General features: G+C 32.4%; 3 protein-coding genes and 1 non-coding gene across 5 annotated transcripts; 3 read left to right on the top strand and 1 right to left on the bottom strand.

Annotated features, from left to right (window-relative positions):
- Nucleotides 1-38,145: 38,145 nt before the first annotated feature.
- On the top strand, nucleotides 38,146-38,252 carry LOC121223980 (small nucleolar RNA R71). The gene has a single exon (XR_005921444.1). It is a non-coding gene; the product is annotated as a small nucleolar RNA R71 (small nucleolar RNA).
- An 8,279-nt stretch (nucleotides 38,253-46,531) lies between these two features.
- On the top strand, nucleotides 46,532-47,821 carry LOC107913561 (uncharacterized). Its single transcript, XM_016842193.2, has one exon. The coding sequence runs from the start codon at nucleotides 46,922-46,924 to the stop codon at nucleotides 47,354-47,356; it is 435 nt and encodes a 144-aa protein (XP_016697682.1). The 5' UTR covers nucleotides 46,532-46,921; the 3' UTR covers nucleotides 47,357-47,821.
- On the bottom strand, nucleotides 47,798-50,732 carry LOC107913559 (uncharacterized metal-dependent hydrolase BUsg_343). 2 transcript variants are annotated; one of them, XM_016842190.2, is made up of 8 exons: nucleotides 50,457-50,732; nucleotides 50,289-50,362; nucleotides 50,129-50,210; nucleotides 49,829-49,879; nucleotides 49,507-49,607; nucleotides 48,938-49,091; nucleotides 48,632-48,853; nucleotides 47,798-48,081 (listed from the first exon to the last, which is right to left on the bottom strand). In XM_016842190.2, the coding sequence occupies exons 1-8, from the start codon at nucleotides 50,577-50,579 to the stop codon at nucleotides 47,965-47,967; spliced, it is 924 nt and encodes a 307-aa protein (XP_016697679.1). In that variant the 5' UTR covers nucleotides 50,580-50,732; the 3' UTR covers nucleotides 47,798-47,964. The 2 variants fall into 2 exon arrangements, with proteins under 2 accessions (XP_016697679.1, XP_016697681.1); XM_016842192.2 differs by having other exon boundaries at nucleotides 48,607-48,853; nucleotides 50,457-50,731.
- Nucleotides 50,733-51,116: 384 nt separating this feature from the next.
- Nucleotides 51,117-51,850, top strand: LOC121223129 (uncharacterized). Its single transcript, XM_041104189.1, has one exon. The coding sequence runs from the start codon at nucleotides 51,257-51,259 to the stop codon at nucleotides 51,653-51,655; it is 399 nt and encodes a 132-aa protein (XP_040960123.1). The 5' UTR covers nucleotides 51,117-51,256; the 3' UTR covers nucleotides 51,656-51,850.
- Nucleotides 51,851-72,089: the final 20,239 nt, after the last annotated feature.

Here is a 72,089-nt window from a genome sequence, read left to right as displayed (position 1 = left end):
AATACATTTACTACTTGGCATGACCAGTTAGACCATTCTGGATCATATACGATGCGAAAATTAATTGATAATTCATATGGACATTCATTAAAGAACCAGAAGATTCTTTAATTTAAAAAATTCTCATTTGTTGCTTGTTCTCGATAAAAATTGATTGTTAGAAACTCACTAGCTAAAGTTGAGATTTAATGTCCTACATTTCTGAAATGAATATGAGCCCATTCATCCACCATGTAGATGGTTTTGATATTATATTATTTTGGTAAATGCATCTACAAAATAATCACATATGTGTTACCAACTTGCAACCTGTCGTTTGCAAGATTACTTGTTTAAATAATTAATTTCAGATCATGCAATTAAGACAATTCACTTTGCTAATATTGATGAGTTTATATCTCAGTCTTTTATTGATTGAGTTTGAAATTTTTTTGTAAAAGTTTGTTATTTATGCGCATAATAGTTTAGAGAAATTATTGATTGAACGCCTCTGTTATCAGATCATGCAACTAAGATAATTCATTTTGCTAATATTGATGAGTTTATATCTCAGTCTTTTATTGATTGAGTTTGAAAAACTTTTGTGAAAGTTTGTTATTTATGCGCATAATAGTTTAGAGAAATTATTGATTGAACGCCTCTGGTTAATTTCGGATCATGCAACTAAGACAATTCATTTTTCTAATATTAATGAGTTTATATCTCAGTCTTTTATTGATTGAGTTTGAAAATTTTTTGTAAAAGTTTGCTATTTATGCGCATAATAGTTTAGAGAATTTTTTGATTGAACACTTCTGGTTAATGTCAAAACCATTACTTATGAGAACTAAACTTCCTATTTCAACATGAGATTATGTTGCTTTACCTGTTGTACGCATCAAGCCAATAAGTTATAAGTACTCCCCATTGCAATTGATTTTTGGTCAAGAGCTAAATATTCCTCATCTTTGAATTTTTGTATGCGCATATATGTTCCAATTGCTCCACCATAACAAAGATGAGTGAATATTTGAATAAAGTTGGCAATATATATTAATTACGAGTCTCCTTGTATTATTATATGTTTTAAATGTATTGGAGATTCAATTATGACATGATTTGTGATTACTATTTTGATTTGATAGTTTTCTCGACATTAGGGAGGGTGAAATAATAACTTGTAATGAGTTAGAAGGGAGAGTAATTTGAACCAGAAGTTCAACTAGGATAACTCATTAAAAGTTCCAAATATGAAAATTCTCATAAAAGAAAATAATAAATCTAGATGGTCATATAGGGAAGGCAGGTGCTCTAGAAGAGACCCAAGGCATAAATAACAAGTAAAAATCCAAAAGAGATTCAGGTACCTGAAACTGAAGATTAAGATAGTGAAAATAAGAGACCTTGATAAATTATGCCAATTTGAGAAAATGTCGAACCAATAATAAAAGTGGTCGACAATGGTTTTGCATGCAATATTATTGTTGAAATAATGAAATAAAAGAAGGATCTTGAATAAATCTATTGTGAAATATAGATAAGGAATAGATTAGTCAAAATAGAAAGATGCAACTCAAGTATAAATAAATTTGCAGAGTTTTTCGACCAGTAGTCCAAATATCTAAAGGTATAAAGCCAGTGAACACTATAGCAAAACAGACTTTTAGCGGCTTTTTTTAGGCCTATAGCAGCGCTTATAAGCGCCGCTAAATCTAATTGTAGCATTTTGATAAACGCCGCAAAACTTTGCGACATTTATATATAAAAACGCCGCTATAGAACATGACCTTTAGCGGCACTTTTTCCACAAATGCTGCTATAGAACATGACTTTTAGCGGCACTTTTCCCCAAGCGCCGCTATAGAATAAGACATTTAGCGGCATTTTTCCCACAAACGCCGCTATAGAACAAGACCTTTAGCGGCGCTTTTCCCACAAACACCGCTATAGAACATGACCTTTAGCGGCGCTTTTCCCACAAACGCCGCTAAAGAAAATGACCTTTAAAAAAATATTTTAATTAAATAATATTTATTTCTATGATAAATAATATTTAAATCTAATATTTAAATATATAAAATGGTTTAGATTAAATATTTTTAAATATAAAAGCATTAATTGATTGTATAAAATTTCATCATTTAACAAATTTCAAGTAAACCTTAAATCTTAAACCATTTACTATATATAAAGTTTATCTACTATCTCTTAAACAATTTAAACTATAATCATAATTTTAATATATTAAAATTAATATTATCTCTTTTACAATTATATAAGAAATTATTTAATATATAAATTAAAAAAATACTAATTAATCTAAACCCTTATCTCCTAACCCCTAAAACTTAAGCCCCAACCCTTAAACCATAAACCATAATCCATAATCCCTAAACCCATAATCTATAAACTTTAAAATAGTAACTTCTAAACCTTAAACCCTAAACCATATACCCTAAATCATAAACCTTAAACTATAATGATAATTAATTCAATATTTTAAAACTAATACTATCCCTTTTACGATTATATAAGAAATTATTTAATATATAAATTAAAAAACAATCAGTCATGTACCCAAAAACCTTTAAAATTATTTTAAATAATAGTATTTTCATTTTTTTCATTTTTAACAAATACTTTTCTATGTTTTTACTTTCAAATTTTTTCTACGTGTCATTATTTTTTCTGAAGAATTTAAATATTCAATTAAAAATAAATTGTATTTTAATTAATATAAATAAACCAGTTAAATAATAAATAGACAGAAAAAATGTTTTTTGCAACATTTTTGATAAAGAGTCACTAAAGCTCGATCTATAGCGGCGTTTTTCAAAAAGCGCCGCTACTGCCATTAAAGCTCAACATAAAACGACGTTGTGCTTAAATTTTTTTGCGGCGTTTTACAAAATGCGTTGCTAATGCTCGATCTATAGTGACGTTTTTCAAAAAGCGCCGCTAATGCCACTGAAGCTCAACATAAAACGACGGCGTTGTGCTTAATTTTTTTGCAGCATTTTTCAAAAAGCATCGCTAATGGTCAACCTATAGCAGCATTTTTAAAAAAGTGCCGCTAAAAATACCGCTAAAAAACCTGTTTTGCTATAGTGGAAGGTGCAAATTAAGTAGTTTTGCAAAAACGTAATAAAATATGAAGCTTTTGCTAAGTCATGATATTGATTATGAAAAGATATAATATTCTTTTGTGGTGGATGCAATAACCTTTAGATATATTATTAAACTAACAGTTCATAAAAGATTTAACTTGTGTCTAATGGTTGTTGTTACAACCTTTTATGAATCACTCTATAATAAAGGCATATTGAAATTATCGAGAAAATGTTCATTTACATGAATTGAAATAATTTAGCATATGTGGTAAATTTGACTTAGTCAATTGCAATTGAAAGAGGATTATATAATGATCCAAAATACCTATTTGTATTTTTATAGAGGGATCATGATTAAAGTTTGTTATGATTATTGTTGAAACTCTTGAAGAGATCAAAATATATTTCTCCCAAAATTTTCCCTCATTCATGACTTTAAAAAGAATGTTGATATAAATGCTTAGCAGATACGTTCAAATGATCATTTGAAAAGCTAGTATTCAATATTGAATACATAGAATATGAGATATTATGTGATGTTTTCATAAAGGGGAGTAAATATGCATTGTACTCTTTTTCCCTTAACGAGGTTTTTTCCCATTGGGTTTTCTTCGTAAGATTTTTAATGAGGCAGCATATTATGCGTATTATAGATATGTGTACTCTTTTTCCTTCACTAGAGATTTTTTTTTTCATAGAGTTTTTATCTTAGTAAGGTTTTAACGAGATGCATTATCTACCAATAGACATCCAAGGGAAAGTGTTATGAATATCTTATTAAGTGAATGCCCATCAAGATCAAGATAAGTTTTGATGTACTTTAAATTCTAATAGTCATTAGAAGTAAATATCTACTTCATTTATACTTCTTATGCCTAAAAATAGAGACTTTGGAGAAGCTTTATAAATATTCCGATTAATCAATAAAATATGCTCTCTCTTTGCTCTCCCATTCTCTTTGTTCTTTATTCTCTGTCTTTTATTTTATAACAAAAACATTATTTTCTAAAATTTTAAAACCATGGAGTCCTTATTCAAAACCCAAAATTTTATATTTAAAATTCAAAACCCAAAAATTGTTAAACAATAAGATCTTCAAATAGAAAAGTTTGTAATAGTTATGGGAATGCGACATGAGTAATCAATATTTAATAATGGTGGTTACACACTATTAGGAGATACGAAAGTATAGGATTGCGAAAATTAGTATTTACTAAAGTAGAAGAAAATAACCATTGAATAAATTTTTATGTACCCTTTAGATGAAAGCATGGGCAATTAAAATGAAATTAAACATTAACAAAAGCATGAGAAACTTCAATCAAACATGAGAATTTTTTTTCCTGGGTTTTGTAAACTAGGAAAGAAAGTCTTGTAAAAAGACAACGGTTTCTAAGTTTCGACTCAAAAGTTCTATCTTAATTTTTTTTTGTAAATTTTTTATATTTTTTTACATATATATTTTGAATTTTTAGAATTTTTTTATTTATAATTTTTATTTTTAAAAATAATTTAACATAATTTTTAATATTTTTAAGAATTCATATTTATTTTTAAGAATTTTTATTTTTTTAGAATTATTGTTAAGAAAATTTAGAAAAAAAAATCAAAATGATATTTTGGCTATAGTTTAAGAACCAAATTAATAATTAACCATTTAAATTAATATTCCACGTCATCATTTAACAAATAAAATTTAACGGAGGGGCTAATTTGCACGTTTCGAAATGTATAAGGGTCAATTTACCCTTTTTTTTACTAGAGGGGCTGAAATGCAATCTACCCCTAAGTATATGGGCTTCCCTAGTACTTTTGTCGGTTTTAGTTTAAATGGTGAATTTCATTTTCTATATAACAAAAAACTTATCTTAAAAACAAAAACACCCTCATAATAATAAAGCCTATAACTGAGTTGATGTCACGAGATAATCGGCGACCAACTCAATTGGAAAATGGTTAAAATAAATTTTTTAAAAAATAACAAATATTAATATAAGGGTATCTATATCTTTTAATAGTTCATGTAAAATCTTTAAAAGAAACTATTTAAAATAAAAAATGAAGATTTAAACTTAAAATCTTAAGGTATTAATAAAGAAGATTCAATCAATGCTTTATGGGGAATATTATGTATAAAATTTCATAATGTATTTTCTTTCACCCAAATAGTTGTATTAAAGGGTAATTAGATTAGCCATCTTGTTAAATGGGATAATAACACTTTTAGTCACTTAACATTATTCATAATCAATTTAAATCCTTTTAAAGTAGCTTCTTAGTTTGATCTTAAAATTTTATAATTTTATTTTTACTAAACTCTTGGATTGAATAATTCTTTTATTTTTTAATTAATTTGATTTGATTTTTTTCAAATTTATTTAATTAATGAAATGGAGTTTATAGGGTTTTTTTACTCCATTATTACAAATTTTATTATCATTTATTAATACAAGTGTTTTAAAAAATTATTTTTCAATATACATTTTTAGGGATATTTCAACTTTCACAAATGTAAAGATTAGTAAAGATACCAATGGGTGTCGAGTTTCATTTAGAAACCTTAGTAGAACTCTAATTTTAAAACCTATAAATAGGCATTCAAAGTTTTTAGTTTTCTTAGAAAAAAAAATCCACTTCTACATTCTAATGTAGCCTATATACCTAAGTATCTTGAAATTCTAATTTCCAAGCATACTATAATTGCTACCCACTTATTGAGATGAAAACGAGGACATATTATTGGGAATGCAACAACATTTGAGTATTCTCTTGTGGCTCGAGCTCGCCATAATATGAGTTTAGATTTGCCTAATGACCGTGCCCCGGATTATTAGTGCAAATTCCAAAATAAACTATTTATAAACTAAATTTAAATTATTTATTAAACAAACGAATCTAATTTTCTTCCCTATTGTTTTAGACAATGAAAATGATAAAAAGATGGTCGATTGATTCGTTACTCACTAACTAAGCGAATAAACCTATACTGATTATATTATTTGTCACTCTTAGCTAAGAATCTCCTCTCGGTCTCATCCTAGACTAAAAGATACTACCTAGGTTCTCCTTTTGGTCTCACCTAGGCATATAGTTCTCCTCTTGGTCTTACTATTCGACACAATTATATCAAACTATCTAATGACAAACTCTCCTCTCGGTCTCATTTATTTAAATTTTCCTCTAGAGGCATCAATTCTAGCTTATCAAACATTTCGATATAATTAAACAATCAATTAATCATGTAACGTCCCAAAAATCTTAGTCTCTGTTTTGTTAATTTTGCCATAAATTAATATATGTTCCAAGGGTTAAGGGCTTTGTTGGTTTGTTGGAGGTCTTGGGTTAAAGCTCTTGTGTGTGCAATCAAGAGTTAATTTTTGTCAGTGTTTTGCTTGTCCTGCATATCAGGTTGTTGGAGTTAAGTTGGCATAGTTAAAATCTTAGAAGTTGTTGGATGGGTATGGGTTAGTGGATGGATAGGAATTGACTTGTTTGTTTTTATTCATCCATTCATTTATTTTTTTTTAAAAAGATGATAATAGAAGATATTTCAAAGGAAAATATTATCCCTAGTTTCACGTTACTTTAGTTTTTTGTATTCTGTTTACAAAATCTTTTGTTTTTCCTTTTCTTTCTTTTCACATGGGTTTGGAAAAGGGGGTAGCAAATTGTTTCTTTTGGTTTCTTGATTTTAATGCCAAAGCCTCATTGTTTTTCTATTCAAAGATCGATAGTGGAGTTAACCGAGTAGGTTCCAACATGACTAGTGTGTAAATCGTGACTCTTTCTTTCTCATTGAGGATTTATCCGTCGTTAGTTTGCAATTGTGCTGAGGGTGAGAATCGAAAATTCCCTCATGCGATTTAGTTGTTTTGGGGGTTGCTATGAATGTGGGTAAGTATTCGAACATTTATATGTTCAATTTTAGTCAGAATTGCCCATGTTTGTGTTTTAATCAAGTGAGTGACTCGGTAAAAATTGAGGAATTGAGGACTGAGTTTGGGCAATTTATTGTCAATTTTAGGTACTATTTACTTCGTGAGTGCGGTGGTATCGAAATTGAATCAGGTGTATATTTAAAAACACAAAAAATAGTGATCAACAAAAGCCAAAAAAGTTCACTATCGATGCCACATGGCCGTGTGGTAGGCCGTGTGTGACACATGGTCTGAGTTATTCAGGTCGTGTGGGCCTAAAATTTTGGATTTCCCCTAGGGCCGTATATGACATTCCGATTGATCGTAGTCCTTCCATAGGGTCCATTTGTGGTCTGATAAGCTATAAAATGTAAAGTTCGATCATTTTTTAGTACTAAGTTTGTTATCTGTTGAGTATTTGAAACAGTATATAATTAGTAAACTTTGCTATGTGAAATCTGAGAAACTATTATATATGCTCAGTATTTGTTATTTTATGCATGTATTCTAGAAACATGTCTAACATATTTTATAATATGTATCTACATTTGGGATGGGTTATGATATGTGGAGGAAGTGCTTCAGTAAAAGGAGATAACTCGTCTATTTATCTAGCAGCCCAATTACAACTATTCTATAAAGTGTCCTATCAACACTAAGTGGTGTGCAGGGTTGGATGGGTGTTTTATACCCACATGGTGTGTTGGGATGGTCGAAGTTGGTGTGTAGCGGTTGGGGGTAGGATTATATATCTGTATTTGTTCTGCTCCATTATGTATCTGTTTATGATAAATCTGCCTGATATGCATTAACTGTTTTAAGTTATTCGTTATGCACTAAGTTTTGAAAACTCACTTTCTATTTGATTGATACTTTCAGGTAATCCTCAGACTTAGGCGGGACAGTGCAATAGGGAGCTCAGTTAATGTTATCATTTATTTAAATCTGATTTTATTTAAATTTTGGGATTTGGGTTCTGTAAATTTTAGACTCTTTGGACTTTTTGAACTGTTTTATATTTTTAAAATTTATTTTTCTTATTTTGCTTAATACTATTTAAATGTTTTAGACGATGAAACTCACTTTTTTTGCAAAAATTAAAGGCTTTCAAACAACAAACCATGTTTCTCGAATAATTTTTTAAGGATTTTCCACTGCAAAAATTATAAGTTTTAGAAAATTAAAAAAACCAACATTTTAATAAAATGACACATTAAGATATGATTTTGAGTAATCCGGGATTTTGAAAGTTAATGATGATTTTCTAGTTAAACAAAAACCAAATTTTCCATCATGGTATGTAACAACTCCAGATTTGGTCAGAATGTCTAGGCCGAGTTTAGGGTGTTACAAATCAATCATAAATATTAAATTAAACTAAAAAATAACCAATCAGTCAACCATCAACAAATTTTAGTACATTATCAAACTTAAATTTCAAACAAGCATTTTATCAAGCACATGGTATGCATAAAATAAAAGTAAAGAGTTTGAGAAAATGCTCATTCAATTAATGGAAATCCAATGAAGCCTAAGAGTTTGATCATCTTTCTTTTGCATAGTCTTCAACAATAAAAGAAGAAATAAAAAAAAGAATCTATTATAAACCTAATCCAAAAATGAAAAAGAAAAGAAAATGAAAAGAAAACCTAACCTACAATTATGAAAAACTAAGGAGAAATGTTCAACTAACAAAATTTGAAATCAAAAGCTTATAAAGTGGTATTTATAGTCTACTAAAATTTAACCTAAAATTGACAATTATGCCCTTAAATAAAGTTTGGCTTAATCTTGTTTGGGCACAAAATTGCCCCTTCAGTTTTTCACCCATCAAGCAACGGTGTTGTGACACCCTCAATAGTGGCACAATTTTGGCTTTGGGGGGTCTTGGTGTCATGACATCCATTGGTCAGTGCCGCAACACCACTAGTGATGACCAAGATTTCTTCACTTCAACATCTTCAGGGGTATCATGACCTTGGAGATCTGGTGTTGCGACTTTCGGCTCAATGTCGCGACATCCTACCCTCGATGTTACGAATCTCTTAGCAATGGGCTCCAAGTTGATTTCTCGTTTAAGATTTGCATCCTCAATGTGAAAGGGTTAAGGTTTCGCGACTTTTATGGCATCAGTGTTGTGACAACCACTCTAAATGATGTTGTCCTCAAGGTTTGGCCATTTTTGTCTCCCTACACAAGCTCAAATCACTCATTAGACTCCCAATGGCATATTTTTGCCAATTTGGGTATCAAAATGAATGAAACTAACCAAAAAGAAATTATTAATGGTAGAAACTAAAAACTGAAAAAAAAACATGTAAAAGACACTTAAATTACTTGAGAATAAGCTCTTTCAATGTTTTGGAGAGTCTAATTTGACATATCAAATTACGGCAGATCAAACTCCCCCACATTTAAATCTTTACTTGTCTTCAAGCAAACACACAAAACTTGCATAAGATGACCATTGGAATATATTGAACAATAAGAAACACAATAATCAAATATTGAATTTGTACATGACATATCTCACATGCAACTTAAGATTGATGTTTAACTAACTTAAGTACTTTTAAAGAAAATAGACCTAGTTCACTAGGTTGAAGAACTAACAAACCTAGAGGCAATTCAAATGAATAAGTACTTGATTATGTTATCCATGAACATAAACTATATAGATACGTAGTAGACACAAAATGCAAATAAAAAGTATTCATCAAGCTAATTATAAACAAATAAAGAAGGTTGTGTAAAGGAAATGTTTAGGTCACATAGGTCTATTAGGCTTGTAACATTTAGAGGCTTAGGACGGTTTAGATTTCAAACAAAAAGATAGCTTGAAATGGTTTTAAGCACTAGAAATAGTAAAGTACATGACACTGTTCCTTATTCATCCCCAATGTAACATCCCAAAAATCGGGGGTTAGTAGAATTGGGTTTGTGAATCGAGAGAGAGTGGTCATGCCTTAATTTTTGAGATTATCTATGCATTTTTATGAAATAAATGAGTTATTGGTGTGTTGGCTAAGTGTTAGTGAAACGTTCCTTGAAACCCAAGTTCAAATCCCTTCTTTTGCATCATTTTTATTATTTTGCAAATTTTGCCTTAAACCCTAGTATGTGACATACCTTGTTTTTAAAATAAATATTACAAAATTATTTCAAGAATGAGGAAAAATCCTAATGCTTAAAAGAAATATGAGAAAACATGGAAATTAAATGAGGTCCCAAGTTCGAATATTTTCCCTTGCGAAATAATTAAATTTTGCAAAATCCCTTTTTTTTAATGTGTGTGCCATCCATACCCTTGAACCCTAAGTATAAATACAACATTTTACTTTATTTTTCAGCCTTTAATTCAAATTTTCCCTACCCTAGCCATTCACCCTCTTCCTCTCCTCTTTTCTCTTCAATTTTCTTTCTTTCTCCCATTGTTGTCATTTTTTACACCTCCCATTTTACCATCTCTTTCTTCTTTTTACATCAAGATTGTGCACCATCTCCTTTTTAATATATTTTTGTAATTTTTCCTCATGTAAATCAGCCCCAAATATAAAATATTGAACCCCAAGATCAATCCTGAACATTGCCAAGAAAGTGTCATTACCGTTTCTCTCAACTAGCTTGGGTAAGATCTCTTTTCTCTTCAATTTCTTGATTAATCTTTTCAATGAAAAAAAACCTAGATCCAGAATTTGGTGGATTTTAAATGATTTCAAAGGTATTTTTCTAGATTTTAATGAGATCTCAAATCGTTTTAAAATTAAGCCCCAATTTTGGCCACCATGGGTGGTGGTGCGTGCGCCTATGTGCGAGAAAGGGAGCTGTTTTGTTTCTCAGGTCTTGCTCATATTTTTCAAGAATTAAATTGTGTTCTTTAACCCTCCTAATCAGCCTTTAATCACATGTTAATTAGGGAGATACGTTCTTGATCAATTAGCCAATCGGATCCCACAAATCATGAAGTGTAAGTATAATTAAGGATAACTAGTTTGCTATTTCAAATAGTTGTTGGGTAAATGTTATGAATTGATTAAATGAAGGAATTTAATCATTAATTAGCTACTAATTTTCCAATATGTTATTGAATTAGGTGCTGATCCAAATGCCCCAAATCATCCGTAAAGGCGAAGAACGATTGTACGTACGGTTCGCATTGATACTGTGTAAGGAATCTAACTAGTTTGGATTCATAAAATTGTTATAATTTCAACTATGGGTTTGAAATCATAAGTGGATGTTTGGGGGATGGTTTAATGTTAAATTTATTGAATTTATACTGAATTTTGGTTTAATTTTGTTTAAGGAATTATTAAAGAAAATTGGAAGTTTCATTGGTGTACTGTGAGGAAGTGAAAAATAAGGTATGGGTTTTAAACTCATAAAATTTTTTGAAAATGTTAAATATCATGTTATATTTGATAAATTAGCTTGCTGATTGGATTGACTTAATAGCCAAATTGTTGATTTTGTGAGCGGCCGAATCAGTTATGCTTTGAGCCTTAAGAGATTGACATGTTGGCAAAATTTCTAGTTTGATAATATGAATATTGGATTGAGTTTTTTATTGCATATTTGAGTTATGAGATATGAGAATGTTTCACTGAATGATATAATGTGTTGAGATATTAAGCTTATGTATGATTTAAACAAATGGGATATTTTTTTACATTGTGTACTGAAAAGGGTGCTATTTATGCACAATGAAAATCCGTAAAGCATGTGAAATTGAACGATATTGATTGATACCAACACAATGGTAATTTGAAAGATTGGAACACTTTCCATTTACTGAACGTATGTGATTATTGAGGACATGTTGAGCATGTCAAATGAATGTGAAAAGTATTGAGATATGATTATGTATGAGATTATGTGACTTATTGCATATGCATCGGGTTGGAATTTTGTGGTTGACGAAGGAGTTCTGTAAAGTACCGACAGTATATTAAGTCCACATTATTTGTAGTCAATGCACTGCACCTGGAGTACCCAGGGGAATCGTGATTTATCACAGTTTTACTTGCAGCTTGTCTGCATTTTTATTGGCAGAATTTTCTGCATACTGTTATCGGTGGTTTTAACCATAACAGGCTTAAGCTCATAATGTTTTGGCGTTTGGATGATAGGTTCTGGGGAACTCGTGGTGTGTATCGGATACTATGGGTAGGAACTTTTTTGCATTCATCACGTGCATGACATATTCAAATGTTATTGATTTATGCTGCGTATTGTATTTTGTTGTATTAAATTGTATCAAAATTAATGATTGTTACTAGAATGAATGATGACCCATGCTCATACACTATTTGACATCAATTTGATAATGGCTATGTAATGATATGAAATTCCTATGATGGTTCTATTTTCTTTTGTTAATGCTAATATGTTTCAATGTATTTGATTTTTTTGTTCGTTTAAATAATTGTTCGACTCACATTGAGCTTTTCATAAGCCCATCCCAATAGTGTTTAACTTTTTAGGAAAATCTTGAAATTAGGACTAGACTCGGTATTCGGAGAATCACCTTAGAGCTCAAATTATTTTTAATAATTATTAATCAGTCTCTATTGGTTTTGGTTTGTAATTTTTAATGACTTCTGGTCTGTGGCTTGGTAGCTTTTCTTCTGGGATTTTTGCATGCATGGATTACTCAAGCATAATAAATAGATAATGCATGATATCGGGTTTTAGTAAAATTTGATATTGTTCCCTAGTTTCCGTTACATTGCAAAGGAACCATTTTTGAAAATCAAATCAATAAGGCAACTAAGTTTCCAAAATGACTTGAAAAATGGTTTTTTCGTTGCATTAGTTTAACATCGAGTTTTTTTTAAAGAATGGCGACAAGCAAACGGTTTTTTTGAAACAACACTATTATTAATAAAATGAATCCTAAGTATACACGACCTAATGAATGAATGCTTTTAACCTAACTCAAAGTACAACTATGGTCTTCTCTAAAATGATTTTATTTAGGGTCTTCAAAAGTAACGTTAGTTAGCTTAGCCATTTCAGTGGCTAATATAGCCTTCTCAATCTAGTCATAATGTCTAGGTTAGGTTTGGGAGGTTACACCTAAAGTAATCATTAAGCTCACCATCTTATTTCTCCTTCTCTCACCTTCTTTATCTCTCCAAAGAAATGGAAGATATTGTTCAAAACGGGTGCATAAAAAAAGCTAGCGAGTATTTGTACAGTACGAAAAGAAAGATCTCTTTCAAGCTCAAAAATGATTTTCGTTTAAGTGTTTTCTAGAAATTTTCACTCTTTCACTCACAATGCTTTTGTCACTAACTATGCTTTTGTTCCACTCACTTTGTTTTAACCCTTACATTGCTTTCATTCACTCAATTTTTTTTATATTTAGCAAGAGTCTATACACACCATATCAAACAATATCTTCTCCTTTCTCTCAAAACCAATTTGAAACCACCAAGATGCATCTTCCTAACCCTCAACATCCATGACCCAACGTCCATTTCATAGTGTATTTTAAGATCAAGGATAGTGAAGGGTTGAGTTTTTAACTCAGTTTATGCTAAAGGTTGCAAAAATGTAGGTTCATTAAGAAATGATAATTTGAGGCTCAAATCATGGGAACTAAGGAAAACATAGCATCAAGGTCAATCATTTAGGCTATTGGATAATCAAACAATGCCTTAGGTCGTCCTTAAACTTTTCACCAAACACAATTTCAATCAAGCTTACATTTACCCAAATGAATAGCAATTGATTGAAGCATTATTTATCTACAAGCATATATACAATCTATCTATCATTTGACACAAATCATACACATTTACATAAAGAATAATTACCTCTAGTCTATTATGCAATTTAACTTATTGAACTAACTAAAATAAAATTTTAAATTTTAAATTTTTTTATAGATTTTTGAAAAAAAATTAAACAAAACATAAAATAAGAAAACAAAACACAGAAATTAAAATTGCTATGTACACCCCTCATACATAAGTTAGATATTGTCCTCAATGTGTCCCCTACTAAAGATTAGTTTGAGAAAACTCCTTCAATTTAACACCAAGTGCAGGAAAATGGTGTAGTCCTCAAACTTCATTGAAGCTCTCAATTTTGTGTAGCTCTCGGTGGGTAGACCTACATAGAAAAACAAAAAAAAACACACCAAAAGAAAAGTATACAATAAAAAAAATAAAAACAACATAAGAATTAGGAAAAAGAAAACTTATCAACTTTCACATGATCCATATCCCTTCCATAAAAGAATTTCCAAGAGGTCCTCGACGCCTTAAATCAATGTTTGTTCTTCATGACCAGAATAAAAACCCCTTTGTCATTCGAGCACATTTTCGCTGTCTTATTTTTTACCTTCTAGACAGCCACACTACGAGTCATTTCTTTCCAAAGTCAAGCCAACTCCATAGTTCATTTCCGAGGTACTATTTCCTTAGGCAAAATGAACTCAACGTCATATAAATTCATATCTCCATGAACCGCAATTCTCACATCAGAAGAAAACTACATGTGATTGTGAAGTAAGTTGGTTGGCTCCTCCAAAATGATAGCCGAAAAATGTGTTGGCTCCACCACACTTTCACTAAATTTGAGGTTTAGCTCTTCCTCTCTGCAGGTGGTAAGCAGTAGCAACCGTGTGCTTCACATTATATTTATCTAGTAGGCAAGTCAGGCACTTATTCACGAAGTGATATCCCTTGTCAGTAATTATAGCCCTCGGAGTCCCAAACCTAGAGAATATGTGCTTATGTAGAAAGTGCATGACCACCTTGGAATCGTTTGTCAGATATGCCTCGGCCTCTACCCAATTGGATATGTAATCAACAACCACCATAATGTACATATTACCAAGAGGAAGTGGACCCAGAAAGTCAATGCCACACACATCAAACAATTCCACTTCAAGGATATTATTCAAAGGCATCTCGTTCCTCCTTGAAATATTCCCAACCCTTTGGCACCAGTCACAATTCCTTACGTAGGCATGTGCATCTGTAACGACCCAAAGTCAGTGGTGTCGAAAATGGTAGTTTTAAAATTCTATTTTTATTATGATAGAGTCAATAAATATTATTTATTACAATATTATATTGAGGTTTGGTCTAATAATTTTGTTTATGTGAAAAGTTAGACACGATATGAGTGTATTGGTTCTAAAGTCACTGGTTTTGGGATTTGAGGTATCAAAACCTCATTTTCGTAAACCAAATTCGTAAATATTTTTATTAAAGATATACAGAGTTATATTAGAAGCAAATTGAATTTTGATTAGGTAATTTTTTTAAATTGGTGTTTAATTTAAGTATAGGGACTAAATCGCATAAAAGTTAAAATTTTAATTATAATTAAATTTAAAGCAAAACAAAATTAAGGGACTCACAAGGAAATTAAACCATTGGTTTAATAAGAGTGGACGGTAATGGATGTTTGCATTAAAAGAAAATGTAATAAAATTTATAAATTAAAATAAAACATTAACTAAACCATAATAAAAACAAAATAAAATTTAAAAAGAAACTAAAAGATGATAAGAGTAGTGGAAGGAAAGAGAAAGCATTTCCTTCCATATTCTTCATGCAATTCGAATGGGAGAAAAGATGGAGAAGAAACGTTCAGCAATTAGAGTTTAATTTTGAAGTTTAATTGGTTAGTCCAATTTAATCCTTTTTCTTGAATTTTTTATGTTTTTGGAATTCCGGTACTATAAGCTAGCTGATCCATGTTGAATTTTTTGATATATTTAAAGAATTAAGAAGTTTCCATTGTTAGATAGTTAAAGCTTGTGGTGATATTTTGATAGATTTTAAGTTTAGATTTGATAAAGGACTAAATTGTAAAGTCATTTTATGATTTTGTGCAATAAGGACTAAGATACACAAATTTTAAAATTTAGTGGTAGAAATGTGTAATAGAGATTTAAATTAGGCTTAGAGTGAAAGCGATATAAATATTGGAGGTTAAATTTGAAAGTTACATTAGTCTCGATTTTAGGGACTAAATTGAATAAAATGAAAAAGTTACATAAGTTAGCAATTGAATATGAAAATGGTTGTAATTGATAATTTGATGTGTTGTTTTTAATCCGTAGCTCATGTTGACTCGAAATCCTCAAGAAACAAAGGAAAAGATAAGGTCGTGAATAGCTTGTAGTTTACAATTTGTATTTTTATAACCCGGACCTTCTTAATTATTGCATTCACAAACTGCGCTGCATGGTAATGACATGCGGTAAGCTAGAAATGTTAGAACGAGCTTGTAATAGGCCCAATTTGCTCGGCCCATAATAAAAAAATATATAACCAAGCATAATTAAAAGTCCATCAGTCCATATTACAAGCCTAAAATCATACAGACCAAATACACCCCAGCCCAATTGCCTTACAAGCCCAAACCAACTAAATACCCTTGGCCCAAAACTGGAACAAAGAGAAACCCTAGGGTTTCTGACACTTTCAGCGCCGCAACTAGTAGGTTCATCCTCCAAGCCGCTCCACGTCGGCCTCTGCTTCCGTACGCGATGCCTTCGCCCTCCTCGTACGACCGTACCTACAACAAACAACAAATCGACAGCAAAAATGGAACAAACAAACAGCAAAAGAAAAGCAGAGAAAAAGAAAAACAAAAAAATAATTTGTATTGGTTTGATTTTTTTCTTTTCTTTTTGTTTTCGGGTTATAAAAAACCCAAAGATGTACTCAAAGTGGGGACTCTCTCTCACTCATACTGTATCAAGAAAAAAAGAAAAAGAAAAAACACGAAATCAATATAGAAGAAAAAGGTTTCCTTTTTTCCATTTTTGATTGTGTTCTTTTTTCGATTGCTCTTCTTTCATTTTCCGTTTTGCTATTTACCATACACACAAGCATATATATATAAGAAATAAAAGAGAAAAGGGGGAGATTTTACCTTGTTTTCGGCACCGATGAAGCCCTCCCTCTGAGCAAAACAGAGTCGAACGGGCAGAGGGGAAGGTGAAGCGGCAGAAGAAGGAAAGCTGGAGGCGGTGCTCTCCCTTCTTCTGCAAATCCGAATGAAAATCTTTAGATTTAGGTTTTTTTAGTTGTAAAATGTTTTCAAAAATGACGTCGTTTGATAGCCCTCGACCCGCGCGGTGACCCGACCCGAGGGAAGGATCCGCGCGTTTTGGGTCTACTGGGCTATTTGCGCACTGAACCCCTCCGCATTTCGTTTTTGTTTCAATTTAGTTTTTCCTCAATTTTTTAATTGTTACCTTATGTTTGATTCTGATTTCAATTTGATCCATAGTTATGCAGTGTCGTTTTCATTATTAGGATTGAATGCCCAGGACATGCGTCTAATTGATGTTTTAGTCCCTTGGATTTGAATCGATTGCAACTTTAAACCTTCAAACATTTTCATTTTAATTTAAATCATCTTTTTGTTATGTTTATTATTATTTTTAGTATTTTCTTTAATTTTATATTTTTTCTTAGCATTCGCTAGTATCCTTTTGTCTTTTATATTAGTTATATCTTCTACTTATCTATTTTCATATTTATTACTAGTATGTTTTGTGATTTTAAATTTTTGTAAAAAAAGGGACATTCGATTTTGGTTTATTTATTTTTATTTATTTCAAATTCTCATGTATGTGTATATTATTATTTTCGTAACTTCTCGATTATATAATTTCCTTCCTCCCATGCCAGTCGTCCTTTCAATTATTTTAGGACTTGTGTATTTATTTGTGTTAATTTGCTTGTTTTTTTAATTAATTTTTAATTCATTAGTTCTCAATTGTTAGTGCTAGAATTCACATAACGTGTGATATATGTTTTTATTGTTACATATTTTATGTTGCTTATTTGTATTTATTGATTCTTTATCGCTCATTAGCATACATTTTAACTTACAAATTATTATTTTGCATCATCCATTATCAATCCATCTCACTTTATTCATTTAAAAGGTTACATCAAATATCGTTTAAGTATCAAAACCAATTTATTCAAAGCCTTTCAAGATAACGCAAAGTTCGGTATTTGGAGTCTTCGAAGGAATTGAGCCCTAACGTATTGGGTTCCAATTTTTCTCGTCGAATCTAAATAATCGAGAATATCCCTTTTGATTAAAACATAAATAAAAAGCTCATTCTCGAGAATTCGATACGTGGTGTCCTAACGCATTGGATATGACATATTGTTCTCTCGAGACGAGGATTTTTCTAATAAATGCAAATAAAGGCAATATTCTATATTTAGGAATTTTGTGAAATCGAGCCTTAACTTACAGGGTTTTGATTTTCTCATTTGACCTAAATAATCAGATATCCTTCTCAAAATGCGTGAATTTTTAAAAATTAAAAAAGGACAAACCTAATTTCGAAGATTGAACTGTTGCATTCTAACTAATTGAGTGTGGCAATTTATCTCCTCAAAATAAGTAAGTCTTATCGTCCAATTCATTTTATTCGAATTTTCTTTTTAAAGGACTGTATTCTAAAATCTTTTCAAAATTTCGACATTAATACATTAAACAATCAATTCGGTACCAATTTTGGGCGTCACGAGGGTGCTAACCATTCCTCGTGCGTAACCGACTCCCGAACCTGTTTTCTCAAAAGTCGCAGACCTAAAATTATTTTCAAGGTGATTCGATCACACCACAATAAAAGATCGATGGCGACTCCCATTTTCATTTTTAATAAGTCGATAACTAATTTTTTGATTTTTTAAAAAATGTTAGAAATGTTAGAACGAGCTGAATTGAACTGATTCGAATTACTTATTTGTGATAAGGACTAAATTGAAATTTGAAAATATGATATATTGTTATAATTATGCAATTGAGTTAAATTAGTGATGAATTATGTTGTCACATATGTGATTTAATGATTGGTTGATGATATTATATTGTAGCACTGAGAAATTGAGTATAATGAAATTGAAACAAGGTTGGATAATGTATATTAGTTTATAAGCTCGGCTTAAGATAGGTAAAAAGATTGAATAATTAGGCGATGTAATAGGACTTGTATATTGACATGTTAAAATGCATTATAACCTTTATAATATGTTTTATTGTTCGATTATAGAAATACCACTGAGTTACTCAGTGTACGATTTTGTTTTTCGTGTATAGGTTAGGTACTATTCGGATTTTACAAGACTTAGCATCCAGAGATATCCCAAACTCAATCATTGGTGACGTCCTTATTTTGATGTCGGCATGTACTTAGAGATTCTTCGGTTTAGAATGTTGGTTTTTATAGTAGATGGCTAGTTAAATTTTGATGTCTTTATAGCTATGTATATATACAAGGTATTTTGGTAATGATCAAATGGTTAATAACTTGAAACTTGTATTGCTTGGTAATTGCCTAACGTAGTCTTGAATGAGTTGGTTACATGCTTGGCTTGATGATTAATGGTTGCTTGATTTGGTTGATACATATTATGCTTTGGTTATTTTAGTATGGACTGGGTAGTAGTTAAGTTATAATTATGCTACTACTTTGTTCGCTTTGGTAGTTTGTGTATAGATGCTAAGGTCATTATGCAAAGCAATATGAATTGGTTATATGTTTATGTGTTTAAATTTGGCATGTTTGATCAAATCCTTATGGTTTCTTGGATTTGAATATGGAGGTGCCATTGTGGGCATATTCGTTAGGCACTTAGTTTGATTGTTATTTGACATGATTTGGCATAATTTGATGCGTTTTGATGAAGGTATTGATTTATGCAAATGGTATGGCTTGATGCTTAAGTTTGGACAAATAAAATGGCTCGAATTTTAAGTTTCTTTAAGTGTACGCGAGCTGACGCACGGCTTGGCACACTACCGTGTGGTCTAATATTTTTAGGTGCAGGTTTCAAATGGCCTGCAACACAGTCTTGTGTACCAAGTTAGAGAGTTACACGGTCTGAGAACAGGGGCATGTAGAGTAGCCGCACGGGCGTGCAGGGTAGCCACATGGCCATGTCTGGAGACACACAGTTTGGGCTCTGTCACACAGCTTGGCCACACGGCCGTGTGACCCCACTTTTCAAATATTTCTCATCTATTCATTTTTAATTCAAATTGATCCCTATTCAGGCCCAATTTGTTTCAAAGCTTCCATATAGTCAATATTTACCTGAAATGGATTAATTAACGCATTTTATCATACATGTATGTAATTCTCTTAATTTGTATTTATCGTCATGATTTATAAATTGTTTGGAATTATGTGATATTTGTTTGTAACATTCTTTTGATCGGGTTCGACAACCAGAGCAGGTAAGGGGTGTTACAGCATCTTTAAATAAAGTGGGCCAAAAGAACCCAACTTGTAACACCTTGGCTGCGGTACGTGTTCCCTAAAAATGTCCCCTAGTTAGAGATGAATGACAGTGGTAAAGGATAGCATCCTTAGTTTCAGCCACACACTTTCTAATCATTTGATCTGTACACTGTTTGAATAAATATGACTCTTCTAAAAATAATTTCGTACATTATGGAGGAACTTCTTTTGGTGTTGGTTTGTCATCTCAGGCGAAATCAGCCCATTGGCCAAGAAGTTAGCAAAGGCAGCAAACCAAGGAATTTTATGTGTATGACTTACCTCAAAGATGTGTTCATGCAGAAAAAAAATTTTCATTAATAGCAATAGAGAAATGAGTTCCCTCTTGTTGCTCCAATCTTGACAGATGATTTGTTACCTGATTATCAACCCCATTTCTATCTTGAATCTCAAGATCATATTCTTGGAGTAAAAATACCCATCAAAACAATCTTGGCTTAACATCTTTTTTTGTTAGTAAATATTTAATTGTCGAATGTTCAGTGTAGGCTGTTACTTTAGTACCTACCAGATAAGAACAAAGTTTGTCAAAAGGAAAAACATAGCAAGTAGCTCTTTCTCAATTACCATGTAGTTTAACTGGGCTCCTTTCAAAGTTTGACTTGCAGAATAAATCGGATGGAATATTTTATTTCTTCACTGACCCATTACAGCTCCCACTACTAAGTCGATAGCATTACACATGTCAAAAATCTAAATTTTAGTGGTGTCAAAAACGATGGTTTTGGAACCCCGTTCACCGATGGTTGAATCTGTAAATATTATTAAATAATATTTACAAGTTTATTATAGTATTATACTAGATTTTGATTTGATGAATTTGCTAATTTGACATATAGTTAAAGTATAAATGGTTTACCCTAAAGTTAATGCTTTTGGAAGATGAGGTATCGGGATCTCGTTTACGTAAACATAGTACAAAAATATTTACGGATTTATTTTATAGGTAAATTGAATTATAGTCCAAAAATTTTAGCGATACGATATTTAGTTAAGGTACTAGGACTAAATCATAAAACTGTAAAAGTTAATCGGTATTGATTTTTATTAGTTAAAATGCTTAATAGATAAATGATTGAGAGTTTATGTGGAAAATTGACCCTTTACAAATGTCATGGACGATTAATGCTTTTATTTTCATTAAAATTATATGTTAATTAATTATTAAATTAATGAAATAATTAGTTTATTTTAAAAATGAAACAAAAGTGGGCTTTTCATACTCCATGGAAGAAAAGAAATGAAACCTTTGAACTCTTTTGAATAATTGTCTTTGCATGGTAAGTCCTTCTAGGTTGGTTTCTCGTAATTTTCATATTTTTGAGATTGTTGTAGCTTAATCTAATTAAAAGTTTTCCATTGATGATTTTTAAAGCTCTTAGTGTTAAATTGTTAGATTTAGTGCTTGGATATGAATAGAGACTAGTTTGTAAAGTGAAATTTGTTAGTTTTGAGTACATGCACTAAAATTATATGTGCTAGAGGGTTGTGGAAGGATGAAATTAAAAATGGATTGAAAAATGAAGCTTAAATTTGAAAGTTATAACTATTTTAGTTTTAGGGACTAAATTGAATAAAATGCAAATGTTAGGGGCATCTGAATAATGAAATTGAGCTTATATATGTTTATAATAGGATGAAATAAGAGGGTTTAATTTAATAAATTGATTTGAATAACTGTATAGATCGGGAATTGGACCAAATCAAAATTTATTGGGGAAAAAGGCAAATTTGTTGATTAGTCCTTAAAGAATTGACCGCTTGCTATTTTGAACAGGTAAGTTCATACGATATGTTTGTGTTAAATTGTTATTTATTTAAAATTATAATTATAGATATGTTGAATTGAGATTTTTATTTTTTACGATTTGGTACAAAAAGGTGAGATATGGACTAAATCATAAAGAAATGAAAATTTAACTAATAAATTGAATATAATGAATTGCAACCTAAGATTGATTAGTTTAGTTGAAACAAATTGATATGATTATGTTTGATCTTCAAGATAGAAGACTAAATTTAATAGATTTTGAAATATTATATATTGTTGTAGTTGCAAAATTGGCTTTATGATAAGATGAATTATAATATTATGCATACAAATTGATAATTGATTGATGAAATGACATCATTGAATTGATAAATTGACTTATAAATGAAATTGAGTAAATTGCTTCCCTATTATTTGTTCGAACAGAGTTGGATATAGTTGGCATGTCATAAGATAGGAAGAGTTCAGGGTTACTTTGAGTACGCGTCGATGATGCATTGGTGCCAAATTACTTCGGTTATACCGATGAGGCACTAGGTGTCAAACACATTGATGAGCGCTGGGCAAAAACTATTTACTTCGACATTGTTTGATGAGGCACTAGGTGCCAAACTGGTGTGATTGGTTGCATCCATGTATCCGTCTGAGTCCAAGTTAGGGTAATAGGGATATAAAATGTAAATTGGATAAATGATATTCAAATTTAGTTGATATAGTGATTGGATGATACATATACATTTGGTGAATGATTATACGAGCCAGGAGAGCTTATATGGAAATATGACAAAAAAATGAATGCGATTTGGAATTTGTATTATGAAATGAAATACTGATTGTAACACCCCACACTCGGCTCTACCGCTGAACTCGAGTAACATGATGCTACAACAAACATCATAACCTACAAACATGCATACATAGCCTCAATCAAGAATAATAGCTACCAAGTTTAAACATCTAAATAAAAATGTTTGTGTCTAATTTACATTATACGACATTAGAAACATTTAATTTATAACTAGGGTCTATTTATTAAAATCCCAAAGAAATCAATTTAGGTATCGATACAAAATCGCAGGTAGCGATATTTACTTAAGTGAGATATCGATACTGAAAAGAAAATCGATACCATTTGAGCATTATGTTTTCCTTTCAATTTTGAACCATAACATTTTATTGATACTTAAACTAAGGTATTGGTATTTGTACCCTGAGTATTGATACTCATGAATGGGTATCCATATCAAAACAAGCTACTATTTTTCTTGCACGTACGTTCCAACATCTAGGTATCGATATTTATGCCCTGAGTATCGACATCTCTACACAAATAAAAAAAACACAACAAAACAAAGGAAACACTCATGCTCAAACATTATGTCTTTCCAACGTGCATTATTTATCACAGTATCAATCACCAAACTATTCATAAACATATTTCCAGGCAATATCAATATTCCAAAAGTCCAAAAAGATCATAATAAACTAAAAATAATAATAAAGATAACCAATTGAAATTCTAACCCACATTGCCTTTATTCAAAATATCCAAAGTTTATAACACCCCCAACTCAAATGTTTATTGCCTAGCTTGGAAAACTTCCTTGGCTGCACCGCTCACATGGGAAATGCTAACTGTCTACAAGGATTTAGGGAGGAGTGTGTGAGCTTAAACAAGCCTAGTGAATGTATCGGAAATTACCACAAGCATACACATAAACATAGATTAAAACAAAGGCATTCTCAAGCACATTCGTAACAGGAAATATATCGCGTTCATGTTTCATTAACTCAAATATTTAGCTTTCATTTTTCATGAATTTATGTACAACATATATATATAACCGTTTACGATAATTTGGCCACTTGAGACTATGAAACATAAAAGTGGGCTCTATCACCACACATTGGATACACAGATCTCCAACACACCAATGACTCAAAGAGTCCAATATATCCCATAAGTGTAGCATCAAACTATCAATCTCTAACACACCAACATATTCCCTTACTTCTCCAATCTGTCTCAGGCCTCAATGCCCCAAATCACAACACAAGAGTGAGTACTCACAAATCTTATGGCATGCAAATTATATCCAACGGTTTTAAGAAACCACAAGGCTAAAATATTAACCATTGCACACATTATTACTTACTGTTTTAATGCATATTATCACTACTTTTAACCATTATACACACAACACTATCACTTTCACATTGCTTGTTTACCATGTTTTTCATTGATGCACTCACAAGTGCTAACATAATGCTTCACAAGCTATAACCATATTAAATCACACACATATATATGCATAAAACAATAGTTCCATATCACATGCTAACACAATCACGTATCCATAATTTTGCAAAATGAAATAAAAATGAGTAAGTAGGCTTACACTCAGAACTTAGGATAGGGGCTTAGTGTAACCTCCCAAACTCGGTCTAGACATTATGGCTGAATCGTGAAAGTCACATTGGACACTTAAGCGACGAACCTACACTATTAATAGTTGAAACCCCAAAAAAACTCTCTTTTTATAAAACCACGGTTGCCTTTGTTAATTTTGAGAAAATGTTTATTTAATTTAAATCGACCTTTATTAATTCAAATTAGTTGGACAGGTGAAGCTTTAGAAAAACCTCACTGCACATCACTATTAAGAAAAATACTTTACTTAATTTGTTTGCAGTGGAAAAGCATTTAATAACCCAATTATAAAATTAACCAAATATCATGCTTAGTCCAATTTTAATAAATCGCAATGTATCCACCCTAAATATGAAAATCATGCATGCATGAAAATCCCCAAAACAAAAACAGTCCCGAACCACAGTTTTAAATGATTTTACAGTCCAAAAACTGAATATTAATATAATAGAAAACTAAATAAATAAAATCATAATGGTGTTTCGAGTTCGAATTTCGTTGTACGTCTGCATGTCAATTTCGATCCTAAGTTCATTCATTACTTGAGAAGTTGAAGTAATGGGGTCAGCTTAACAAGCTCAGTGTGAGCTTAATATGCCGCATACATACAAGCATACATACAATCAAGCATTTCTCATTGAAGCAAATAACATAATCAATATCAATCGTAACATTCTTATGTAACAGGATCATGACATAATGGACATGAGAGTCCTACCCATACCATCCGCTACACACCATGAGTTCCCTAGAACTCGTATGCCAAACTTCAACGTATATGAGCAAGGCTCGATGTGGTAGAAACCACCGCATAACATAAATGCAGAAAATTTGTTGAATAACATATAATGCGATAAAATCGCCAATCCCTTCGGTACTCCAGGTGTAGTGCACTGATTACGTATAAATGTGGACTTAATATGCCTCCAAAACTCCACAGAACTCCTCCATCATCCACATAATCCAACCCCATGCACATACAATATGTCATACTATCTCATACATAGCCATAAATCAATATTTTTCACACTTAGTTGGCATTTTCAATACATGCCCTCAATTATCACATACTTTCAGAATATAGAATCAATAATCCAACTTTCAAACTACCATAAAGATGGTATTATTCCCAAAACACAATTTCATGTACTTTCGTTTTTTTTCCGTGTGCATGTACAACAGTCTTTCAAACATATCATAGCAATTCACTTGTACGAATACATCATGCATAAGCCTTATGTTCATTCAGAAACATGCCATGCATATAACCAATCATACATTAAATTTACTAAACATTCATGACAATGTCAATCATTCAATCAAACTAGTAATAATGCTACCATGCCAATAGTTAGGGCTCGAATGTACCTGATTCAACCACTTACAAATTTAATTTCTTAACTATTAAACCAAGCTCAATCAGCAAGTTAAAGAATAAATTTAATTATAATATTTATTATTATCAAACAAGTTATTGAGTTTAGGTCTCACACCTTATTTACGCTCTTTTGTAGCACATTAGCGAATCTTACAATTTCTTTAATAAACTTAAAACGGATATAACTTAATTAAATTAAAAGAAATTAGCATATAACTCAATAATTAAACCTTTATACATCCCCTAAACACCCACTTATCAGTTCAATCCAATCGCCACAATTACCACTATTTTTTGAATCCAAACTAATTAGATTTCTTCCACTGTTTTGATGTGAATCGTAGTGCGAATGACTTTCAGTTTTACTGTTGATTTGGAGCCTTCGAGTTAGCACCTAACACATTTAAATAATAGAAAATCAGTAGCTGATCTTAATTAAAATTCTTCATTTAATCAATCCATAACCCTTTTCCCAAAATCTATGTCAAAACAACAAACTAGTTTATGATTACCCACACTTACGCTTCCTAAATTGTCAAATCCGATTTGCCGATTGGTCAAGAAAAATTTTTCCTAATTAAAACCTGTAACATCCTGATTTTGGGCCTAGTCGGAACAGTGGTTTTGGGACCACAAATCCTATGAGAAAAAAAATTATTTTATTATATTTTTATGGTCTACGATTTCACAAAATGATTTTGTGAAAATTTCATTCGAAAATTTCGACGTTTGAGCACTCAATTTAGTCAAAAAAACTAAATTGTAAAAAATGCAAAAGTTGAGTTCTACATGTTAGAGGTGTGCAATTGTTATGAAATTTTAAATTGGAGGTCCTTATATGGTAACTAGACCATTGGTTAAGTTGGCAGACAAAAATGGACATGGTTAGGCATGTTTCCAAAGTTTTTCATTAAGGGCATTTTGGTCATTTAGTTATTAAAATGAATTAAAAACAAAATTAAAAGCCAATTTTTGTCCATCTTCAACCCCATGGCCGAATTTCACAAGGGGAAACCACGGCTAGGGTTTTTCAAGCTTCCAAACTCAATTTTAAGTCTGTTCTAGCCCCGTTTTTAATGTTCTTTACGTTTTAGGAGTCTTGGTAACTTGATTTAGCTTATTCTAGCAATAATTTAACCTAGGGTTCATATTTGGAAAAATACCCATAAGTGAAATGTGTTTATTTTGATGTTTTATGGTAGAATATGAAGCCTGAAATTATGTTCAACAACTTTTGCTAAGTGATTTTAAGTGAAAACGCGTAAATTGACATAATCGGTAAAAATACCTAATGTTCATAAGTAAGTGTTAGAGTGGGAATTTGATGTTTCCATAGAAGGAAAAATGTTCAGCGTGTCATAAAACATAAGAATAAGGGATTAAGTTTAATTTCCAAGCTTTGGGACAAAAGTGTAAATATGTAAAAGTTTAGGGGCAAAAACGTAATTTTTTCAAAGTTTGAGTTAAGGACTGTTTTGATGAATGTGAGTATTAAATAAGCTAAATTTTCTATTATAGATCAAGAAGAACAAAATCCAAAGTTAGACCGGGGAAAGAAAAAGGTTGAGGACTAAAGTGCTAGATTTGATCATATTTTGTATCGAGGTAAGTTTACGGTAAATAAATACAATATTTTGATAATTATTATTAATGTTGTTATTTTTCAGCAATTATGTATTTATTTCATGAAAATATCTAATGTTAACTCAAGTATGAGATGATAGAGAATCAGTGTTAAAAGGCCCCGTTGAAACATAAGGAATGTATTGGATACAAATGTCATGACATTTGGGTAAAGAGATCTCATGTAAGACCATGTCTGGGACATGGAATTGGAATCATTGAGATTATGAGAAGTCCCATGTAAGACCATGTCTGGGACATGGCATTGGCACCGAGATGAGAGGTCCCTCGTAAGACCATGTTTGGGACATGGCATGGCACCTATATGAGAACTCCCATGTAAGACCATATCTGGGATATGGCATTGGTAGTACAAGAAACATCTCATGTAAGACTATGTCTGGGACACTTTGGCATGTTATATTCAGACAGGAGACTCGAGTATACTTAGTATTCCAAGCGATTCAACGGGATAGTAAATAGACGATGTTACATGAAAGTTCAGGTAAAATCCTAATAGACAAGTTCAGGCGAGTTAATAAGATTAAGAGTATCTCAATTATCAGTCGAGAAAAGAAATTTCAGCAACAAAGGAGTAAGTTAAGCAAACAAGTAAGTAAACGAGTAAGAGAGTAAGTAAAGAAGAAAGTAAAGATCTTAATGCTTAATGAAAATTTATGAATATAATTGTTTATGATAAATGTTGTTATTTATTTACTTGTAAACTTACTAAGCTTTATGCTTACTTCTTTTATTTCTTTTTATTTCATATAGTATTATCAAGCATAGTCAGGATCTTGAAGACGTCGGAGAGCGTTCACACTATCAACCACCACAACTCGGTATTTTAAGACGATAAATGTTTTGAGCTGTGGCATGTATAGGGACTTGGTCATTTCGATTGTATATTCTTAAGATATGACCAAAAGATGATATGTAAATATTTGATGATGAATAGTTATTAAAATGGCTAAGTATGAAGGTGTTTGTTGTTATAAATGTCTAGGTGATAAATTATGCATATAAATCATGAAAAAGTAAAAATTGGTAGTGAATCAGTTTTGAGACAGCAGTAGTGACGTGATTTTGAAAAATCACCAAGGATAGTATAAAATGAATTAGAGGGTGGATGAGATATACAATTAAAGCTTATTGAGTCTATTTTCATAGAAAACTAACAGTGTAGACAAAGGAATTATGTATTCTAAGATATTTGCATTCTAGTTAGACAAGGTCAAAGTGGTTTTTGGAATCCCCTGTTCTGACTTTGGAAAATTATTAAAAATTGTTAAAAAATAGTTATGAGTTTTAATTTATATTTCTAGATTTCTTATTAAGTCTATTTTTTGTAGAAATGAGTGAGAACACCATATGAAATCTGTACAATGATATAATTAAATTTTAGTGACGAGAGTTTAGGATAGTCGATCAGTGAAATAGGGGAGACTTTAACTAATAAATTTTAACTAATAAACTGTACTAATTGACTGAACCAAAAATTATAAAAAATTTATGGTAAAAATATATATGAGTCTAGTTTCAGGGAAAATTTACAAATCTAAATTTCAAGTTTCGTAGCTCGACTTATAATTGATTTAGTGACTGTTGTGCAGGTGGACAGCCTTATTATGAACAGTGAAATAACTTTTAAAAAGTAAATTTTTATGCCCCGAACTTTTCAGTTAAGTTAAGTCAAGTAACGCCTCATGCTCGACTCCGGAAACGGTCTCGGGTAAGGGGTGTTACAAAACCTATTTCAAGGATGATTAGGAGGGGTTCAAGAACCCAAAATCATGCTAGAAAAAATGGGAAATAATTAATGAAAAAATCCCCCTTTTATTTATCAAGATTTAACAAGAAAACGAGAGAGAAAGGAGATGGAATTGATTAAGAAGTTGGAAAAAAAATCCATTAAATCCTAAAAAATCCCCCATATTCCAAATACAAAAATTTAAGTTTTTATTTATCAAGATTTAACAAGAAAACCAGTGAGAAATAGATCTTACACAAGCTAGATGCTATGGGCGGCAATGGCACTTCTTCGCAACGATAGGAATTGAACTTGGAGACTCAAGATTTTAGATTTGGGGCTACTTTTATTAGAGAAAAATGACAGAAATATGATGGAATAGATTATGCAAAATCTTGTTGCAAAAAGAAAAGAAAAGAAAAAAATATTATAAAACTAGGTGTTATGGGTGACAACAACAATGGAGGAAGAAAGAAAAATTGAAGATAAAAGAAGAGAGAAGAGGGGAGGAACGACTAGCATGAGGATATATAGAATAAAGGTTGGCTATTTTGTGTAAAATTAACATTTATACCTATGGTTACAAGGTATGGATGGCACACATATTTAAAATAAGGGATTTTGTAAAACTTTTAATTATTTTTCAATGAAAGAGATTTGAGCTTAGGACCTCCAATTAAATTCCATGCTTACACATTTAACAACTAACCACTTAATTAACTCCTTACCTTTGATAAAATTATACATTCTCATTAAGCTAAATTTTGGGATGTTACATTTAGACTACTTCTAAGCTCTCATTTAACACTATGAATCATGCCCACAAGCAGCGACTCCAAAACACTGACCCATCATGTTTTCGCTTGTTTGCTGAAAGTTCAAACTAGCTTTTCCTTTCCTTTCGCCTTGCTCGTAAAGCGTTCCAATGATTCTAAATATTCTCACATATTAACCACACAACATATACAAACAATTAATAGCCAAAACACATATTAACTCGAACAAAAACGCAGGTTAAAACCAACTCTTCTTAGAACTGAAATTTTTGACTCGCTTAGCTGAAACTCTGATTTCTTAATCCGAACTTATTCTTATTACTTATAATCAATTCTAATCATCTAATTTTTCATCTAAGAATTATTTTCAACCGTTAAAACATCCAGAACTCTTCAGATTTCTGGTTTTGGAAAATTTCGACATTTATGGCTATTTTCAATGAAAACCCAATATAATCTTCAAATCCCTTAACGAAAGTTTAAAACAAGTTTAAAAATATTCTAATCTCATCGAAAAAATTTGAAAACCACATCGAAAATATAGTTTCATTAAAAAATCTAAATTCTACAATTAACGACCCCAATTTCAGCCAACATACAAAATGCTTGATTCAACGGATTAAAACTTGATTTGAGAGACTAGTTTGCATTAAAATCTAATAAAAAAACAAAACCTTACCTTGATTGAGGAGAAAAATGAATGGTTGATTGAAATCTGAGAAAAACCCACAAAATGAATAGTAATGAAATTAATGGTGTTCTTGATGCTTCTCTTAGAATTTGGAAAAGATTTAGTGTGTGAAAGATGATAGAAATCAAAAGGTTTGGTGAAATAAAGATCAAAATTTGTGATTAAGGTTTTGGGGGTTTCAATTGACAGCAAAAAGAAGTAAGGGGAAAAGGGTGTCGTGCATCTTCTGTAGGTGAAGGGGGAAATAGGTTAATTATAAAATTTTGATATATTTGCCTTTAAGCTTTTCTCAACTTAAACTCTTTTACAAAACAGTCCTCTTTTTAAATCAAAAGTCTTTTTGTCATTTCTTTCATAAATCAATTTTATTTTCAAAAGCCATTTGATGAAGATGTTTTCCAGTTACCAAATCCTGAATTACCGAACCCAAAATTTCCAAAACTAACCTCGAAACCTCTAGACCAAATTTTTAGGTGTGACAGTAATTGACATTAAATTAGAATTGGATGTATATTTGATAAATAGATAGAATTTATATGATATGAGAATGATGTTCATATAGCTAATATTGAATTGGGTTGAGAATGGTATTAAATGTGATTTTAAGTGATTTGGTTTATTTCATATTTGATTTGCTTTATGATGTGGTTAAATGTTAACTCACCTTTTTTTATATTTGATTTGTCATGCTAGGAAAAATTTATCGAGCTAAATAGTATGTAGTGTTTACTTGTAAACTGAGGTAAGTTATTTGGTTTAATGCCTATGAACTTACTAAGAATTCGAAATGCTTATTTTGTTCCTTTTTTGCTTTTGTAATGGTCATTTTGAGGAATGTGTCGATCAAATCACCTTGGAACACACACTAACCAACTTCTGTCTCAATAGACTTTTAATCATTTCTAGACTCAATTATGTGGCATGTGTTGGAAAATCAGGTTTGAAAAATGCATCGAAAAATAAATTTAAGGGAAAACCAAAGTTTGAAAAAAAACTTCCAAAACTAGATCTTGGTTGTGATATCTAAAGTAATAAACACTTAATCAAAATTTACCTTTTCAATTCATCTAGGATGAAGGCTTCGATCGAATAGTCTTCTTTGCTATCCTCAAGCTCACATTTGTCAAGTGTGGGATCGTTTTGAATCAGAAAACCTTTTACAAAAATTTCCAGTGGGGTAATTTCATAATTTCTCCAAAATTTTAGACCATGTTGTAAATAATAAAAATATCTCTAGAAATTTTCTGAAATAATTTCTTCAGAGAATTTTCTCTCTACAACTTTCTCTTGAATCCATGTGTGTCGAATAATAACCCATGACTCTGTTTATATATGGAGAGTTTAGAGAGTTCAACTATGATTAAACTTAATCACTTTAATATTAACTTAATATAATATTTATTTACAAGGCAAACATTAAATTAAATTTAATATTAAAATAATCAATTTAATATTAAATTAATAAATTATTATTAATATCAGTATTAAATTTAATTTAATACTAAATTTATTAAAACAATATTATTTTTGGAATAGTTAATCTGAAATCAAATTCTCTGCTAGAGTCCTAGTAGGAGTTTAATTCTTCCACTACTAAACCACCAAAGACCCACTGTCGTCGACCATTTGTCGGCCATTAAAATGTCATCATCGCAACTTCCGACACCCCGACTCGGATCAATTCGAGCCAGTGATGACCCAGTCGATCTGGTCCAGCCACCGGTTGGACCGTCGGCCCGGTTTCACATACCAGACTCGATTCGACCAATTTTTGGGTCTCAATCTCGATTTTGGGCTCCCAAACCCAATTTACGATTTCAAGTCCAACTTTCAAGTTCAATTACCCATTGGACCAATTGTCTAACTTGAAATTTAATTTCTAAAAATATCATATTAAATTTAATTAATTTGATTAATTTAATTTTACTTTATCAAAATTAATTTTCCCAAAAATCACTTAGATTTTCTAAATTTTTTTTAAGAAAATTATTTAATCAAATTCTCTAGTTGAACAATTCTTAAGATTGTCTAATTTAGTTCCACATCAGATAAATCGACTCAATTAAATTATTTCTAAATTCGTAGAATTTTCTTCTGATTTAAATACAGTCCTACCAAGAGTTTGTTGAGCTACTGGAGGGACTAATCAGACATATACAATTAGTCTCTAGTAATTGCAATTATGCCCGGAAGCATCATTTCGATAATTCGCAATTACTTAATCATGGACTCAGTTCACAAGAAGCACCATGATTGAAAACTCCTTAGCGTATACTCTTTACAAAAGTAACTCATCCAACTGCTTTGTCCAATTACCTTGTCATGTGTGTGTTACCCTCATAAGATATCCTAGATTCCTTTGAGTTAAATCTGTTTACTCAATACAATCATATTTTATCTCATTGTCATCATTGTGTCTTCTTAATAATTAATATGATCACTATCAACAAATAACTGTAATAAATTGCTCGATCAAGAACAAGTAACCCGTAGCCACGTTCCATATTTATCAATCCACATAATGTTAATGAGAGGATATCTTTAACTCTTTAGTTGAGCTATGAATTCCACTATTACTAGAAAAGTCATGCCATACACAAATCATGTACCCAACATACCGACTATCGGTTCGATCATCTTTAGAGCATAAGCCTCCACTTATATCAAAGCACATCTGTCACGTACGCATGGTCAGTTACTAAATCAGGATTTAGGTAAATCACACCATGAATGTCACAAGTGAAGTAATTCACAAACAGATTTAGAATTAATTCATCTTAGGTTTAGTCCAATTATCATTCTGCAAATAAATACATCTATATCTCTACCCATGGAGTCAACTGCTCTGATAGCCAAGACTAGTCATCTCCTCAATTGGAATTATAGACAACATAATAATCCTTCTAAGTATTTGAATCAAATGCTCACTTTAATTCTTTTACAAGATTACAAACTCATTTAGATTATCTACCGAAGTAAGTTGTCTTTCTCGCAATGCATACGTTCTTACAGTGCCACTTATCATTAGTTTAAACTTACACAATCAATAAGCTAATATTTTCTTGTCACAATTTTGATATGCATGCAAAATATGAAAGATAGAAATACAAAAGACATAATAGTGAAATGTGAAATTAATTTTATTTATTCATCGTTTAAATAAATAGAAAACAGTTACATGTTTACTACAATATGGGCACATTTCCCAACAGCATGTACATAGGTTGATATGTATAATTTTTTTACATGATTGATAATAGCCTTAAAGGCTTGTAGATTATGTTTACATGTTTGCATCTCAATATATATATGTGTATAAGTGATGAAAGTCAATGGTTTGTTTATTCTTGAGAATAGTTTGATGCATAAGTGATTAGTATAGAAATAAATGGGTAAGAAATGTGTGCATGATTTCAATGATATAAAAGGTATAATGGAGATTTCATTTGTGTACTAAATCAGGTGCATTTGTAAGATGATTTGTATGGTATAAAGTGTTTTTGTTGAAGGGTCATTTGGTGCCAATATGGCATGATAATTGGTGTTGATGGTGGATGTTAAATGAATGTTTTGCATATGTGAGAAGGTTCAGTAATGTGTAGTGAATAGCATAAATGGTATTAATTGAGTTGAATAAATTGTAATGTTTTGAAATTCTTGGTTTGTAATGGTGTCATTGAGGTATATTGGTTAGTGATTTAGGAGATTGATATATGTATGTTTTACCTTGTTTTGGAAATGTTTTGAGCAAGTTTTTGAATTTGTCAAAACGTGTGAAATACACAGGCTGGAGGCACGGTCGTGTGAAGGTTGTAAAACGTTAACATTTTTTGTCTACATTGTTCCCAATTGTTATATGTTATGGCCACACAGTCCTGTCACTACTGGAGGGCATGGTCATTTTTCTGCCACATGGTCACAAAGAGTTATATGGCTTGGGTACACGGCTGTGTGACCCTTGTTTTTCATACTTGCCTTTAACTTTTGAAAAATGTTTCAATTATATATATCATAATACTTGAGTGCTTATGACATGAATGATTATTTGAAGGATTTATTTATGATATAATTGATTTGTAGTTTTGGAAATGTTGTAAGTTAGTCCTAGCTAAATTATGGGTGATACTGGAGTATACGTAAGCTCGTATAAGACCTAAGAATTGTTGTATTTAGTGATTATGAATTGATTTGACTATGATTGTATGATTTTGTTTAAATTGATTATTAATTGTGTATTTATGAAATATTCCATATTTATTTGAAATAATCGATGTAAATTGAACGCATTCTGTTTCAGTTATGATTGTAACATTCCGTAGCTCGGGTCCAACAACCGGACTGAGTAATGGGTGTTACAACACATCATCTTAAAATGAGAATTCCAATTCGGTGTAACAATAATTGGTGCTAAAATTAACCATTGTTTCAGCTCATCAAAGGCTTTCAAGCATACTTGATCAAAATTGAATGTTATATCCTTCTCTAATAAATTACACAGTGGCTTGGAAATCTTTGAGAAGTCTTTGATGAACCTTAGATAAAAATCGACATGCCCCAAAAAACCTCTAACGCTTCTTATAGAAATAGAAGGTGGCAACTTCTCGATCACATCAATTTTTGCTTTGTCAACTTCAATTCCATGTCTTGATATTTTGTGCTTCAAAACAATACCCTCCTTATCCATAAAATGACATTTCTCTTAATTAAGGACAATGTTCATTTCTTCACACTGTTTCAGTACCATAGCTAAATTATTTAGACAATAATTGTACGAATCCCCGAACACTAAAAAGCCATCCATGAAAACTTTCAAAAATTGCTTAACCATGTCAGTGAATATTGCCATCATACACCTTTGAAATGTTGCCGGCACATTGTATAAGTTGAAGGGCATTCTTCGAAAAATGAATGTACCGTTCGGACAAGTGAAAGTGGTTTTATGATCTTCCAAAGCTACAACTATCTAATTGTACCTTAAGTATCTATCCAAGAAATAATAATACTCACGTCCCGCAAGCCTATCCAACATTTGGCAATAAATGGCAGTGGGAAATGATTCTTCCGAGTTTCTTTGATTAGTTTCCTGTAATCCACACAAATTTTCCAACTTGTAACTCTTCTTGTCAGAATCAACTCGTTATTCTCATTTTCTATAACTGTGATTCCCCCTTTCTTCGGTACGCATTGAACTAGACTCACCCACGAGTTGTCAAATATAGGGTAAATAATCCCTGCATCTAACCATTTAATAATTTCCTTCTTAACTATATCTTTCATAATAAGGTTCAGTCTTCTTTAGCCATCAATCAATACCTTTTCATCCTTTTCTAGTAAGATTTTATGCATACACAAAGACAGATTGATACCTCGAATATCAGCGATAGTTCATCTGATTTCCCTTTTAAACTTTTTCAACACATCGAGCAACTTTTCTTCTTATTTTTCAGTTAAATCAGCTAAAATGATGACAAACAAAGTTGGGGAGGGACCCAAATAAGAATATTTCAAATGGGAAGGAAGTGCCTTTAACTCCATTTAGGGTGGTTCCTCAATCAATGTCTTTGGTTGTGTGTAGTCACGAAATGATAACTCCAATTATTCAAATCAAGATTGTAAAGTAAATCCTTTCTAAAAAAGCCAAACATTCATCATCTTCATCGTCATTCGGTGGGTCGGATACTAAAATGTATTCTAACGGATCATCTATAGAGTTAAGTTCCCATTATGTAGAAACCAACATTTCTGTCTCGAACATAGCAAAAAAAATTCAATTATAATTGGAAATCTCATGGCCATGAACACATTAAAGGTCACTTGATCATCTTAAACTCGTATGGTGAGTTCACCTTTCTTCACATTGATCAATGTTTCACTAGTTGCCAAGAAAGGTCCCCCCAAAATGATTAGTACTTCTTTATCTGTCTTAAAATCCAATACAATAAAATCAAATGGAAATATAAATTTATCCATACATACTAAAACATCTTCTATCTTCCCTTCAGGATGTGATAATGACACATCCTCCAATTGAAGTGTAACCGTCGTTGGTATGACCTCACCAAGACTCTCGCCTAAACATAGACATGGGTATAAAATTGATACTCGCTCCAAAATCATATAGATTTATTCTACAATAAGAGTCTCTAATGTTGCATGGTATGGTGAAACTCCCTGGATCTTTCATTTTTAGTGGCAGTTTGTTTTGTAAAAATGCGTTGCATTCCTTTATTAAAACCACCATCTCAAATTCCCCCAACCTTTTCTTTTTAAAGAGAATGTACTACATGAATTTCACATAATTTGGCATTTGCTCAAGAGCTTCCACAAGTGGAATGTTGATATATAACTATTTTAACACGTCCAAGAACTTCTTAAATTGAACCTCTTGCTTCTGCTTCTAAAATCGTTGAGGACATGGAGCTGTAGGGTTTTAAATCTGTCTGGACCACTCTTTTGCGGTACAGCAACCTTGATCTCAGATGTTGACTTCTAGGACTGCTTTGTTGTAGTAATATTTTAGCAAAGGTCGCAAGAACAGACTTTTGTAATGCAAGAATTTCATCACTAGGTTGAATTTTCCCCTTGTTTTAAATAACAAAGGGTTCATCTTTAGCTTCAAACTCCTTGGACTCCAACATCTTCCCACTCTTCAAGGTGACGACTTTGCAATGTTCTTTACATGCATTTCTTAAATTTTCTGTGTCACTTAGTAAAGCACCTTGGGGTCTACTTCTCAACTCATTGGTCAGCTGTCCCACTTTATTTTCCAAATTCTTCAATGTTGTTTTTTGGCCTTGGATCAGTGCATCATTCTTCACCATGTATGCCTTTAGAAAATTCTCAATATTACTCGAAGGTTCAGTTGGTAGGAGTTTCTGAGCGTGTTGTGAATATTCCAAATAATAATTTGGTCTTGTTCGCATATGAAAGTTACTCGGACCAGCCCCATGAAAAATTTGGATGATTTCATAATAAAGGAATGTAAAAGTTTGACTATGTACCACTTCGATTATGATTCCCCATGTAATAGATTGACTTTGGATTTGACAGGTAATTCACAAAAACATGGCCATGTCCACAATATACACAAGATATATTCTCAAACTGGTCTGGCTGCTGACCCATCGGGTTACCATTGGACCTATGTATTGTTAGGTTCTTAAGCATAGCAGACATAAAAGATTCCGAGGCCGCCAAAGAAGTAAATGCATCAAATCATGTACTTCTACCACTCTTCTTCTTGTGAATACTCAAGTATTTAGCCACTGATAATTGTTGCCAGAAATCCTTTCAAGAATTTCTTAAGCTTCATTGTAGGACTTAGAAAGAAGGGCTTCATTGGTTGAAACATCTACCACCATTTTCATATGAGCATTGAGACCATTGTAGAAAGTCTCCAACTGAATGCAATGTGGAATACCATGGTGAGGGCACTTTCACCATAATGCCTTGAACTACGCCCAAGCCTCATATAGAGAATCTTCATCAAGTTTTTGGAATGTGTTGATTTCATTTCGAAGCTTGGTATTCTTGCTAGGAGGAAAATATCTCATCAAAAATCGTTCAGTTAATTATTTCTGAATAGTTACCGAATCAGAGAGTAATGAGTTCAACCATGCTTGTGCTTTATCTCTCAAAAAGTATGGAAATAATTTTAGTCTCAAGTTCAATTTGAATGAGTCAATCACCTACATGAATAAGCGTAGATGAATGTGTGAATCTTCAATAAGTATCCCATTAAATTGACCCACCGTTTGAAGCATGTAGAATATGACCAGCTTCAATTTGAATTGAAGTGCCTCAATTTCGGGTCTAACAATACCCAGATTAAGTTCATTGAAGAGAGGCACAACATATTGGTGAATGGCACGATCTTTTTTATCAAAAACAATGACCAGATTTGGAACATTACTAGCAGCTCCTTCTCTTTGACCTTGCGGTGCAATATTCATTTATGCAGGTTGTCTCTGATTCACTCGTTCCTTTCTTCTCCTTCTAAAAGTACATCCGATTTCAGGATCAATGGGAAGTAAATCAATAATTTAGTTTATGTTCATAAACTAATAGCACCTGAAAAATCATGAAAATTATTGAAGTGAAAACAAAAGAAAATTAAACAAAATTGCAAGATAATTAATTTAGAAAATAATGAGTAAAATAGTCCCCAGCAATAGCACCAAAAACTTTTTTGCAAGATTTTCTATTGATGTACAAGTGTACACAATCGCCAACAAGTAATAAAGTAATGAGTATTGGAGTTATCATCTCCACAAAGACTGGTTTAAAATAATAATTGTAAAATTAACTAGTAATGAATTTGGGAAGTAACAAAAATATAAGGGAATTGAGTTAACTAAGTACTTAAATTAAATTTAACTAAGTACACGAAACAAATTAAAATAATATCACAAAATGTATTTGCAATGAAAACAATGACATGAAAGGCTAGAACATTTGTTTCCCCCTAACATGAATCATCGAAAGCAATGTTATAAAATGTTGTGGTGATATGGTAGTTTACTAATATGGAATCCACTGGCTTTAGGTTTCTCTCGAAGTCACTGAGTTAAATCTTTTAATCACCTTAACATATGTCTATGTCAAGTTAACCTCAAGATCACATTTTTAGGCATCGTTCCTAAGGATTATGTAAGGTAAAAATATATCTCTATACTGTTACAAATTTAATTACGGGAAGAATTAAACATGGACCTTTCGAGTTAAATGTTTATTAATTGCCATCTTCTCAAATGTGATAATTAACTCAAGTACTTACTAATATTAGTTATGCTTTAGCAAGTGTTAAATGTGAAAACCACTCAAATGAATAACAACCATTTGCACAAAACATTATTAGCAAAGCATCGATAATTTTATGCTAAGGATCCGAAAATATTCTAGCATAACAATTTTAAGTCATAATCATTAAAGTGAAAACCAACAAACAAGTTGCAGCCATGATTTAAAAACAACAGAATAAATAAATAGATAAGAGAAAGAAATGATGATTAGTCGAATGTTAGTGGTTCTCCGCAACTAGCTTCCGTTTGCTTCCTCAAAAACTCTGTGTCATTTTCAGCCTCAATGCTCTCACTCTTGTGCTTTGATTTTTCTTTTCTCAAATTATGTGTGTTTGTGTTCTATCGTGTTCTATCCCCCTTTGATGCTGAAATTTACTCCCTATTTATATTGTTAAGCTCCTTTCATCTTTTCTATTTTTAGGCGTAGCGGTTCCTTAATTTACTCTATCATTATAGTGGTTCTGTGTTTTCTGCTTTCCATAATCTAATAGTAAACTAAGTTCTTTGTGTACGCGTTGGAGATCGACTAACCATGTCGCATCTCACATATCTGTCAACTAGCAAAGTGTGAAATGGGAACTTTGATGTGCGAGCCGTGAACTGTGAGCTCCATGTAGGCGAGTAATGCATGCGACCATAGGATTGTGTGCTGTGAGTTGCATTATATGTGAGCTGTATACGCGAGCTCCCACTAGCAAGCGTTGCTAGCGATCTGAGAACGCGAGCTATGTACTACGAGTTGTATGTTGTAAGTTCCCCACCAACAAACGCTACTTGCAAGCTGCAAGCAGAGAGCTTGCGAACTGGGATAGAGCTACGAACTAGTGAAGTGCGAACAGTCTCCAAGGGTTGCATGCGAGGTACAAACAAAGAGCTTGCGAACTGGTGCAATACGAATAGTCTCCAAGGGTTGCATGCGAGTTGCAAACAAAGAGCTTGCGAATTGAGATGGAGCTGCGAACTGGTGAAATGCAAGCGATGCATACAAGCTATAAACAGAGAGATGCGAGATGTCCACGAGCAATGCATGTGAGCTGAGCTCTAATTGCAAGCTATCCATGAGCAATGCATGCTCGTTAAACTCTCATCAGCGACGTGATAACTGCGAGTTGTCCGCGACCAATGTGTGCTCTCTGTAGCTGAAGTTTTGATGCATGTTGGCTCCATTTTCTCTATTGTCCTTTTACTTTCTTTTGCCTAGTAGCTATTATTTATAATCCTTGAACATGAGCTAGCTTGTTCTTATCGGTCTTGAGGCTTATGATATTGCTGTGACATTGTTGTGGTGTTGAGTAAACTTCAATAGCCACCTTCAAGGATAAAATTGCATATTTTAGCATGGAAGTTGACCAAAAATGTAATATATCCTATTAAAACCTTTCAATATCGAATATTCAATAGAAATATAACAAAAATAGCTACTAAAAAATTATCAATCCCTCTTAACTTGCCCGAAATATAAGGTCAAAAGTACTTTAATAACGCTATATATTAGAGCTATCACAAACTCACATCAATATCTATAAATAAACAATAAATTCAAAATAATGACATTTTATTCCAACTAATCTATTTAAAATATTAGACATCCTTAATTAAAACTCAAAGCTAAAATCTGAATTTATTTGTTTCAAAATATTTATGTTAATTTCATCTTTGAACAAAAATATTAACTTCTAAGTGATATATTATTGTAGTAATCAAATACTGACAATAAAAACATGTCGAACAATAAATCTTTCTCTGGGTCAATTTATTATTTACGTGTAAAACAAAATAATTGTCACATGTTTATTACCACTATTGCACATGTAAAATTTTTTAAATATTAACCTTCCTTTGGGCTAATCAATATTAACATAGCTTAATTTACATGCATATAACCTTTTATATTTTAAAAACAAAATAATTTTAACAGAAATCACTTTGACAACTTATTGTTTCAATTAAGTTATTTTAAAATATTTATAAATATACTGATATTCAAATTCAAAATTTTCATAACAATCAAAGGTAAGAACATACATGCCAAAACCAAATAGAAATAATGCAATGATTCAATGCCAAATAATTAACAAGCACATGTATTTATAATTTTGGCATAAACAAAACACCAATGTAATTCACGTATATATGTTAATTCAAAATCAAATAAAAAAACTTACTCTGCATATACTATAAAAATTTCTATTTGTATTTATGATTAAACAGAAATTGATGCGCATGTTTCAAATTTTTCGAGTCTAAAACAATAAAAAATCTGAAGCATATAAAACAGTGAGCAATTTACGCATTATAAACTTCAAAATTAGAAATAACAGAAAACAATTAGGAGATGTAAATCCGATAAACCTCCATTATCAATATTCAAGTTTCCATCAAATTCAAACTATATTTTCATAAAAGCGTTAAACATGATATACAATTATATAGATTATACACGGTTTCTAATGAAACCTAATCCAGAAATTTACCTGCAAATTTAAAGGTTTTCAAACCAATAAACCCAAATCAACGAATCTGCAAACCTGAACTGAATAATATATAACTAAAACCTAACACCTCGTAATAAATAAATAAATAATCAACATTATATCCTTCAAAATTTACCTTGAATCCATTCAAATATCAAAAACTTTTTTCTTTCCACAGGTTATACTTTTAAAGTCCACGCATATTACTAAAAATATATATATGAATATATGTGGTTTCATAATGAAACCCAAATATATGTAACCGAAAATAAACCGATCCATACATTAATTTTCCTGAACTGAATCCATAAAAATCAAAACCCAAAGCTTTAATAAATAATCATCAAACTCAACTACTTAACCTATATCTAATTGAAATACTAAAGTATAATATGACACCAATGAAATTTCATAAATGAATCAACTTAACCCATACTCAATGATTCGACATGACGAGGCTCGGATGCCACTTGTTAAAATCTTAAAATAATACTTTATATAAAACTTTAAGAGGCCAAAATTTGCCATGTCAGATCATCAATAACAAATCAATAACAAAACTATACGTGGAAGCGTACCTGAATTCATTATTGAAGATTCCCCAGAAGGTTTTGATCTTCCAAGAAAATAGTTTTTCTCCTAGTATATCTCTCTGATGGGGATGGAAAAGAAATACGAGATATATCTATTTCTTGGGGACCACTACCACTTTTTAAATAACTGGTTATTAAATCAGTTTTGGGTATTGTGGGGTGTGCCTCGCATTTTCGGGAAAACTAGAGATGAAACAAAATCGACGTCTTGACAAGAAGGAGCACAAAGTTGCGACAACGCGAAGAACGATGTCCCAACGAGGCGAAAGGCGACGTCATGACGTGGCTACATGTTCTCCAAATTCTGATTATTTTTCCCTAGTTAAACACTATTATTTTTTCCTAATCAAATTTTGATTAATCTAGGTTATTTTGGTCATATTTAATCTATGAATTAAGAGTAAGAGGAGATTAAAAATATTTTTAAGAGAGTTTAAAGGAATTATCAGGACACTTTCAAATATCAGGCATGTGCCTGATTTAAAGAAAAACCTTATCTCACTAAGTATGTTAGAGTCAAACAATTGTAGAATCGTCATTAAGTCAAGCGGCATTAAAGTATCTTGTGGAGCTCTCGATTTGATGAAAGGTTAGAAGACTGACAGTCTATATGCTCTGTAAGCAACAGTGATTAGTAAAACAACAATTTCCTCATCTTTTAAGAAGTCAGAGTTGACTCGTTTGAAGCATAGGCAACTTGGTCATATAAAAAGTATGATTGTTTTGAATAAGAGAGGTTCTCTTTCTGGTGAAGGAGTTGGTAAAACAGAGCAGTGCATTTATGGGAAGCAAACATGAGTCAACTTTGATTTAGTAGTTCAAAAAATTAAAAGCCTTCCACTTTCAAAGTCTAAGTACCACTTGGACTCGGTTAAGAATCCCGCAAAATCAAGTTAGGCCCCTGATGGGGCTCAGCAAAGAAGGCGTTGAGAAAATATAAATCATTGTGGAAATTTTGTGGGGTGTGGCTTGCATTTTTAGGAAAACCAAATACGAAACAGAACCGACATCTCGATGAGGAGGAGCACGACATTACGACGACGCAAAGAACGAAGTCTCGATAAGGCAAAAGGTGTTAAAAAAATCTGGTTTGAAAACGATTTTCTTGTACAACAAAAAGTTAAAATTTTAAAAACCGACCTAGTTTATGATATTTATGGCAATAGACCAACCCCTTTAAAGGTTTAGCTACTGATGCCGGAAATACAACTAACAACCATGAGAATGAAAAGAAAAAAAGTCATTAATGTAAAGCTTTAAAAAATATAAAACTTTATATTTTTATGCAAGAAAGCTTAAAGAACATTCAACAAAAAAACATTCAATAAAAAAATCTAAAGTAACAAATATAAAAGGAACAAACTTTAATAGATTTAAAGTAAAAGAAATTGAAATACATCAAACTAAAGCTAGAAATGTCATTACAACCAAATCACAGGGATTGAAAGTGCAAATAAACCTAGGCTACAGTGATAACTAACTTAACTAACTACAAGAACACTAAGAACAAGAAGAAAGTGCAGGAAAATTAACTTTAAAACTAAGAAAGGAGAAGAGAAAATATAAACCCTAGAAAAAGTTGCAGAAAAACCAAAAGAAAACCTAGAGAAACTAAAGCTAAAACTAAGCTAATGTTTGTATCCTGCTCTTCTTGGGCTTGTGTGATTGGTGCACCGGGTGGACAAATATTACCCTTTTTGTCCAATTTTATCCCCTCACTATATCAGTATCGCAATGCACAAGAAGAGGATATCACGATACCCCGGTTAGTTTTGAACTTGGGGGTCTTCTTAGAGGGTGGATATCGCAATACCCAAAGTGGATATCACGATACCTTCTCATTTGGTGTCGCTTTCACTCGTTTTTAACCTCCAACACGTCCTTACACCACTCAACCATATGTTAAGACCCCCAATAGCACTATTGGTCAAATTAGGTCTCCAAATGAGTAAAAACGAGACATTTACACTTATTAACTTAAAATCGAAAAATCATGAAAAACTACAAAAAAAATACTGCTTTGCTTGAGAATAAACTCCATAAATATACCAAGAAAGCCTAATTATCATATCAAATTACGGTAGATCGATGGACTAACTAAATCAAGCTCTCACGACCTCAAAAATATAAAAATTATAAGAAAATAACTAAATTGCAATTACATATTTTTAACCGAAAGCTTCGAACTCCAACCTAGGTTTTCTTCTTCAATTTTCGATGCATGGGGAAAAAGAAGATAATGTTCTTCTCCCCCCCCCCCAACTTTAATATATATACATATAATTAGTTAAATTTAAACTTAGTTAATTAAAACTTTAATTAATTAACTAATTGTTTTCTTAATCTACCCGTCCACTATATTATGCTTTATTAAGGTCTAATTGTTATTCTATGTATTTAGTTAATTGTAATTTGAGTAAATTCATTCACTAATTAAAAATCTATAGTGGTTAGACTTTACAATTTAATTTATGGGTCTTAATTAACTATAATTTCGGTTAAACTACTTATTTAAAATTCAATTCACCCATATAATAACTCTATAAATATTTTTATTAGATATTTACGAGCTCAGTTTATGGAAACAAGGTCCCGAAATTGCCTTTTCTGACGCCATTGGAAATCAGGTCATTATAGGATTGATTAGACCAAAATCGGTGGGGATATCGATTCGAATAAACTCATTAGACCGGTTGACCTTAGAACCAGATGTTGAACTGATTTTATTTTTTTTAAAATATTTTTTTTTATTTTTTATTGTTGTATTTGATTGAACTAAACGGATCAGTCGATCTGGCAAATCTCTGGCTTAATCGGTTTAACCACCGGTCCGATTCTGAAAACCTTGGTTAGAATATTTCATTCTGACATATGCTAATAATTGGATAATGAAATTTTGGTTTGAAAAAAATATTAAAAATTAAAAAATTTGTTCAACTGTGACCTTGTTGATTTCGGTCTAATCAGTCCAGTTCAAGTTTTTATGTGTTTTTTTTATTTTTTATAAGTTTATATCAATATTAATAGTTTTTCTAATATTTTACAATTTATTATTATTTTTTAAGAATTCTAATATTTTTTTTATTTTAAATATTTTAATTAAGTTTTATTAATTTTATATTTTTTTTATAATTTATTAGATTTAATTAGATTTTTTATATTTTATAATATTTATAACTTTTTTATAATTTTAATAAGTTTATATTAATTTTTATATTTTTATAATTTTTTTATGCTTTTTTATGAGAAAAAATATTAGATTAAACCAGAAGCTGCCACGTATCACTATCTGATTGGTCTGTCAATTTATTTTAACAGTCAACGTGGCCAATAACAGTTAATGGAAGGGCTTAATTGATTATTTTAGTTAACGGAAAAAACTTAATTGGGCACGAATTTAATACAGGGGCTTAATTGGTTTTTATTTTATTTTCTTAAAGGTTTTTTTTATTTATAAGCTTAAAAAAATTATGATAAATTTATTAATGTTTATAATAAATATGAGTTATTATCAACTTCTTATACCCTCCTAAAGAAGTTAACCTCTTAATTTTACAAAAGTGTTTTACTTTATAATTTTTAGTAAATACGTTAGTAAATAAGAATAATTTTATTTTTGATTTGGTTTTTTAGGTTAGATATTATGGGTGTGATTATTAATGTTAAACCAACTTTTTGAATGAGAGAAAGGAAACAAAAGTAGGATGAATATTTTTAATTAGAATGTTACATGGTAACTTTATATTTTTAGATTTTCCAATTTAAACTTTATATATATATATATATATTAATTTAGAATGTTGCATATGTTGTTATCCTTGCTGTATTATTGCAAAAGAGATACATTTATTTTTTATGACTAAAATTAATATTATTATTAAGTGCATTTACAATATAATTGGTTTTGCAAATATTGAAAGGAGATAATACGGTCCTACAATTTAATCATTGTAATATTGTAGCATTACTTAAATTATAATTATAGTATTTTTATTTATTTTAAATATTAAATACACGTGGGAAGTATATATCAAAAGTCGAAATAAGAGTATAAGAGGAGGTAAAGGGCGGGAATGAACTCTTAATTTTGGGGCCTTCCCTTATAATTTATCTGTTTTGCAGTTTTGGTTGTTTTTTCAGCTCAAGCTTATTTTCCAAATTACTGGCAAAGCGGCTAATCTCCCCCACAACCATACTAACAAAAACAAACCACTTCCCCTTCAATGCTATTTTCATTCAATTCCTTCAACTTCCATGGGATCCCTACACTTTCCCTTTTTCTTCACCTCCCATCCTATACACAAATTACATCAAACACCATTCAATGCAAGAAACTAAACAAGGAGATGCCAGAATCTACATTGTCTCCACCATTTTCTTCCTCTGCATCTGCACGGGGGGCGCCTTCTTATGCCTTTACATGTTACAACCCAAGGCCAAATCCGCATCCTGGTATCCTGTTGTTGGGATAGTTCTCATTGGCATTCCCTGGATCTTTTGGATTGCTACTTACCTATATAGGTGTTTTGAAGATTGCGTTTGTGGAAGCAATGGAGGGAATCTTAACAGGGAACTTAGCAGTTTAACCAAGAAACAGTCTTGCGCTGCTGATGGACATGTAGGCAATTCGATGGATTCATTGGAAAATGAAGACTCACCGCTGGGATCGCCTGATGGTGATAATCGTCGTGTTCCTTTCGGTAACATTGTCAACAAACATGGGGGTGATAGTCCACGCAAAGGTGCACGACCTCTCTGAAACAGCACGGAAAGGTAAAGAGAATGATAATCATATTTCAGCTGCATCTCGTAAAGGCGAACCACCACTAATAGTGTTGGATTCATCTAAGGTTTCTTCTCCCTTTCTTTCTTTCTTTCTTTTTTTTTTTCCCATATATTTGTAACATTAAGGATATACTGAGATCCCAAATTCTTGTTCTTCCATTCTGGTTGACAAGATATTGGATTGCTGTGCCTTCAATTACATCTTATAAATAATAACAAGCTAAACTGAACCAAATAATAAATACTTTAAAATGATCTTTTTTATTAATAGGATAAACTTAACATAAATAAATTTAACTTTATTATTATAGAATGTTTAATTGTTAAGAGTGATTTATGCAATTATATTCTACTTATTTCATTTGGAATTTTGAAGAATAGAGGATCTTAGATACACAAAATATACCCACAAAGATAAATAAGAAAGTATGATTATAATTTTCCATAAAATTTACATCTTAGAACTCAACTAAACTGAAAATACAACCAAAAATTATAAAAGCATTTTCACATTTTGAAGACACAGAGAAGGTACGAAAGCATGTTCCCTTTGCAGTAAAAAGATTATAAGACATTAAAAGATTATCCTAAGGCAACTTTTGAACCTTGATAAGAAAACAACCGTATAGAATTCTTGTAGCTTATTTCTGCAAGTTCCTCTTTACTAATTTCCAGCAAATTTGCAACATAATCAAGCACCTGAAGGAAAAGAAAAAGTGAAAAAAATTAAGAAATCTGAATGTTACAAACGGTGTGAATTGCATATGGCAGCATACCATGTGATCAAAACTAAATGATGACACCTCAAAAAAATTCAACTATCAGTCGTAGATGTGATAACAAAATATTTCGATGACTCTAAACTTATTGAGGTTCCATCTTCAGACCAACCCCGTCCCAACATATTAGTGCTGCTGGTAATTAGAACTCAACCCAAATAAGATCATAGTCTCCTATGCTTCCTTTATATCATATACAAATCAGATGGTACTAAGTAAGCTATGAACATCACATTTATTTTCAACTGGAGAAAACAAACCAAAAATCCATAAGCTTATAAATGAAACATGATATGTACCAGAGGTGAAGGGTACTGTCCTTTATTAATTTTGTTTTAGGCTATTTCCTATGTAATTATATTTCTTGAGTTTCTACGAGAATAGGTGCCAAAAGTAAGGTATTAGATAAAGATGTAAGCAGTCTACAGGCATATGGAAAAGATACCCATCAGTTGAACTAGAAATTATACGTTATGTATGTTTGCCGGATGATTAAGCATGTCTTTTGGCAATGAAGAAGCGTCTCTTGAGGTATCAGATGAAGTGCTAACATTTGAAGCAGCAGTTCTCCCATGAGCAAAAATTTCTTGTGGAAGGGAAGGATCTTCGTCGACCAAAAATAGAGAGCTTAACTCTAAATGTGGCAATGCATCCGGAGCATCCGACTCTAAGAGGATCCTTTCCAAAGGTATCTGCAGGAATTTCAGAGGTAAGACAATTGTATACTTTGTTACATGATGATCAGATCAATGGAACAATAAACTCGATGAACTAACCGTCTTCAACATTTTCTTGGCCTTCTGCACTTTCATGGGCATGATGTATCCGGATAATGAGAAGTAAGCACCAGATTTGACAAATTCAGGAACCATCTCCGCAGAACCTAAGTAAGAATGGAGGAGGAGACCATCTGGGAAAGGCCCAATGTCCCTGAGGATATTAATACATTGCAGTAAGGAAACACATACATTAACTAAAGCATCTTACATGTACATCAGTAAACAAGCAGCTAAGATACATGCCTGATAATGAGCACTTCTATCAAAGACACTAATAGTGATAAGATACATTGCAGTAAGGAAACATATACATTAACTAAAGCATCTTACATGTACATCGGTAAACAAGCAGCTAAGATACATGCCTGATAATGAGCACTTCTAGCAAAGACACTAATAGTGATAAGTGCCAGAGATTTCGAAGGCTTTCTTGCCTTCATTATGTTATTTGTTATCTACTAAGTGGCAGATCTTAGAGAAATTGTGCTGAAACATTTTCTAAATAGTCCCTAATAATTTGTTTAAGAGAAAATCTCAGTTACAAATAGATGTAGAGAAAGTCATACTTCACTATATGAAGGAGGTCGCCAAATGCACGAACACAATGGACTGATGCTGGTTTTTTCAGCTCTTTTGCAAGCTGTAGCTGTTGCCTAAAGACTTCAATCTGGAAGATAGAACTTAAAGATTCAGAAAACTTCACGAAAATGCCTAGTATACGTGCACACACACCAAGTAATGGCAACATGTAAACAGGATGCAAGTCTTTTTGTTATGCATGGAGCTGCTCTTTTTGCCTTAGAGAAAACAGAAAGTATGCTGCCTTATGAAAAAGTAGAATTAATAAAAAATAAATGACAATCAAGATAGCACAAAAACAGTGAGGACCTGATCATTAAAATCAATCTCCCTTCCTTTTGAACCTTTGTCCAAGCCAATCTGAAATGTGCAAAAGCATGTTGTTATTAGAGAGGTAGCTATGAAAAAATATAAATCCAAGCACAATAGTGTAAGAATCTAGTCCTGAAACCTTCTGTTTTAATATTTTCTTTTTTACCATGAAATTTGGAAAACTGAAGTTAGAACTCTACATCAGACCTATGGACTGCACAATTAAAATAAAACTAAATACCCTTGGTTAGATATTAAGAAATTAAGTAGAATTAGTGGTAAAAGAAATAAATTTACCTCTCCAACAGCAGCAGAAGGAGTGGTTTCAAAGAATTCCTTGAGAGTAGTAAACCAATTTGGACTTCTCTGAGGAACATACCTGCAACAAATGAAAACAGTAAAAGAGAAGAGCCTAAAAACTACATCTAAGTATTCATTTTAAAAGTAACCATTTTACCAAGGATGAACTCCAAAGCATGGAATAACAGAAGGATAGTTGTCTCCCATTTCTTTGACCAAATGCCAATCTTTCTACAGTTTTCAAGAAAAACCCAAGCATAATATCATTATAAAAAGGCAAATAAAATAGGAAAATGAATGAGAAATCCAAGGTAAAAGGAGCGACCTCAGAAACACCATTAACAGCAAAATTAAGGAGACCAGAATCCAAAGCAGTGGAAATGAGTTTGGGGGCTTTGTTGAGAATTCTGGGATCTTGAAGGTGGCAATGAGCATCAAACAATTTCATGGGTAGCTCTGTCTTCTTTGTGTTCGATGGTACTAGTTAGGTTTACTGTTTTCGGTTCTATAAATTTTGCCGCAAAGATTTTGGGCCTTGGAGTTAGGGAACCTTTTAGAATATCTGTTAGTTCTGTCACTGACACTAACTCCACAACGACCACCTCCACGTTGCTTTACTTTTACACCCTTTTTCTATTGGCATAATTACATAAAATACCCTCAATGTTTAAGAGTTTTTAGTTTTGTGCCCTTAACCTTTTCTTTTTTATGTATTGACGCCCTCAACGTTACGATTTTTTCACAAATCAATCTGGCTTTAACGGAAAACGTCAGTTGATTGCTAGTCAAGTGCTGATCAACGAAATAGCCTATATATCAAAAATAAAGAATTAAATGAAAAATTAAAAAATAATTTATAAAAAAATAACGCTAAAATTAAAACCTATCATTAAAATCCCTAATCCCTTCTCAAATCTTGAAATCCTTAAATTTACGACAAAATTGGTATATGTATTATAATTTTTGTTGTTTTTCATTGCTTCAATATACACCAACCAATTTATTCTTTCACCATTGCTCTCCATCGAAGGAAAAAAAAAAAAAAAGAGAATAGGAAAGTAGTTATTTTGAATTCAAGTAACACACAGAATCAATCTCCTTCCCACTTTGAATAAAAAGGTAAAAATGGAGAGTTTCAACGCCAAAGACCTATCAACAATAGGCGGCATAGCCATCATTTCCCTTCTTCATTCCTTCATTCCCACCCATCGCTTCCTTTCTCCATTGTCAGACAGGCCCAGAAACGGAGAAGACAAAGTGTATAAACTTGCTTCAATTTTGCTTATAGTTACTGGTGGTAGTTATTTATTGTTGTTTTTGTTTGGAAAGGGTGGGAAAAGTCATTCTCATAATCAACCTTTGGAGAAAATGGTTGTTGTCGGTCTTGTCCTTGTTCCAGCATTGTCTCCTTGCGCTACCACTCTTCCTGTGTTTCTAGCTGTTGGAAACTCATTGTCGATGATGGTGCTTGCAATCATAGTGCTTCTATTTAGGTATAGAATGAAAAATGACTCTGAATTTTGAGAATTGCTTAAATCAATTTGAATTTGTCAGTAGTTGGCAGATGTTACCAATGTGATAATTGAAGAATAGATCATTTTACTTGTGTTCTTCCCTTGATTTGTACAGCCAAGTTGTCTCAATTTATCAGCAGTTGGAGATTGTTGAAGTTTTTTTCATCCAAAGAGTTTTTAGGGATTTCACGATTTGGAGTAAGGGCTCAGGTATTTTAATGATAGGTTTTAATTTTAGTGTTAAAATTAATTTTTTACAAATTATTTATTTCTTTTTAATTTTATATTTAATTTATTATTTTTGACACGTCAGCACACCACATAGGATATTTCATTTATCGATGCTTAACTAATGGTCAACTAACATTTTTTGTTAAAGTTGGGTTGATTTGTGAAAAAACCGTAATGTTGAGGGTGTCAATAAAAAAAGGTCAATGGCACAAAATTAAAAACTCGTTGAGGATATTTTATGCAATTATGCCTTTTTCTATTTTCTTTGTGTAGAATATTTTAAATAAAATACAGAATTTACTCATTCTATTTTTATTTATTTTTGCTATTTTTTTAATTTTCAATTATAAATTTGGTGAAAATCCCATTTATGTAAAAAAAATAATTGAAGTAATTTTTTTTCACAAACAAAAAAATTTAGTAAACAATTAGGATTGGATAGACTAGCCGAATCAATTGAATTGAAAATTGGCTGAATCACAGACACTAATGTTAAACCGTTTTTTGGATTGAACTGTTGAGAATGTTATCAAACTAAAACCGTTTGAACAGGTTCAACCAGTTTTAGTAAGTTTTTGGATTTCTGTTTTACTTTTTATACATTTTTTAGTCCACTTTTATGTCACCCAATAACCAACCAAAGATAAATAAAAATAAAAATAAGAGACACAAGAATCTATGATGGTGTTATGGAACAAAGCGGTCAGCAGTTAACACTTTTATAATTCTGTTATTTTTGTTGTTATTTCTTTTACTTGTTTAATTCATATTGTAAAAATGCAACATTTTGTATGAAGTGTTAGTGAAATGGTGCAATTTGAGCAATTTGTTAGCCTTGCCAGTTGGCCAAAGCCGTTACTCACCTGTTTTAAGCACCAATCAATGAGGGGCAAGGCAATTATGAAATTTGATAGTATTTTCATTATCCTACTCCTCTGATTTCTTCTCTTTCGATCTATCTTTCTCTATCAATTTTCTCTTTTCTATTATGTTTCATGACAAAGGTATCAGAGCTTGGCGATTCTCATTGCCAACGAGGATGTGACCACTAAAATGCAGAAGGATATAAGATCATTGCAACATGAGCTCACACAGTTGCAAGTGGAGTTCAGTCAATTGGATACCAAGATTGATGCACGTTTGAAGGACTTCTTGAAAGTGTTAAGAGTGAGGTATGTTCTAAGCTTCGTTCGAAACTCCATTCCTTGTTTGAGCAATACTTTGGGCAATATGCTACTATTACTGGCTTGGTTTCTGACAAAGGTAAAGGGATTTTGGGAGGACCCCCTCCTAGCTTTCCACTAAATGAGCATCTAGTCATGTCCCCTATGCCAAACCTAGGACATACTGGAGCGTCCTTTCAAGTTGGGCCTTTGGATGTTGTGAACCATCCTTTTCGACTCAACTGCCCACGTTTTGATGGGAAAAATTTCAAAGGGTGGTAGTTTAAGCTTAAACAGTATTTTAAAGCTGAAGGGATAAGAGATCATGTCAAGATTCGAATTGTTATGCTGCACTTGGAAGGGAAAACCTTGGATTGGTACAATTTCTTTGTTCAAAGGCAAGGGGGTTGCAACAGCTGTCTTAGGATTTGTATGCTAGAGGTCTGAAAGAACGTTTTGGGTCTGACTCCTTCATTGACCCCATGTCTAAGCTTGTCTCTATCAAGCAAAAAAGATCGGTCAACAAATTCCATGATTGTTTTATAAGTCTCCTAAACCAACTTCATCTACCTAAGACATATGCATTAAGTATTTTTACAACTTGTAACAAAAAATTGGTCAATATCTTTAGTTATTTAAGCCCCAAGATTGAGGGTTACACGTTGGCTCGACAAGTTGAGAGCATCATGTTAGGTCTCTCAAGGAAGAATGTGCCTATAGGAAGTGGGACAGGTTTTCTCAAACCCTTGTTTTCTAATCCTAATGTACCTCAGAATTCTAGGGGTTCCTTCCATAGGTAGTAATTCGGGGCAGTGAGCTCACATTAAGTCACTCTCACAAACTGAAATAGAGGATCAGAGGAAGAAGGGACTTTGTTTTTGGTGTGGTTTTAAGTACACACCAGGGCATAAATTCTCAAAATCTTAGTTGTAACAACTTATCACTGCGCCCTTACTTGACTAGGAAACAAATGCCACGAGTCCAACAGTTGAGGATTTCCAAAACTGTCCTAAAAATCTTGAAGCAGTCACCCCTTCCATGCCAACTTTATCTCTACATGCCCCTCAAGGATCTCAAGGGCATCACCCTATGAGGTTTTCAGCTCTGATAGACCAAATTGAAGTAATTGTTTTGGTCGACTTGGGGAGTACACACAATTTTGTAGACTCCAAAGTAGCTAAAAGGCTGAATTTGACAGTGGAGCAGACAAACACATCGAGGGTAATGGTAGGTAATGGTAGCCAATGAAGTCAGATTGTTAACTCAAGGACTATGCAGGGTTGTTCAATGGAAGGCACAAGGCTATAGTTTCAATATTGATTTGATGATTTTTCTAGTGAAGAGTTGTGATCTCGTGCTAGGAATTCAGTGGCTCTTATCTCTTGCTCCTATTATTTGGAATTTTTCCTCCTTAACTATACAATTCGAGTACAAAGGCAGTGTTGCACTCTCCAAGGTCTTATACCAGGCTCTCTTCAAATTCTATATTTTGGCCAATTATCCAAGTGTTTTAATTTGATAGGCAATGGTCCTTGCCCTATGTTATTGGCTTCATATGATCAAGCTACCATTAGCTTACCATTCACTCAGTTTCCACAAGACCTACAAGCTCTTTTTAGTGAGTTTGAGCATGTATCACCATTGTAGAGAATGAAAATAATGAGTTGATACCGACTAGAACTGTTACGGGATGGAGACTTTACATCAATTATCGAAAACTGAACAAGGCAACTAGGAAATATCACTTTCCTTTATCGTTTTTAGACCAGATGCTGGTTAGACTCGCAGGGTGAAACTATTACTTTTTTCTTAATGGAACTCGGGGTATAATCAGATTACAGTAGCACCGGAGAATCAACACAAAACAACATTCACATGCCCGTATGATACATTTGCATTTAGATGTATGCCATTTGGTTTATGTAATGTACCTGCTACATTTCAAAGATGTATGATGTCAAAATTTACTAATATGGTTGAGAAATGTTTGGAAGTCTTTATGGATGATTTTTTAGTGTTTGGAGACACTTATGATGATTGCTTAGCCAATCTAGCCAAGGTACTAAGGCAATGCGAAGAAACAAACCTCGTACTCAACTGGAAAAAGTGTCATTTCATGGTATGAAAAAGTATTGGTCTAGGGAATCAGATAATGAGACATGGGATTGAGGTAGATAAAGCAAAGATAAATGTTATTGAGAAACTCCCACCTCCAACATCTGTAAAGGGTGTTAGAAGTATTTTGGGCCACACCAGTTTCTATCGGAGATTTATCAAGGACTTCTCCAAAATTGCTAAACCCTTATGCAATTTATTGGAGAAGGACACAATGTTTAAATTTGATGAGGGGTGATTAAGAGCTTTCAATAACTTGAAGAGTTGATTAGTTTCGGCACCCATCATCGTCACACCAGACTGGGATTTGCCATTTAAATTGATGTGTGACGCAAGTGACTTTGCAATAGGAGCTGTGATGGGCTAACGAAGGAACAAAATTTTTCATCCCATCTACTATGCAAGTTGGACTCTAACGGGAGCTCAATTGAATTATATGGTAACAAAGAAAGAGTTACTTGCTATTTTGTTTGCTTTTGACAAGTTTTGATCTTATCTTGGAGGTACCAAAGTGACTGTCTATACGAATCATTCGACAATTAAGTATTTACCTACCAAGAAAGATGCCAAGTCGAGATTGATCCGATGGGTACTTCTACTCCAAGAGTTCGATCTAGAAATTCAAGACCGAAAAGGAGTAGGAAACCAAATAGCAGATCACTTGTCTAGATTGGATCCGTAAGAAGGGAATTTTCCACTTATACCCATTAAGGATATATTGCCAGATGAACACATACTGAAGGTAAATCATGTCCATAATAACCCTTGGTTTGCTGATATTGCTAAGTATTTAGCTTGTGGTTTGATGTCGATTGATATGACATATCATCAAAGGAAAAAGTTTCTTCAAGATGTGAAGTACTATTTCTGGAAAGAACCATACTTGTTTAAAAAGTGTGCAGATCAAATGATCAGGAGATACGTGGCAGAAGATGAATTACATAAGATTTTATATCATTGCCACTCAGCTTCGAGTGGAGAACACTTCGGAGGTACACGTACTGTGACAAAGGTATTGCAAGCCTGATTCTTTTGGCCAATACTATTCAAAGATGCGTATGCTTATGTAAAGAGTTGTGATCGATGCCCGAGAGTTGGAAACATTACTAACATAAATGAGATGCCCTGAACAAACATCATTGAGGTAGAATTATTCAATGTTTGGGGTATTGACTTTCTCGGTCCTTTCCCTCCGTCTTTTGTTTACAAGTACATATTGGTAGCATTAGACTACGTGTCTAAGTGGATTAAGGCTGAGACATATCCAACGAATGATGCTAAGGTTGTGATGAAGTTTTTGCAGAAGCATGTGTTCACAAGGTTTGGAACCCTGAGAGCTATCATCAGTGATGAAGGGTCCCATTTCATAAACAAATGATTGAAATGGTTACTCGAAAAACATGGAGGGAAGTATAACATTACCACAGCTTACCATCCGCAGATGAATGGGCAAGCTGAACTAGCAAACAAAGTGATCAAAGGCATACTTGAGAAGCTAGTTTACTCAAACTGACGAGATTGGTCCAAAAGACTGGATGATACTTTATGGGCCTATAGGACAACATACAAGACACCTTTAGGGATGTCACCTTATAGGTTGGTTTTGGGAAAGCTTATCATCTGCCCTTGGAGTTAGAACATAAAGTTTACTGGGCTCTCCAGCAACTCAATTTGGATTTTAAGCTTGCTAAAAAGAAACGAATGCTTCAACTCAACGAGTTAGAGGAGTTCCAAATGTTCTCATACGAGAATGTCAAACTATTCAAGGAAAGACATAAAAGATGGCATGACAAGCACATTCGAGGTCGAGAATTTGAAGCAGGTCAACAAGTCTTGTTTTTCAATTCCATGTTAAGGTTTTTTCTAGGTAAATTAAAATCATGTTGGTCCGGTTCATTTACGATTCACCAAGTTTTCCCATATGAAGTTGTCGAACTTCAAGGTAAGGGAGGTAATTTTCGAGTTAATGCTCAGTGCTTAAAACATTACTGGGAGGATAAAATTGAGCAGGATACAGTCTCATTCATTTTAATAGATATTTAATTATTCTTATTTTTTTAAATAAATGATTTAGGGTATATTTCCAAGATTAGTATGTTTAAATAAATTCCGTTTAAGAGATTGGAACTTAAGCGAGACTGCTTGTGACCCCTCCAACCTTTCTGGAAATTGATTTTAACATAATCTTCCGAGAAATTATTCCCTAAATGGAAAAATAAATTTTTAGTTTTTCAAATAAAAGGGTCAATTTTGATCCAAGTCTTAATTGCAACTCAATTTTCAAATTTTCTTTTAGTCTAGGTACTTAATTGAACTATTTTCAAAATTTGGTTGCTTTTTTTGTAAATATTAAAAATTAGATGTCTCTTTTCGTAAATATTTTCAAAGGCATCTAAAATAAATGTTTTTAATTTAATTTTAATAAATAAGATGATAATAACTAGTATATAATTATATTTATTATAATATATATTAATTATTATCAACTTTGCATAGAATTAGGATTAGTTTAAATTTGATCATATTTTATTTAATAGTTTCTATTTTAATAAATTAATAGCAAATAATATTTTAATACGTATTATATTAATTATTAATTTTTATTACCTTTTTATAGAATATTAACTTAGAATATTTTAACTATTAAATTGTTCTAAGAATTCTAACTAAACTCCTACCCTCTTCCCTATAAATTCCACCAACCTTCTCCATCATTCATCACTCATCAAACCAACCTCCATTCACTCGTTCCACTATTGATCCTAGGATCCAAAAACCACCAAGTGTTGCAGCTTCTAACCACAAGCAACAGCATCGCCCAGCAGCCTTATTCGGCCAGCAGCTCACCCTGCAACCACTTGGCACACCTGGCCAACAGCTCACCCTTCCCGCACTTGCCTCCATCACGCACTACTGCTGCCTTGAACATCCTACTCCGAGCGATTATGCTTCTCCTAGGTCCAGCTCGCACGCGCCAATGCACCAGCCTTGCTGCTCGCTCGACGTTGCTGCCTGCTGCCCTTGCAACTGCTCACGCCAGGCCCTGCTGCTCCCTCGCAAATCCGCCCGCACGTCTAGCAGCTTCCCAGCATCCGCGCGACACACCAGCCTTGTAACTCGCACCAACACCCCATGCTTAGCTGATAACCCTTCCAACCATTCTTCAATTACGATCTTTTGCTTCTAATTTTAGTTGAGTTCTTAATTTTTATATACAATCTGGTAAGAAAGTTTTCTTCAAAATTTTAATTTGTTTTAATTATTGAAACTCTTAAATTTATTTTTAATTATTAATATATTATTTTTACTAATTAAATTTTTGAGAAAATATTTGTTTCCATCTTATGTTTAGGTTAATCATGCCTCGCAAGAGAACTCGTGCCTCTATCCAAATTTACGAATCCCAAAACAAATTTCACCGTGAAGAAGCCAAAGCAAGATACGAAAGCGTCTTCAAGAATCAATAAATGCACCCAGAAAAAGGCTTTACATTGAAAGAAAGCAACTATATTGATTTCATGGCCCAAATTTGGCAAATTGCTGCAGCTCTCAATTGGGAGTTGTTTTGTAAGAAAAGACCTAGTGTATATGAGGAATTAGTTTGTTAATTTTATGCAAATTTGACCTCAAATGAATTGATGGAAGATTTGTCCGAGGAATTAAGGTACCAATAAACTCAAACGCTATTAATGAATTCTTTGAATTATCTGATTTCCAAGACGACGAATATTCTTCCTTGATGAGAAATATTGAGACTAAAAATCTACAAGAAATTCTCCAGGAACTTACAGTTCTAGGTTCTAAGTGGACTGTGTCAAAGCAAGGAATTCACACTTGTCACAAAGAATATTTTTCATTCAATTTTACCTGCAAAGACCATTGATGTGGGGAAAATCATCATGAGAGAAATGCAGAATTGTGCCACTAGATGTTCTAGCCCAACTTACTTTCCTTTTACGATAATGATTTTGTGTTTGAAAGCTAAAATTCTTGCAAACATAAAGAAGACATGTTATAGCCAGGGCACAATCACAGGTTGGGACCTCTACCGAATAGTCGAAGACTTTGTTCTCCAGCAATGAGTTGAAGAGAGCGAGGATCCCAAAGAAAAAGAAGAAGAAGATCCCACAGTGATCGAACCAATGCAGTCAGCTGAAATCCTTAATAAGGTAGAACCAATGGAACCAGCAACCGAACCTGACATGACAACCTCTATGTTCAGAACTCAATTGCCTCGCTCATATCTTCGAAATGATCTGTCAAAGTTGATGGACATAATGCAAAATATGCAGTGTCAGCAACAAACTTACTGGAGATATTCAAAAATACAGGATGACTCAATGAGAAGCACTCTTACGAAAATATTCAATGACCCATTTATTTTTGTGCTTGAGTTTACAGATTTTATATTTGAACCATGGAGTCCACTATTGAAGAAGGAATGAAGAGATTCATGCAAAAACAAAGATGATGGAGCAAAAGATGAATCAGATTTTGAGGGATCTACAAATAAATAAGAAATGTGGGATCTTTACCTTATGTTATTTTCTTTCCTAAGTTATTATAGGATTAGGATCTATTAGGATTTTTAATTTTTCGCATAATAAAACAAGAGATGGAAATCATGAATAAAAATGAACAAGTTTTAAAATAAGAAGTGTGGCAATAGATATATACATGCCCAGGATTGGATCTAGAGAGAGCTTGGTACTTAAGCAGTCAAACTGACTCACCTCCTCTTTTCTAGAATCCTACATAGTGTATAGTATCCATTCACTTTTAACAATGAGGACATTGTTCATCTTAAGTAAGAGGGACTGAAAAATTGAAACTATTTTCTCTCAGAATAAAATTTTCTTTTAATTATGATTAGGATATATTTTGTTCAAAATTTTGAAATTTTTTTAAGTATGCTAAACTTCAGTATGAATAAAATTCTATTATTTCAATAACTTTTATGTTGGCTGAATTATGACATAAATGTAGCATGAATTTCATACCATAAAATTTTTAGTTCCTTAAGAAAGTTAGGCATGCATGAAAGTTTAAGTCTCTAGAATTGACTTAATAGTTTCTTGAGGCGAAATCCTAGGAAGCATGGAATGTTGAAAATGATTTAGGCAACTTTTGTTTAGACCATTGGAGCCTTTCAAGCCAACCTTGATGAATTTTTATCCTTTGTAACCCAACTTTGAGACTATATGGCCTAATTTTATTTGAATCCTTGCAATTTTTAGCCATCACTTTTCTCTTAATTATCTTTAAATTGTCCCAAACACTAGACTCAGTACTATTCAGAATATTCTTTGAAAATAAGTTTGGGGGAATTGAAAAGAAGTATCAAATGCTCAAAAATTGTAGTACATACAACAAAATTGTAGTACATAATTATAAAATAATTAAATTGCACTTAAAATTTTAACATGTTTAATTTTAATTAATTTTATATCAAATTTTGATTAATTTTGATTTGTTTTCGACAGATTCATACAAAAGGCGAAAAATAGCTCGACAAACACTACTAGAAGCGTAAAATCGAGAAGCGATTTTAAAGCATCGAGGTGAATTAACTTTTCAGCCTAAGACAGTCCAAATTATGAATATTAATTCATAATATAATTAATTTTAATTTTAATCCAATTTATTTTGGGTTAAATAATTATTATTAATTAATTATGAAAGGAGGCCCAGTTGTGCTAAACCTAGAAGACTGATCCAACCGAGCAATGGGCTGCCCAAAACTGTCCCACATGCTGACCCAATCAGCTTATTTAGCTGATTATTTGGCTTGCAAAATAGTCCTTGAAGTCTCCTTGAATTTGCATTCAAACCTCTCCACTTATTAAGTTTTTTTTCTAGATTTGTCCTTAGTTAAATTTAGCAAGTTTGAAACTTTCAAACTTGCAACATGTGTGGCCGACCATGGGGGGAGTATATGGCTGCTGATTTTTGATATTTTTAGCAGCCTGGTCAACCAATAAATACCTCATTGGCTGCTCATTTCAAACACACCTCAAAACCTTTCATCCTTTCACCTCTCTCTCACTTTCTCTCTTTAAAACCCTTCCTTTGTTCTTCATTTTCCTTCCCATTCCCTTGCCGATTTCACCTCTTGGAAAAGAGTCTTTCAACCACCGTTTGAAGCAGCATTCAGGTGTTCATGGAAGCCTCATTTCAACAAGAACAAGCGGAGAAGGAGGAGCGGAGCTAGTCAAGTTTCAGAGAAACACCGGATTTGATTCTTGTTCCTTATCTTTTTAATTTTATTATTGTTGTTGTTATGAACATGTATATGAATACTTGTGATGTTGATATGATTAATTTAATTAATATGGCTTAAATTTAGTTCGTGTTAGGTTGATTGCATTCCATCCACTTAAGTTATTAAAATTATGTTTGTGCTGTTATATGTCTTGGTGAAATGTTTGATTATGTAAAACTATAATTAAGTTATTCTTGCATTATAATTGTAAGGTGACTAATGAATTAATTATTTAAACGTGTTTAAATTGTAAGTAATTGACACAATACTTAATCAATGTATGTTTACTCTTCTAAGGTAGTTGAGGGTTAAATTAGTGATGGTATTAGACAATACATTAGCCTTGCATAACTTGCAAGATTATTGTGATTAAACTGTTTCAAGGTATGAATGCATTGTTACCTCACTTAATCTTTTATGTGCTTATGAAGATTGATTAATTATTTGAATTAGCATTGGAAAATGTTCAAGAGATTAGTTAATTTAATAAGTATGTCTAAGCAGTAGTTAGCAAATTACCGAGTTGCCGTGAATTTATTCGTAACAACATGAACATGAGTTTAGTAATTTTAAGTTAAGAAATGTGATTAATCTAACACAATTATGTCATCTTGATTAAAATCATCATTTGAAATCTTGCATTAGAACTTTTATTTTTTTATTTTATTTTACTTAGTTAAATTTTAGTTTTTAATCATTTCCTTAAAATAAAAATATTTTTCTTCACCAAAGTGTTTTTAATTGCATTCATAAATAATTCTTTTCATAGTCTCTGTGGGTATGATAACTCAACATTTACTTGTCACTTTATTACTTGTTGCGATTGTGTACACTTGCACATTTTCATCGTTCCAGTATATGGGAAAAAGATGTTCACAAAACATATTTCATAACACATGAGAGGCACTATAAATTCATGGTCATGCCATTTGGTCTGACCAATGCCCCCTCTAGCTTTCAATCCTTGATGAATGTTGTCTTTAAACAGCTACTGAGGAGATCACTCTTAGTATTCTTCGATGATATCCTTATGTATTCCAGGAGTTGGTCAGATCATTTAGCATATTGGCAAGAGGTATTGCAATTGTTGAGGGCTAATCAGTTATATGCCAAGAGAAGTAAGTGCACTTTTGGAGGTACTCAAATTGAATACTTAGGCCACATTATTTCTAAAAGGGTAGTTAGTATGGATAGGGAAAAGGTAGAAGGTGTTCTTAACTGGCCCATTCCACAGTCTATAAAAGATTTGAGAGGGTTTATTGGTCTGTCAGGCTACTATAGGAGATTTATCAAGGGGTATGGGGTATTGGCCAAATTCCTTACTACTCTTTTGAAGAAAGATGTGTCATGGTAGTAGATTGAGATTACACAAGCAACTTTTAAGCAGCTTAAGGAAGCTATATGTCAGGCACCAATCTTAGCCTTGCATAATTTCCAAGAGACATTTTGTGTGGAAACTAATGCCAATGGACAAGGGGTGGGTGTAGTATTATAGTAAAAGGGCGGACCAATATCTTTTCTTCAGTAAGGCCTTAGGCATCAAACATCAAGCCTTGTCAATATATGGCAAGGAGATGTTAGCAATATTTTTGGTAGTTAAAAAGTGGCATCCCTAACGAATTGGGAGGCATTTTCAAATCAATACTGATCACCAAAAGTTGAGATTCTTGACTAACTAGCAAGCAATAACTCCTTACCAACAACAATGGGTGGCTAAGATGCTTGAGTATGACTACTCAATTTACTACAGAAAGGAGGGTCAAAATATAGTGCCAAATGCCTTATTAAGAAGGCCTCATAAATAGGACCATCAGTTCTTCTAATGTTAAGGTAGCGTGAACCTTTCCTGGTTTGAGTTATGAGGTTAAATTATGGACTCTTGGAAAAGTGATCCTAAGCTGCAACAGTTGTGCTAGGAACTCCAGCACCAACCTCAACTTCATATTAAATATTCTTGAGATGGCAAGGTATTTCGCAAATTGGAGAAAGTTGTGGTTGGGAAAAATGACCAACTTAAAAGACGCATTTTTTATTTGTTCCATGGAGGATCATTAGGGGGCCACTCAAGCACACATGCCACAATGCATAAGACATCGAGCTTACTCTATTGGAATGGGCTTTCAAAGGATGTGAATAAATGGGTTCGAGAGTGTATGACTTGCCAGAGATGCAAGGTGGACAACTCAGCATCTCTAAGATTATTGCAACCTCTCCCAATACCTGACATGGCTTAGCAGCTATCAGCGTGGATTTTGTAGAGGGTTTACCTACATTTTAAAGCAAAAGCATGGTTCTGGTAGTGGTGGATAGATTGACCAAATATGGCCAGTTCATTGCTCTAGCTAATCATTTAACTACTTTAACAGTGGCACATGATTACTTGAACCAAGTCTACAAACTACATGGCATGCCAAAATCTGAAACACCCATAACCCGATCTGATAATCAGACCTGAGTTACAGAATGCTACAATTATAACCGAAATAAAATGCATTCAATTCACATTGATTATCTTAAATAAACATATAATACTTTATAAATTCATAGTTATTATTCAAATTTAACAAAAAAATTCCAAACATAGTAAATTCAATTTATGATTAACAAATACGTAATTTCTCAGATCATATATAGGCTTATGTGTCACATCCCAAAAATTGGGTTAGTAGAAATTGGGTTAATGAATCGAGAGTGGCCATGCCCTAATTTTTTTAAGGTTATCCTTGTGCATTTTTTAATAAATAGATATCAATTATAGTGATTGAGTAGTGGTGGAGCTATCCCTGGTGATTTATGTTTAAATCCCTTCCCTCTCGTTAATTTCTATTTGGTGCAAATTTGTTTAAAACCGTAAGCATAGGTCATCCCATGTTTTATTTATTTTCTTGCTAAATTGATCACAAAGAAGTGAGTGGTAGAGTGGTTAAGTGTTTAATTAATATCCTATGGGTCTTAGATTTAAGTCTCCCCATCAACAAACCTTTTAATTAATTTTTGTGATTTTTTCATGTGCAAAACACCCCCTTTTCGTCGAACTTTCTTGCCATAGTGGGGGGAAAGATTATTTCCTTTTCTTTTGGTCAACATAACCTAATTGTGGTGACCAAGATCCTCTTCTCACTCTATTGTCCCCCTTACTTTCCAATTCCTCCATTTTTACCATATGAATGGTTTATTGAACCTAGAAAAGGTTGACCACACTCTTTTCATCTATCCTATAACTTTCCCATTCTCATTGTAGCACCACGCTTTACTCCTCCCCATTTCCTCTCTTTTTCTCTTTTGTTTAGCTCTTAACATCCCTTTTTCCTTTCTTTTTCTTTCTCATCCACCATTTTTGGCCTTAAACCACCATCACCTTATCGCCAAACCTCCTTTGCACCACCAATTTTCTCCTCTTTCTCTCCAAGCTTCGCTCCTAACATCGCCCTCCACCATCGTGGCAACCACCACACAACTTCTTTTTTTTTTCTTATTTTCCTTTCTCTTCCCATTTCTCTTCCTTTAATACAATGACCAAACTCATATTCTTTTCTTCTTCCTCCTCCGTTGTAGCACCACCGCCTTCATCATCGAACCTTTGTTGCCGTCACCGTCAACACCATACGTCCACCAGCTTTGGTGATTCTTTCTCTTTTCTTCAACATTTTCCAACCTTTATCATTCTTATAGTGAATAAAAATTCTACAACCCTATTTCAATAAGTTTAAATATTATGTTTTAAAATATTAAATTGGGTGACTCACTTTTTCAAGTGACCATTTTCTCTATGTTCTCATCCTTCTCAAGAACACAGTGATCCTTCGACCCTCTCGTTTTAATCTAAATGGAGTAAGTATGGTAGTGGAATGAAATCAACTATTCCTCCCTACTTTTTCCTGTAGGCCATATGTGTTTAAGGGGGTTTTAATAATTTTTCCTTTAAGTATTAAGACATTGTATTCTACTTTTGATGAAGGGTCAACCAATGCCATTCTTGAAAACCCTTAACGTGGGGAATGAGATCAATCTTCGATTGATTATTATTAGAGTAACCTATTGATTAGATCCGAGTGTGGGTGTCTCTTTAGAGTGATGATTTGCGTTAGCTCTATTATCAGGTGTGGGTTTTAACACTAAATAAAATTGAGACTTGTTTTATATTGATAAAAATATTGTTATTTAAATACTGTTGATTGATGGGGATACTATATGTATCCATAAAGAGAGATCAATCGTCATTATGGGTTTTATGAAGTAAGTGTTTCCCTAAATCGTATACGTTATGGAAAGCATGTTGTGTGATATTGATGCTTACTGCTAATGTGAAAAATATGTACATCTCATTCTCATATTATATGATTATATGACATATGTGATATTCATATGAAAATAAAATGTGAAATTTTGGTACCATGAGTACATATGTGATTTGCATGTTAAACATGCCTATATGATTTTGAGTGATTTTGGTTATATCACATGCATGGGGTGGGATATGTGAAAGGTGCAAGTATATGGCAGTTATTTGCATTAATGTGATACTATTCATGATATGATTATATTGCAGTTTATTTGCGACTCTAATTGCTTGTCCACAATTTTGATTATGTGGCAGTTTATCTACGTTACTATGACACTGTTCACAATTTGGTGTGTTGGATGGACGAGTTTAGGGAAAACTCGGTTTTGGTGTGCAGTGGAGATGGGTATGACCATTTTCATAAAATCTGCATCATTTTACGAAATGTGCATTGACATGATCATACATAGTATAAGTGTGAAATATTGAGTTATATGAAACTAATATGATTATTATGATTGTATAATGTATATGGATATGTTTATATATATGTGATTGTGTTTATGTTAATCTCACACTAGGCTTTACAGCTTACCCTCTTTAGTTTTCTATTTTTACATATAACCCAACGGTTAGGATTCGACGACGACATTTGGAGGAGTTTCTCGGAAGTCTTTTTAAATTAAAGTAATTAAAATTTTATTTTGATATTTTGATATTTTGTAATAAGTTTGAGTATGGACTATGGCATGAGGCTTTATTTTGGGGATTTTTCATTCCGATTTGCATAAATTGTTTACATGACATTAAGTTTTAAAAATTGCATAAATTAACAAATGATAAGATTTCGTTTGAAACTAGAAACTCGATTTTTAATTAAAATCTGTCAATAACACATTTTTCCGTTGCATTTCTGAAAAATACATTTTTAATATAATTAGTCTTAGTTTTCAAATTTATTAATGTTTATAAATGAGTTTTGTAAAGACATTTGATTTATGAAGTTAATGTGTTTTTATTTCCGACATAATGACAAATAACCAAGTTCTTTAAATTTTGAACAAAAAGACAAATGATTTAGAAATATGATTGAAAATCTGAAATAGTTTTGAATAAATGATTGAATGTTTATAATGGAGATATTATTTATTTCAATTCCTAAAATTTGTACAGTTTTTATGAAATTAAAATAAACACTTTATTTCATTTTTTTTGACTTGATAAGCCAATAGTTTTAATTATTCTTTTCAAATATTCCAAAAGTTTATTTCATCCATTTTCGCAGACAAATGATTTTGAACTGAGATTGAAAATAAAGTTGAACATTAGATTTTACTAGTTTTGAACGAACTGTGTGAATGGTTTAAAAAGTACATTTGAAATTACGAAAGTTATTCTGGGTCATTTTGGTGGCCAATGTAGCTTTTCAAATTCGACTATAACGACTAGGCCGAGTTTGGCGTGTTACATTATATATGCTCCACTACCATTCATAATTTAACTTGGACTAATTTGCTACATTCTCAAAATTTCAATTCAATTATAAATCAAAACAATTCAGAGTTCGATGTAGTCATCATAAGACAATGGTCAATCATTAATCATAGTATATATGCAAAAACAGAACTTAAATTAGGTCTACGAAACCTTAAAATCAATTTGGAAACAAACAGGGACTAATCTAAAACAAAACAGAAAAATATAGGAAAAGCTAAAAACATAAGTCACATGGCCGTGTGGCCAGGCTGTGTGATGGAAACATGCACGTGTGGCCTCAAATATGTTCGTGTGGCTATTCTACACGCCCATGTCCTCAAACCATGTATAATTCAAAATAGAGTCACATGGTCGTGTAACACACTGAACCCGTGTAGAAAATTCTGCACCTGAAATCAATAAAACACATGGTCGTATGGAATGGCCGTGTGCGGCACACAGCCGTGTGGCAGCCATGTCTCAGGCCGTGTGCAACAAAATAACTTCCTTTTCAAGCCAAATCAACCACCATTTCTTAAGTATTAAGCCAAAAAAATTTCAATCATTTTCACATATTCAAAACACATCTATTCATGTCAAAAATATACCAAAAACATTCAACCCAAGTGCTTAACCAAGGTACCCTCCTTGGTACCACCATTCAAAAATTTAGATTCTAAATCACATACATCATTTCCCAAATAACAAAACATACATCTATCAAGCATTTCATAACCTTAAACCACAATCAAAATCAAACTTGCAAGGCATGAATCTTACCACTTATATAATTATAGTCAAAACATACCAAAAGAGCTAAATAAACACAACTACAACATCACCTAACTAAGCATGAAACAACATGCCTAATAACAAGTAAATTTAAACTCCTAGTACATGCCACCTATAACCTAAATAAAAATAACTACATTTTATATCGAGTCAACGAACAGATAGTGTGAGCTCTAACTTGAACTTCCAACTGACATAAAATTATGACGATCTACTGCCACATGTGAATATAACGTGTGAATTGTGCAAGTATACATGTCGAATCAAGTAATAAAGTGATAAGTGAGTATCGTTCCCACAAGGATTGGATAGGTGTTCTTCGCCTAAATTACCATAATTGAATAGAAAAGATAGTTGTATTAAACAATACTTAAATGTAATTAAAATGGGATTAACACATTAAAAATAAGAGTAATGAAGTATACTAGCAAAGATTGCAGTTGCAACACTTCAAACAAAAGTACTAAAAACTTTAGCAAGATTGGAATATTGATCGTAAAGGCTGGGATTACTAAGGGATTAGTTCTAACTTGTAAGTAATGTCATGGCAAAACTATGGCAAACTTATTGTTCGATTAGTTACTAATGTGGTTTACCTCTGTCGAAAGCAAAAGCTAAGGTTGTTCACCCATGATGCACTCTACATCTATAGGCTTGGGAGTAACAACCACTACTAAGCATAACCCTCTAAATCGTATAAGGTAAGACTCTATGTCTAGAGTTTACACGAGTGCTTCATTCAACACTCACTTATATTACCCAACTTCGATCCAAGTAGCCTAACCTTGTCAGTAGTAAGCTACCTTAAGGCTTAACGAGCATTCATCAATACTGTAACAAGAATTTAAACAAATACAACTAGTGGATAAAACAACAAAGTCAACCTTATTAATCCACAAACATTAGTTAAAGTTTAAACATCATACAAAATAATCCCCAACCGTATGAAGTTAGCTCATGGCTGGACTACACAAATCCAAGTTTGTTCGTATCATCAACATTCTAAATAACAGTTGAGAATCGAATAAAGGAAACCAAATGCAAAGAAAGAAATTTGGGTTCAAAACATGAATTTTCCACTCGGTGTCTTATTTTTTGGCTTCACCAATGCTCCTAGTAGCTCAAGTTGCCCTCCTTGCTACAATGAGACCTTTGTTGAAGCTCAGAAAATTGCATTTAGCAGTACCTTCAGCTCTCATTAATGGTAGACCTTAAGTGTGGACGTCAATTTTTTTTCTCCTTTTATTTCTTTTTCGTCTCTTATTTCCTTGTCCTTTCTTTTGTCTTTTATACTTGGATCCGCCTATAGGGTAGAAGTCGTTAGTCAATGATTTCTTTTTCCCTAATTTTGAGGTGGATATTTCCATTACACGTGAGTGTCGGGGGGACCAGCTATTAAGTGCTCTCATTGCTAACTGAGTGGTTGTTAGTTTCTTCACCAAAATTGCCATGGAAACTTCTCATTATGCCTTGGAAAACCTCCTTCCTCTGCAATTCTTCTTCCTTAAACCTTCCATTTAGCCACAGCAAGATCTTTTCGCAAGCAATTAAAAGTAAATATGCAATGAAGTAATCATCATCTCAAACTCCTAAATGCAGTGCTTAATTGACAAAAATTGATCATGCAATTACCTAAAATGAAACTAATTTTACTTAAGTACAACCAATTAGTTAAGTCTAAAAGTATGAGTTATAACTCTTTTCAAGAGTTATCATACCCCCAAACCTGAATTATTGCTTGTCCTCAAGCAATGCAATGCTATGCTACATAACAACTAATGCATGCTCTTCATTACTTGCACTTACATGATCGAGTTGATTAAGCCTTGCCAATAGTCAGTCTTCAAAAAATCCTACACTCAAGAATATGTGCAATCTATCCACAAAAAGTTCATCAAATTCTAGAAATGCAAGAACCCTTCCCTAAAATCAGAATCTCCTTAAGTGCAATTGTGTGCATTAGATTGTATTTAGTCAAATCTTAAGGAACTTATGAATTCCTAGTCTAAAAAAAATGTTATTACTTTTCAATTTGACTTTAGCTATTACTTCTCCCATTTAATGCTTCACTCTTTGTTTGGGAATTCATCTCATCACAAATGCCTTTCTACCTGAAAGCGAAGATGGAGCAAACACCAAACTCCCAAGCTACTTAGCACAGTCATGATTTGAAGTTAATTTCTTCACTCATATTTCCAACTACCTTTCTACTTGAAAGCGAAGATGGAGCAAACACCAAACTCCCAAGATACTTAGCAGTCTTCCACAGTGGAATGTTCCAAAAAAAATTTAAGGCACTCTTATCTGAAACTCTTTCTACCCAAAAGTAAAGATGACGTAAACACCAAACTCTTGGGCTGCTCAATGATACAGACATTAGAGTCTTTACTAGAAAAAATAACTTAGCAGTTTATGCTTCTAGGAGTTTAAATTTAGCTTTTCATTTGCTACATTTGTGCATTTCAGCTTAATGACTTCTATATAAGAAACCATGAGTTTTAATTCAAAAATTCCTAAGGTAATTAAGGATTGAATGAATACAATCTAAGTTTCATAAATATGATATAGAATCCTAACCTTAGGGACAAATTCTATTCATTTCCTTTCTATATCTCACAAAAATTTTAAGGACTATTTTGATCATTGGACAATTAGCTATCATGCAATCAACTCAATAATGTTATAGAAAAGAATTCTTTATTTCTTACCATAATGTATTAAATGTTATCTTCAACTAAATGCATGACATGCTATGGCAATTAAGTATGTCTATACAGATAAAATGTAACAATGAATGAAATGTTATGCTACACTAAAATCTAAAATGGATGCTACACCCCAAACCTAAGGGTTGATTTCCTTGTTGCACTCTTGTATCTCATCTTTCTTTTAAGTGACTGAATTGGTGGTTCCTCCTCTTCCTTTCCAGATTCAGTGATCTTATACATTATGTGATTGATTTCTCAATTTTGTGCGGACATGTCTTTAGGTGGCGTATGTGGGACAAGTTTTTCCCCTTCTCATTCATTGTAGTTGCAGAGTTGGTTTCATTTTGCATATTTTCCTCATCCTAAATATGCATAGATTCTGTTTTCTCTGGTTCCTTCTTAGTTGCAATGAATTAAGTTTAGGGGTGTGGAAACACGAAAATTTATGTGTTTTTACATGCCCTTTTTAACTTAAAATCATGCTATTTCGGTTAAATTCTTGTCAAAAAATAATTAAATATTATAAAATATTTTAATTATGTTAAAAATATGAACATGATGAATTTTAATTAATTTTATTGTTAATTTTGATTAATTTTTACTATTTTCGACAAATTCGCACACAGGGCGAAAATTGGCTCTGCAGACAATGCTCGAAGAATAAAATCGAGAAGCAATTTGAAGCATCGAGGAAAATTTATTTCCAGCCTAAGATGGTCCAAAAATGTGTGTTAATTAATTTTAATTTATTCCAAATTTAATTTGGGCTAAATAAATTATTATTAATTAATTATGCAAAAAAAGGGTCCAGCTGAACCGCATTGGTTGAACTGAATCTAGTGAACCGAACTAGCCACCAATTGGGCTGCCCAGAACCGTACATATGCTGACACAAACCAGAATTTTAGTTGACTAAATAATCTTTCAAAGAAGCCCTTGAAGAACTTTCTACCTTACATTCAAACCCCTCCAAAAAATGTGGATTTATGGATTTGCCCCAGGCTATTTTTAGCAAAGTTGAATCTCTCAACTTTGCCATGTGTGTGGCCGGCCAAGGGGGGTCTCTTTGGCTGATGGAATTTTCTATTTTTAGCAGCCACAATCAGCTATAAAAGCCACCCCTTGCTGATCATTCAACTCATCCCTCACACCCTCATTCTCTCTTTTTCTCTCTCACTTTCTCTCAACTTTTTCTTCCCATTTTCCCTTTTGTTCAAGTGTCGATTTCTTCTCTTGGGAAAGAGGTCCTCATCAGCCATTTTTAAGCAGCAATAAAAGTGTTCATAAGTGACCTTGATAGTCGAGGACAACGGAGAACGAAGAACGGAGAAATCAGTCAAGCCAAGGAGAATCACCAGATTTGCTTCTTGTTCCCTATCTCTTTAAATTTTGTTGTTTTTTGACAAACATGTTTA

Source organism: Gossypium hirsutum, chromosome D11 (genome assembly GCF_007990345.1).
Source record: "Gossypium hirsutum isolate 1008001.06 chromosome D11, Gossypium_hirsutum_v2.1, whole genome shotgun sequence".
Lineage (NCBI taxonomy): Eukaryota > Viridiplantae > Streptophyta > Magnoliopsida > Malvales > Malvaceae > Gossypium > Gossypium hirsutum.
Note: the sequence above shows the minus strand (reverse complement) of the source record. Positions and strands in the feature narration are given on the sequence as shown.

Coding starts and splice junctions, on each gene's coding strand:
- LOC107913561 (XM_016842193.2), top strand. CDS start 46,922: ATGCAAGAAACTAAACAAGGAGATGCCAGAATCTACATTGTCTCCACC.
- LOC107913559 (XM_016842190.2), bottom strand. CDS start 50,579: ATGAAATTGTTTGATGCTCATTGCCACCTTCAAGATCCCAGAATTCTC. Junction 49,880..50,128: donor CTTCTGCTGCTGTTGGAGAG/GTAAATTTATTT, acceptor TGCACATTTCAG/ATTGGCTTGGACAAAGGTTC. Junction 48,854..48,937: donor CCAAGAAAATGTTGAAGACG/GTTAGTTCATCG, acceptor AAATTCCTGCAG/ATACCTTTGGAAAGGATCCT.
- LOC121223129 (XM_041104189.1), top strand. CDS start 51,257: ATGGAGAGTTTCAACGCCAAAGACCTATCAACAATAGGCGGCATAGCC.